The sequence below is a fragment of the Phytophthora infestans genome, genomic scaffold (assembly GCF_000142945.1).
Source record: "Phytophthora infestans T30-4 supercont1.39 genomic scaffold, whole genome shotgun sequence".
Classification (NCBI taxonomy): domain Eukaryota; phylum Oomycota; class Peronosporomycetes; order Peronosporales; family Peronosporaceae; genus Phytophthora; species Phytophthora infestans.
In genome coordinates, this window is record NW_003303720.1 from 189,517 (window position 1) to 261,605 (window position 72,089).

Sequence of the window (72,089 nt, forward strand, 5' to 3'; positions counted from 1 at the left end):
GTCTAATACATTTACGTCCCTTCTTACCGACCGCGCCTATCTTTCTGACTCGACCTAACTATGCAAAAATTACAAATATATCCAAAAGCGTCACACAATTAATTCGCGCGCGCATTGGTCAATATTTGCCGACCTGCGACACAGACTGGATCTGTCGCACGATCAGACCGTCCCTCGCCCTCGCGATTGGACGTAAGCTAACATTTCTGCCGAGAACGAAACGGACTGATTGGATGCAAACACCAAAGCGATGAGTGTTGACGATTAAATATTTACATTTAGGTACGCAAAACCTGTCGTATCTATTGCAAATCGGGCCCAGCAACCACTTTTTTTTCTAAGAGCTCTGCGATGTTATTTTCCACACACTTTATCAAAGTAGAGACGATTTTATTATCATTATTGTTATTTTCTAATTAAAGTAGGCTTCACGACATTTGCGTTTGGTGGTCTTTTTAGTCACTTTTGTTGCATTTAAGTATGCATTTGTTTGTAAATCTCAAAATAGTACTATTATAGAAATAGCAAAATACTAAATAATAAAGCAGTTTACTATTTTGTTTAATATTAGTACCAGCCTTATATAACCGTGCTATTGGCTAATATTTTGACGCACGTAATTGGTTAAACCAATATAATTTGCTAGCTTACTCACAGCTTACAGGCCCACGTGCAAGGCCAATATTGACCTGCTTCTGCTGAGTCGACAGCGTCTCCGAACGTCCCAAAAGCGGTTCAGTCCTGGGAGGACGAGCCCCCCCCCACCTGATTCGACCGAAGTGTGCCGCCAGGAAAGCCTGGCGACCGTCAAGAAGGCGATGGGTCCTGACTGGTACCCCAAGAAGAAAAAGAGGCGCAGCCGCCCTCGCAAGCTGACCGCCCGAAACGCCAAGTACATCGAGCAAAAGAAGCAGCAGAAGAGCAAGTAATTGGTAAATATACTCTATTAGGCCCCCTTTTTCCTACCTGTCTTGGTATTTAGTACACTGGACTACAGTGCGAGGTTTGGAGCCACACATACGGTAATCTGCCTATGGCGCAGTCAGTTGTGTTGACACACCTAAATAGCGTAGCGCGTTTCAAATAATATTTAGCACATGGTATCTAATGTGGACAGCCGCAAGCTGACCGTCCCTATCTACATACGCGTCACACGTACACTCGCTCACTTGGACAAAGGCAAGACCACGCTATCGGTATTGTCAAGGCTCACAGCGCTTATTCCACTAATGCGCGCTCATAAATTGAAACTACAGTATTGAGTGAGCACTACACGCGACGAATACACTGCTGTCTACGTAGACACGAGCATGTGTGCGGCACGGCAGACCATACCGGTGGACATGGCAAGTTGATGTGGCTGTACGCAGAGCTGTATTTCAGTGCCCTGTGCAGAATGGCCGAGATAAGAGCTCGGTTGAGTCACGGATAGCTATAATGTGTACCCGCCGCGCGCGTATATATTGCTTTGAATACTGCTAACAGACGCCTGGTCAGCGTGCCTGTATCACCGCGGGTATGACCTGTGCTCAATTAGTGACGCGCTTGATCATATAGACGGATACATCATAAACGTAGGTACAGTAAGCTAGCACGACGATGTAATAGTACCGAGATCACAGCAGTGGCCCAATGCATGGGTGTTGGCTATCACGACCACACCCATTGGCGGCATGGCGGGATATGCGCGGACACAACAAATAGCACGCCGGGCAGTTAGGTAGGCAGCGAAAGTACTTCATCTAATGGACATGAGCTACATTTCGATTCAAGCATAAGATATCTACGATCTGATAATTTGCCTACAGTCATGTGGCTTCGCATGTTCGTCGTACTAATCGGAAACGGTAAATGCCACTTGGAAACGATCTATACAACTCTGTCAGTCAGTGCCTATGCAAATAAGTCAGTAAGTACGTCGGCTTTGCAAGTCAGATAAATACATGCGGAAAATAGTGGAAAGACCCTTCAGTAATATCATAAACAGCTCAGCGGAACAATTGCAAGGCATCGTATTGGTGTTTGTGGCGATCATTGGCAAATAGTACCTGTCCTAAAAAATACTTCGCGCGAGGAGCTGATCCAACCTTGCTCCAATAGACCGTCGCAATCAAAGATATGGGGTCGACTGCCTCACGGCGATGACGTGCAGATGGTAATATGTTTGAGTAGGCGTATTTACTCCAGTTACACTGAGATTCCTCACCTATCTATGCCAATTTGGGATCATCATTAGTACTGACCCGTCTTCTGCACAGCATATATTACATTTGCTACCACGCGCACCTCTTCGTGTCGTTTTAGGAGCTATACGCTCAAATGGGATTATAGCCCAAACCTTCCCGGGTAAGATGGTGCTCATCTTGCAGATCACGTTAAACCCGGGTCACGTCTCCCACAACATGTGAACACTAAGGATAGTATGTGCAGTGTGGTTTTGGAACGTAGCATAAGAAGATCATAGTATACATATATTATGTGAAGCTTCGCTCTCAGTAGAAACTATAAGGTCACCGCAGCGCAGCGGAGGTGATCGGCCCTCTCTACACCAGCCAACCATGCCCTAGCGTCCGCGGAGCGGGCGCCCAGAGCGCTAGTCTCTCCGCTTCTAACCTTGTAGCGTGTCCGTCCGTCTGTCAATAAGTCCGTCCGTTTCCTTTCTTGCTGCTTTTTTCCTGCCTTTTCGCATGGCTACACTTGGCCTGTCTAATACATTTACGTCCCTTCTTACCGACCGCGCCTATCTTTCTGACTCGACCTAACTATGCAAAAATTACAAATATATCCAAAAGCGTCACACAATTAATTCGCGCGCGCATTGGTCAATATTTGCCGACCTGCGACACAGACTGGATCTGTCGCACGATCAGACCGTCCCTCGCCCGCGCGATTGGACGTAAGCTAAACATTTCTGCCGAGAACGAAACGGACTGATTGGATGCAAACACCAAAGCGATGAGTGTTGACGATTAAATATTTACATTTAGGTACGCAAAACCTGTCGTATCTATTGCAAATCGGGCACAGCAACCACTTTTTTTTCTAAGAGCTCTGCGATGTTATTTTCCACACACTTTATCAAAGTAGAGACGATTTTATTATCATTATTGTTATTTTCTAATTAAAGTAGGCTTCACGACATTTGCGTTAGGTGGTCTTTTTAGTCACTTTTGTTGCATTTAAGTATGCATTTGTTTGTAAATCTCAAAATAGTACTATTATAGAAATAGCAAAATACTAAATAATAAAGCAGTTTACTATTTTGTTTTATATTAGTACCAGCCTTATATAACCGTGCTATTGGCTAATATTTTGACGCACGTAATTGGTTAAACCAATATAATTTGCTAGCTTACTCACAGCTTACAGGCCCACGTGCAAGGCCAATATTGACCTGCTTCTGCTGAGTCGACAGCGTCTCCGAACGTCCCAAAAGCGGTTCAGTCCTGGGAGGACGAGCCCCCCCCCACCTGATTCGACCGAAGTGTGCCGCCAGGAAAGCCTGGCGACCGTCAAGAAGGCGATGGGTCCTGACTGGTACCCCAAGAAGAAAAAGAGGCGCAGTCGCCCTCACAAGCTGACCACCCGAAACGCCAATTACATCGAGCAAAAGAAGTAGCAGAAGAGCAAGTAATTTGGATAATATATCCTTATAGTTACCCCGCTTATCTTTGTATTTTGTATACTGGCGGGCAGCGCGAGGCTTAGGGCCGCACATATGGTAAACTAACTATGGTACTGCCAATTGTGTTGACGCACCTACATAGAGTAGCGCGTTTCATATAATAATTAGTGCATGGTATCTACTGTGTACTCTTGCAAGCTGGCCGTCCCTATCTGCATACGCGTTACCGTAGATGGAAAGTACACTCGCTCACTTGGCACACGCAAACCCATGCTATCTGTACCGTCAACGCTCACAGCGTATATTTCACTAATGTGCGCTCACGAATATAAACTACAGTATTAATTGAGCACTATGCGCGACGAGTAAGTTGCTGTCTACATCGACAAAGCACGTCTGCAGTAGTGATGACCATACAGGTGGGTGTCGCAAGTCGATGAGGCTGTACGCAGTACTGTACTTTAGTGCCCTGCCCATAAGTCGGGATGAAAGCTCGGTTGAGTCGCGGATGACTATAAGGTGTACCCGCCGCGCGCGTATATATCGGGCTGACTACAGCTAACATACGCGCAGTTAACTTGCCTGTATCGCTGCGGTATGACCTGTGCCCAGTTAGTGACACGACTGACACAGAAGATGCGTAAGCACAGTAAGCTAGCACGACGATGCAAAAGTACCGAGAAAGCAACAGTGACCCCATGAATATGTTTTGGTTATCACGAGCACGTGGCATATACACTCATTGGCCACCTTGCGAGATATGAACGGACACATCAAGAAGCACGCCGAGTGGATAAGTAGGCAGCGAAAGTACTTTATTTAATGTACATGAGCTATTATTCGATTCAAGTCTAAGATATATACGATCAAATAATTAGCCTAAGTCATGTGGCTTCGCATGTTCGTCATACATATCGGAACCAGTAAATGTCACTCGAAAGGATCTACGCCACTCTGTCAGTCAGTAACTATGCAAATAAGTCAGGAAATGCGTCAACTATGCGAGTAAGATCAATGCATGCGGAAGATAGTGGAAATCCCTTCAGTAATATCATAAACAGCCCAGCGAAACAATTTCAAGGCATACTATTGGTGTTTGGGGCGGCCATCGGCAAAAACTACCTGTCCTAAAGATACTTCGCGCGAGGAGCTGACCAAATCTTGCTCTAATAGACCGTCACAATCGATGATATGGTGTCGGCTGTCTCACGGCGATGACGTGACAGATGGTAACATGTTTGAGTAGGCGTATTTACTCCAGCTACACTGGGATTCCTCACCGATCTATGCCAATTTGGGATCGTCATTGATAGTAACTCGTCTTCGAAACAGTGTATATTACATTCGCAGCCACGCGCGCCTCCGATTCGTGACATTTTGGGAGCTATGCGCTAACATGAGATTATAGACAAAACCTTCCCGGGTAAGATGGTGCTCTTCTTGCAGATCACGCTAAACCCTGGTCATGTCTGCCATAACATGTGAGAACTAAGGATACTGTGTAGGTGTTGTTTTGGAACGTAATATACGTAGATCACTGTATACATGTACTATATGTGGCTTCACTTTGAGTAGAAATTCTAAGCCCACCGCAGCGCAGCGGAGGTGGTCGGCCTTCTCTACACCAACCAACCATGCCCTAGCGTCCGCGGAGCGGGCGCTCAGAGCGCTAGTCTTACCCCCCTAGTGGAGTCTGGTGTCCGTCTGTCCGTCCGAGGGTAGGGTTGATAAAACTTACGCTAATTCGCGCGTTCTACTGACTGCCGAGCGCAGCGAAGGCGGTCCCTATTGGTTAAAATAGACATTGTGTTCTGTACACACTATATGTGGACTACACCTCGTACTTAACAGCACCGATTAAATTTCGTTTTGCCTCCATTTTCAGCTGCGGTTCGCCACCTCACACGAAGGGCGCGGCCTGTGTGCACGTTAGTTAGCATTAGCACAAGGCGCCGATGAGCACACACGTACTATATCGTCATAGGTGCTGTTGAATTTTTTTGTAGGCTTTGGTGACTCATAGTTCGGCTTCAATCGAAGCGTTAGTACTATTGATTATAGAATGATGTTTTAGGCTTCGTAGTACTTTTATAAAAATTAAACTTACAATACTGTTTTGGGTAGTACTATTATCAGTACATTTCATACTTTCCCTGCAGCTATTTGTAGTGTAGTACACATAATTATTACATTAGCGCTAAATAATAACTCACAATTTTACAACTACTATTAATAATGTGAAAACTTTAAAATATGACTATTATGACTTCCCACCCACACACCCCAGCACCCCACACTGCCTCCGGGGGAAAGTATCACCTTCCTTTGTATTTACGCGCGTAGTGTGCGACCTTAAGAGATTGTGTGAGCTTTCCAACAATATATGTTGCGTACATCAAACAAAATGGGAACAGCGTTTGTGATTAAGTTAGCGCGGTGGCACGTGACTAAGCAAGAACACGAAATACGAAGGAACACCGACCCACACTATGTAGACGCTGGGATAGAAGAGCAACAAAGCACGGAAGGCCATGGACGATGCTAGAGGACTTAGCCGATGCAATCCACGAATTTTATGCGTAGCGTGAAAGACGGAGAAGCACGCAGCCATGAAAAGGACAGAAGGACAAGAGTATAAAGGGGGCGTACGGGCCACGGAAGGGAACTAAATATACAGACACCCCAGCATGCTAAAAAGCGCGGCTACGGAAGAGTACGCACCTACGAAGCCACGGTAGAGCACGCAGCGGTTAGGGTGCGCGGACAGTAACTTTCCCATAGCACCACGGTAGAACACGAATCACGGTCGACGGTCCAAACACGAAGCCACGGGAGAGCATAAGCGAAAAATCACTGAACAGTGGAGAAGAATACCAGGGTAGAGCCGGAGCTCACCGAGACACGGCGCACGATACTACGGTAGGTCATGATAACACGGACGACCAACCAACCTCAACACCATGCCATAACACGACAGCATGGACGGTGGATCAACCACTAAACCTTGGATGACCACGCAGCCACGCGAAATGACCGAGTCGCGGATAATGATACCAGTGTAGAACCCGAGCTTACCGATCCACGGAGGACAGTAGTACATTAGAACTCGATTGCACGGACGGCGGACCAGCCACGAAATTCATGAGGGGATGCTTGGGTGACCACGATTGCACACAGTGGACACGATACCATTGTAGAACACAAACACACGCAACGCAGATGTACTACGCGGGCACAATACCTTAAACAGCATTACCACACTGTGATTGCACAATAGTGTGATAATGCGTTCGTTGGAACCCCACCAGGAGAGCACGATACATGGTCGACGGAACAAAATGACTACAGGGACGCAGCAAACCACGAAGTAGCGTCCTTCGGCTAGGGTACCGGCGATGGGAGGCCAATGGCCACGAAAGACTATGTACCACAAAACCGGTGCAACACACGTAAACGTTTGAGAACAGGGAATAGTTATCATCCAGGAAATATGCCGCGCTAGAGAGAATGAGCCCAAACGAGAGAGCGCTTAACCACTAAGCAGCGTGTGCCACGGGTGAGCAGGGAACCACAAAGCGCGAAAGAGCACGGGCCATTGAAGGACACAACATCCAACCTGTAGTACGGGGTAACGGAAACGTTCCAAACCACTATATTGTACCAGTCCACATTAGACCACGGAAAGGTAAATAGCTGACTACACGAAGCCACGACGTACTGGGGTGAACGACGCTGACGAAGCACGGGACACCAAGAAGCACTTAAATCTGCGGCCACCTCATCTCCAACAAACCATGCCACTCCGTCGCGTAGCGACGGCGGCCGGCTAGTCTACCCCCCTAGTGGAGTGTGGTCCTTCCGTGGTAGGCTTAATCAAACTCACGCTAATGCGGGCGCTCTACTGGCTGCCGAGCGCAGCAAAGGCAGCCTCGATTCGCCTCAGGTTGATTAATGGGGTTGACACAATGTATGTGGTCTACACATCGTACATAAATGCACCGTTCAAATTTCGTTTTGCCCCCATTTTCAAAACGGAAGCCGCGGAGCGACACGTTACTTCAGGTACGCTGTGTGTATGCATGTTAGTTTACAAAGTAGCTAGCAAGACACACATACACAGATAGTCCGAGGTTCCTGGGGTTGCTTAGGGGGTAGCTTATAACTTGCGGGACTTTATCCTGCAAGTAGGTAGCCGTGCTATGGGGATTTAGTTCCAGAGCCCTCTGGGTCCTTGGGGCTTTATCCCACCGCCCACTCTGCGCGGAAGCACATTTGGCACCTGGTCCATTGACCGCAAACCCGACAGCGAACCAGTTGAGCCGGTCGTTAATGGTTATTGATGGGCACGCACATTGCGTGCGTGCAGTTGGTCAGGAGGGGTACCGTAACTGGCCTCTTTTAACCGACAGATGGGATGGGGGCTGTAATAGCCTATCAATAACCAGCCTTTGCAATTAACGGCCGCCTTTTTGGCAAAAGGATATCGCACCTCAAGCTACAGTACTATCCGGGGGCCCAACCCTGGAGATTCGACTGCACAGTTTGCAAACTAAAACCGCTCCGGGCCTCACGGCCCGTGACTGTGGGATAAGTGATCGGAGAAAACTTTGATGGGGGCAAGCAATCCCGGGTAGTACGCGTATTCCAACACACTACTCTATGAAAACCTACTGCTACGTGCGGTGTACTTAGACACTGTCTAACGCGTCACGTTTTCGTGTTCGCAGAACTATGGCTCGGAGTAAGCGAAAGAGGACGCGCGAGGAGATCGAGGAGGCCCTGCACGAGAACGAACGCATTAACGCGACACCCATGCGAGAGAAAAAGGATGCACGAAAACGACGTCAGACCAAGCGCAGGAAGAAACGATACGACTTGAACAAAGAGCTGAAGGCCCTCAGTGTGCATCAAGAAGCTACGGCGGTTACGGAATTTACGGAAGGTCAAACCAACGGTATTGAAGAGCGGGAGGAAAAGACAGAAGAGTCCGATCCTGTGGTACTTCAGCGCCGGTTTGCGGCTGAAATGGAGGCGGCTTATCGAGCTGGAACCGAGGATGTGGCCCCATTTACGGCGCAAGTCGTATCTGAATCAACGGTTCCAGAAGCGACCCCCGTCTCGGCTGCACATCGGGCTCGGCAGAAAAGAGCTAACAGGACGTTGTCTCAGGCAGATCGTGAGCGTACACGCGATGCCCAGAGAGCTCGCACAAGACGAGCTAATAGGTCATTCTCTCAGCGTGACCGTGCGAGGAAAAAAGACGCCGCGCGCAAGCGCGCCCAAAGAGCTCGATTACATGGAGAAAAGCTTCACGAACAACGAGAGCATAATCGGCAGCAGCAAACAGCACACAGGGCGGAGCTAAATGAACAGCAGCGACAATACGAACGCGACCTAACCCACCAACAGCATGCAAATCGCAAAGCAGAGCTAGAAGAAGAAGAACGAGACGCTATACGTGAGATAAACCGGCAACGGCAAGCTTTTCACCGAGCGGATCAACCAGAAGAAGACCTGGAAGCTGTACGTGAGCTAAACCGCCAGCACCATGCCGATCGACGGGCCGAGCGGTCGGGACAAGAACGAGATGTTGAATGTGAGCCACCAGAAAGGTTATAGACGAGCTCGGTTAGCGGATGAGGAGCGTCCGCAAGAGCTAGAACGGGTGCGCACTTGACACCATTGCGTTCGCTATGGACACGCTCTTATATCCCTTGAAGACTTCGACGCGTCCATGATATCGGGTAATGACGTGGTGAACGGTCGGCACAAGCTCCCGGCTACAACCGTTTGTCCGATCTGCAATGCTTGAAAGTGGCTTGGCGAGTCTACGATATCATGCTGTCTGGCAGGCAGGGTAAAGCTGCTTCCACTGCACCCCGCGCCACCAAAACTGCTTCAGCTGTATGGAGATCCCGAACTCCGCCGTCAGATTCATGCCTACAGCCAAGCCTTTGCGCTTACGTCGATTGGTGCTTCGTGCTCAAACCGATCGTTTCAAAACGTACGTAAAGCCGAGAGTGCTGCCGGTACACACGGTGTACACATATCGCATTCAAGGGGCTATGGGGCACTACCTAGATTCTCTCCTCCCCCCATAGACCGTTAGACAGCGCGCCGGTGGCACTTAAGTTTGCGCAGATCTACATTGTGGATCCAGACATGCAACGCCGCGCGGAACGACGTCTTGGTATATGCGCGGATTTGGATCGTGTTGCACTACTGGACATCGAGAAAATGATGGCAGAGCACAACCCATTAGCGCAACGGTTCCTCCACTTTGGGCAGCAAGTGCGTCACCACAACACGGAGGCTCCAGTAGACTTAATGCTCCGTCTGCATGACAACGCCTCGCGATCGAGGACGCATAGTCGCCCCACTGTGTCTAAAGTGGCTGCGACCCTCATCGAGGATGGCAACCTGGCTCAGCATCGAGATCTACTACTCTTTACACGCGATCAAAGGCTGCTACGTTTGTACGAGACTCACGCCGATTACGATCCACTCCAATACCCGGTTCTCCTTCCATATGGAGAGAAGGGCTGGACCTACACAGACGAGTTCGCGAATGGTGCTGAGTATCGAAACAAGAAGGCGATGTCGCTTCGTGAGCACGTCGCGTTACGCCTTCACCAGAAAGTGGATGATTAGTCCGCTCTCCACCAAGACGGGCGTCTATTTCAACAGTGGTGTGTAGATCAGCGTGCAAAATGTGAGCAAGAACAGCTTCGCTGGGTGGCCGACAATCCGAACACACTTCGCGCCGATCAATACAGGGGTGTGCAAGACGCTTTGCCCAACGAAGATGCTTTGCCTCTGCCGGAAGGAGAAGTGCTCCTGTCGGAATATGACGGGGCCCAGAGCAGATTGGTGCACCCGGACCGGGATGGAGGCAGCAGAGGACGAGCTACCCACTTTCTTAATCAGGTTGGCAAGCGTATCATACTACCGGCTTCGCACCTGGGTAGCCCGCGGTCCATGTACAAGTCGTATCAAGATTTAATGGCAATTGTTCGGGAGTATGGACGGCCCGACGTCTTCCTGACTGAAACGTGCAACCCCAAGTGGGACGGGATTCTTGAAGCGATACCTTCCAATATCCAGACAGCTCAAGATCGACAAGATATCGTGGCTCGCGTGTGGCAGCAGAAACTGCAACGCTTGACGATTTAAACCAAGGCGTCCTGGGGAGAGTGTGTGCGCAAATTTACGTTGTCGAGTTTCAAAAACGAGGGCTATTCCACGCTCATGTATTGATTATTTTGGCTGACGAAGACAAACCACGAACGCGCGAGATCGTAGACAAGATGATATGCGCTTAGATCCCAGGCAAGGATAAAAACCTCAGCTGTATGAAACAGTCTTGTCATGTATGGTCCATGGTCCATGCGGGCCTGCAAACCCTTCATGCGCGTGTATGACGGACGGCAAGGGCTCCAAAGGGTTTCCCAAGCCATTAACAGAAGTTACACAAGCCAATGCCAATGGATATCCAGTGTACAGACGACGTCGGCGGCAAGAAGGTGTTCTAAAGTTCAAAGGCAGAGAATACGACAGTGCTACGATCAACCAGTGGGTTTTACCGTACAACCCGTACTTATCCCAGAAGTACAGCTGCCACATCAATGTGGATGTGTGCACGGATATAACTGCGGTTCAATACCTGCACAAGTGTAGAAAGGACTCGACGTGGCTATACTCACTGTATAAAAAGCTCGATGAGAGCAGGGGATGCGCATCGAGGTCCAAACGAGATTCTACGTTTCTTGAGCGCCCGTTACATTTCTCCGGTGGAGGCTTGCATGCGCCTGCTCGAATTCACGATTCAGAAAAAAAACCATGCGGTGACACAGCTAACAGTTCATCTCGAGTCATAGCAGACGGTTTGCTTCCGCCAAACGGAAAACCCGGAGGCGGTTTTGGAATGTGGTAGTCACACGATGCCGACCAGATTCTTTGAGTTGTGTGCGAGTGAAGAGCCTTAGAATCATATTGCCAGGACGATGTTGTATCAGGATATCCCCAAAGAGTTCTGCTGGAAAGCGCCGGAGAAAGGGCAACCGAAAAGGTGGGCTCGCCGGAAACAGTATCAAGCTGCCGTTGGTCGCATGATTCACGTGTCTCCTCGAGATATGGAGCGGTTCTACCTTCGGCTACTGCTCTGTCAGCGTAGAGGTCCGACGTCGTTTGAAGACTTGAGAACGGCTAACGGGATTGTCTGCCCAACATTCCAAATTGCGGCGCGCGAGGCTGGCTACTTAGAGAATGACAACGAGTGGATTTCGTGTTTGACAGAAGCGGCTGAGTTCCAAATTGCGTATCGGCTACGCCAGCTCTTCGTCACCATTCTGGTGTATTAAGCTCCAGCAAATGTTGGTTTTTCGCTGATCTTTCCCGAGCCTTCACACGCAACCATCACGCTTTGATGGGCCCCTTCAAGTCGGCGTTGGTCGAATTTGAAACGCTGATGAGGATTCAAGAACTACTTGAAGCGAACGGGTATGCGGTAGGAGACTTCGACGAGCTTCCACAGTTGGGGTCGTTCCCAACATTGATTCGTGAAGCCCTTCGCCAAAACAGATTACTACGACGTGAGCTCACTGGATACGATGCGTCAGCTTTGGAGGTGATTGTAAACACGGAAGATCAGCTGAACGAAGGTCAGCGGGTGATTTACGACCAGGTTATTGAAGTGGTTGAATGCCCGGAGGAAGGCAAGAAGCTATTTTTTGTCGATGGCCCCGGTGGTACTGGAAAATCTACACTGCTTCGAAACATACTGGCCAGAGTCAGACTCTCGGGGAAAATCGCCATCGCTGTGGCGTCTAGCGGTATTGCCTCGCTCTTGCTCATGGGTGGTAGGACAGTTCATTCTACATTCAAGATCCCTTTGAAATTGAACGAGAGCTCGACTTGCGTTATTAGGAAGAGCTCCCGTATTCCGGAGTTGATCAAGCATGCAAGTTTGATTATTTAGGACGAAGCACCAATGGCTCATCGCCACGCGTTCGAGGCAGTAGACCGAACACTGGGACATACTTGACAGCGATACCGAGCCTTTTGGCGGGAAAGTGTTTGTACTTTCGAAAAATTTCCGCCAAATTCTCCCGGTCGTGAAGAATGGAGCACCCGTCGAGACAATTGACGCTTGCCTCAAGTCGTCTAGGTTGTGGCCCCAATTTCAGACGTTCCGTCTTACGGAAAACATGCGAGTGCGCAAAGCTGATACTGCAGACACTGCTGAGGAAATGGCTGCGTTCTCTGAGTTTCTGCTGCAAGTCGGGGAGGGAAGGCATGATGTAAACCCTTCCCTAGGAAAAGGTTACATGAAGATCCCGCGCGATATGCTGATTGAGAATCCACCTGTGCCTGAATGTGAGGACCAGGAAATTCGTCCTGGAGTTATTCCAAGAATCATGGATCGGATCATCGACGAGATGTATGGCGAGATTAACAACCCCGAGGTTGCTACCAATGAATATTTCGCTAACCGTACGATCCTCACGACCACGAACGCAATCGTGCACCGCATCAATGAAGCGGTGACCGATCGATTAACTGGACAGGCGCGGGAATACATGTCTTCCGACTCTGTACAAGACGACGGTGACGGAAATTTCTTCGAGCAGGAGATACTCCACTCGATGAATATCAGTGGAATGCCTCCCCCCAAATTGACCCTCAAGGTAGGAATGCCTATCGTGATGATTCGGAACCTGAATCCAGATCTAGGGCTGTGCAACGGAACACGGCTTCGAATTGTGGCCCTCAAGCCACATGTCATCCACGCCACAATCATGACCGGTGAGCGACAAGGGCAACATGTGTTGATTCCCCGCATTGTTTTCATCAGTGACGGAGACATTCGGAGCTTTCCGTTTCATTTGAGACGCAAGCAGTTTCCTGTCCAACCGGCCTTTGCGATGACCATTAACAAGGCACAAGGACAAACGGTGCAGTACTTGGGGCTGTATCTAGCTACGCCTTGCTTCTCCCACGGACAGCTGTACGTTGCGATGTCGCTAGTGACTTCAAGATCAAGATTCAAGGTGCTGGTCGAGTACCCAAAGCTAGAGGAGGAGAATGGGGTCTACACCCAGAACATTGTCTACAAGCAGATCTTTGGTTCGGAGTAGAAATGTTCAATTTCATATGCATTTAATACATCACGTTTACATAAATCATGTTCACGCCGGAGCGCAGCTGTAACGGGGTACAATCCAGTGTGCCCCATGTTACATAAAGAGTGACCTGTCACTCTTGTGGACACCTAGTACACAGTACCAGTGCTCTCGGAGCCAATCTGGGCATGACTACTTAGCTCCACTATAGGTAACCTCTAGTTTGTAAGGAACCCAAGCTAACCTTCCTTATAAATACATCAGTCTTACATCTACTCCTCTAAGTAGCAAACCGTTCCCTTTGAGGCCAGGAACACGTGGACTAATGTTCACCCGGGTAGTTAATAACCTTAAGCACTTCCTGCAAGGTGCTGAGTGACCCCGTCCCACTTGGTAGAACTTGTTGGTCAATCCAACACCATCGCGGGTAGATTGAGCTACCTGAATCCTCTGTGCGCTCAGCGTTTGAGCCACGATGGACCGAAGCGAGTTGCCTCGCTTAAACGACTCACAGTACGAGTCTGTTTGGAAGATGGGAGACATCTTTGGACAAGATGTATTTCGCAGCTTGGCGGCGGCGACGTCTGCCGAGCAGTGACCGCGTTTGAGACCTACGAGCGTGGTCTCATCGCTCACGTCCGCGGGGGCTTGGAGGCCTCGATGGCCGCTCCCCAGGCAATCAGGCCTAAGCTGGTATGGCTGAAGGTCCCCGCGTTTGAGGGGAAGGAAGGAGAGAACGTTCACTTCGGGGTCCGTGAGGTGGAGATCGCCATGAAGGCGGGTCTCATCTCGGACGAGTCGATTCAGGTGGCGTTTTCCCTGTCCAACCTTGGTGGCCGTGCCAAGCCACGGGGATACACCAGGGAGACGACATCTCCTGGATGCTTTGCATCCTGGGCTCAGCTGTGTGAGCAGCTTCGACCGCGTTCATACCGGCGAATAACGGGTTCCGCCAGCGCTCACGCTTTCTTGCGTGTAATCAAGGTAAGCATGAGCTGCAGGAGTACGTGCAAGAGATGCGCACGTTGGTGGCATCTCTGGTAGGGAATCCTCTGCCTGAAGCCGTCAAGACAACAGTCTTCATGGACGGCCTGAAGGTCGGTCCTGCTCGAACCCAGCTATTCAGGGTGCAAGCGACAACTATTGAGGAGGCGATTCCCGCCCTCCAAGAAGAGTACAGCCACAAGCAGGCTGGTACTCCTCCGAAAGAGGAACATCGCCATGATGAGGATGGCGTCCCTCGGAAGGCGGAGCATCGCAGCAATGACGCTGCTGCTCCTGCTGTCACGCAACCCGCTGGTACCGTACAGCGAGCCCGAACCCATGGACTTAAGCTCAGCCGAGAGCTTGGTCCGATGCTATGAATGCGGCGGCCAAGGACACTACCCGCGTGTGTGGCCCTCGCTAGTTCTCGGGAAGAGGACTGCCCGTGGACCCCAGGTCCGGTGGCGCAGGCCACGGCCAGATGAACTAAGACTCCCCAGCCGCCAGTAGAGGCGGTATGCCCATCTGAAGAGCGCTAAGACTTCGTGATGGGTGTGCAGGTTGTGCGCACAACGGGACTTAGGCCAGAGAGACGTGGTTATTCCAAACCGGCGAAGGGCAGTGATGGACTGCTGGTAGTATACTCGGTGTATGGGGGTACAGTACCCCTTGAACGTTTGATAAGTTATGGGGCGTTAATACGTCGCTTGGCATAGCGACACCCGACTGCACTCTATGTCGGAGTGGCGGTCGTGGGCTGGTCCTTGGTGAACTAGCCGTTGGTACGGTGAAGGAAGTACCAATGGTTCTCAGCGGACCTGAGCGGTTGATCTCGATGAGCTTGCGCACCGCGGTGTCGCTCGCGGTTTTCACCATGGACAACATGGCTGTGCCGAACATAAGGCACAGCCCGGGCTTTGGTGTGGAAAGGCTGGGAAGGGCCTACCAGTCCAGGTCTATGGCGGAGCATTGGTGAATCATGTTCCCACCTCCGTCATGACTTAAGCGTCTGATACAGACCGCCAGGACGCAGAAGCATCACGGAGCTGTCAACGCGGCGACAGCTCTGCGTACAGCAGGACCATACTCCGCTGCGGCAATGCCACGGGCATGGGTCTTTTGCCCGGCGTATGGACCTGCTACACCAGCAGCGCTCAACGCCGAATGTCGTCGCGCCGTACGGGCTTCGACAGTGATTATGCCTATTAGCGCTACCAGGCGGGTAGCGTAGGACCACACGCAGCCGCCCAGACTGTAACTGAAGAGGAAAAAATTGATCACGATTTCTGTGTGGGTAGCACAGTACCACACGCAGTCGCCTAGACTATAACTGAAGCGGAAGGCATTGATCATGCTTCCTGTGTGGGTAGCACAGTGCCGCACGAGGTCTTAAGTGCCTCTGATATCTTCAACGAGATATCACGACGTGGGTAACGAAGTACCACGCCACGTTAGCCGTCGCAAGTCGGGTCTGAACCTTGTTCAGGCCGACGTCGCTTCAAGCGACTCGGAAGCCAGGGCCCGGACCCCTCTGACTCGGTCGGAGGACACCAACTCTGTCCGGTATGTGTGCGGGTCTGCCACACCAGCTGATCCCAACACCGAAGGTCGTCGCACCGTATGCGCTTCGACAGTGGTGGTGCCGAAGGAAATTCACCAGGTGGGTAATATAGGTCCACATTGCGGGTAACAAGTTCCGCAAGCAGCGAAGCTGCTTAAGGAGACCGACATTCGGTGCTCCGAGCGTGGGTAACAGAATTCCACGCAAGGTCACTCAGACCATAACTGATAAGGAAGTCGCTGTATGCGCTTCCGGTGTGGGTAACAGAGTTCCACACAACCAAGGTGGGTAACACAGTTCCGCACACAAAGCCATTGGCTTGATGCGCGAGGCTGTCTTGGCATCGCCAGACGTGAGCAACTCGCTCGATGTCAAGTCGCGCAGACTCAAACCGCTGACGCGAAGGCTGGATGCCTTCGGTCGGCACGGCCGACGCAGTCGTCCATACCGACGAAGTGCACGGAGCGGAGAGCCGTCGTGTCTGCCAGTGGCTATCAGAAGCCACGACAGACTCAGTGGTCTGGAGGTTAAGTGGAGGGGAGGCATCGGAAATACCTTTTCTCCCTGACTTTCCACGAGGCTGGTAGCCGTCGTGCTGCCAGTGGCTATTACAAGCCACGAGAGACTCAATAGTCTCAAATGTAAGTGGGAGAGAGGCTCGGAAATACCTTTCCTCCCTGGTCTTGAGGTAAGACCAAGTTCCTTACGGAACCAGGCGTCGATGTACATCGATCGCAGGCTGGAGGCGAACAGCCGGGCTAGAGCTGCGGCAGCCCCAGCCAAACAAGACAGAGTGGCGACGGAAGCCACTGACTCTAGGTGCCTCGGAATCGCTGAGTGAATCAGCAGTGTTGTGGTATATGCAACCACACACTAGGCGAAGCGCGGACCTAGTGTAATCACTGCACAGGTCCCTTGGTCATGAACGACCTGTCGAGTAGGGTGAACGGAACGTCTCACCCACCGACAAAGCGGTTGCGCTACGTGATGTACGCAACGTCGTGGGGCCATAACCCAAGTGTGGTGCACAAGTGCAAACACAACTGACCAGGTGGTGGTCGAGGCAACGCACGCAGTCGTAACTGGTGCCGCGCCGAGAATGACACCGTGGTGATGGCTGCTTGCCTCACCATGGATTGGTACCCGTGAGTACTCGGTGTCAATGCCAGACACCAACGCCGCAGTGGCATGGTGGTGCGATATGCCCCACCACGGTCGAGTACCATCAAGGTACATGGTATCTGTGACAAACACTGGTATGGGTGCAAATGATATGCACCATATCACGACCCGATGCGCTCCGGGCGTTTACGCTGTGAGTCAACGCACGTACCGTGCATCGGCACTGGCCGCTGTCGAGCGGCCTGCCGGGAGTTCCACGTAATGAGCTTGTCGTGCATGCCACACATGAAGTGCACGGAGCACTTATGATAGCTGTGGTACATGTCGTACACTGCGTACCTCGTGTAAGGGCCCATGGACCTGTACACTGTGCTTGCACATGCGTCGTGCATGATGTGAGCACTGGTCATGAATGTATTCAGGCGACAGCATAGCAGATGCTGTTGCCCGAACCTTGTGGTGGGCATATCGCGCCAAAGGTTAGTACCGGACGGTACATGGTGTCGATGGGAGACATCTGCACCACAGTTGTGTATTGTCACGGTACACGGTGTCGATGAAGGACACCTACGCGCCGTTGGTATGACGACCAAGACGCAAAAAGAGCGTGGCAGAAGCTCTGCCCGCAAGGATGGATCCTTGCTGGAACCAAAGGCATGACCCGAAGTGAGCTGAGAGCTTCCTCTAATGTTGGGGCAGGTGTTGCCCTTCTCGGTGTCGTCCCTCGCGGGAGCCACAATGCCCCGGACGCGTTCGCGAGGACTGTCGTGTCCTCTGGTGCGAAGAGCTGGCGAATGCCACACGTTCGGATGGTATTGCACTCTGTGTTAAAGCACTGTACGCGCGCTAGCGCAGGGGCTAAGGCAGCTCGGAGTGTAGGCTCTGCGGCCTACACAGTTGTGAGCATAGGGATGCAAATCCCAGTGAGCTTTAAGAGCGCCAGTCTCGTGCCTGCTCAGAGTGAGAATTCACCTTTGGGAATTTTAATTCTCTTACTTCTGATTGGAGAATCAGGTAATTCTCATTTAAGTGGGGGAGGATGTAACGGGATACAATCCAGTGTGCCCCATGTTACATAAAGAGTGACCTGTCGCTCTTGTGGACACCTGGTACACAGTACCAGGTGCTCTCGGAGCCAATCAGGGCATGACTACTTAGCTCCACTATAGGTAACCTCTAGTTTGTATGGAATCCAAGCTAACCCTCCTTATAAATACATCAGTCTTACATCTACTCCTCTAAGTAGCAAACCGTTCCCTCTGAGGCCGGGAACACGTGGACTAACGTTCACTCGGGTAGTTAATACCCTTAAGCACTTTCTCTGTGCAAGGTGCTGAGTGACCACGTCACAGCAGCGAAGGCGGGAGCCCATTTCCCCTGGGACAAACACCTGCCACCTCCGCCGCGTAGTGGCGGCGGCCGACTATCTTACCTCTCTAGTGGAGTGTGTTGTCCGTCCGTCTGTCAGTCCGTCCGAGGGTAGGGTTCTAAAATGTAACGCTAATACGCGCGTTCTACTGGCTGCCGAGCGCAGCGAAGGTGGCGTCAATTCGTTAAAATTGCATTATGTGGTGTACACACTGTATGTGGTCTACACATCGTACTTAAATGCACCGTTCAAATTTCATTTTGCCCCCATTTTCAAAACGGAAGCCGTGGAACGCCACGTTACTCAAGGTACGCTGCGTGTATGCATGTTAGTTTGCATTAGTAGCTAGCAAGACACACATACACAGATAGTCCGAGGTTCCTGGGGCTGCTTTGGGGGTAGCTTATAACTTGCGGGACTTTATCCTGCAAGTAGGTAGCCGTGCTATGGGGATTGATTTCCATAGCCCTCTGGGTTCTTGGGGCTTTATCCCACCGCCCACTCTGCGCGGAAGCACATTTGGCACCTGGTCCATTGACCGCAAACCCGACAGCGAACCAGTTGAGCCGGTCGTTAATGGTTATTGATGGGCACGCACATTGCGTGCGTGCAGTTGGTCAGGAGGGGTACCGTAACTGGCCTCTTTTAACCGACAGATGGGATGGGGGCTGTAATAGCCTATCAATAACCAGCCTTTGCAATTAACGGCCGCCTTTTTGGCAAAAGGATATCGCACCTCAAGCTACAGTACTATCCGGGGGCCCAACCCTGGAGATTCGACTGCACAGTTTGCAAACTAAAACCGCTCCGGGCCTCACGGCCCGTGACTGTGGGATAAGTGATCGGAGATAACCTTGATGGGGGCAAGCAATCCCGGGTAGTACGCGTATTCCAACACACTACTCTATGAAAACCTACTGCTACGTGCGGTGTACTTAGACACTGTCTAACGCGTCACGTTTTCGTGTTCGCAGAACTATGGCTCGGAGTAAGCGAAAGAGGACGCGCGAGGAGATCGAGGAGGCCCTGCACGAGAACGAACGCATTAACGCGACACCCATGCGAGAGAAAAAGGATGCACGAAAACGACGTCAGACCAAGCGCAGGAAGAAACGATACGACTTGAACAAAGAGCTGAAGGCCCTCAGTGTGCATCAAGAAGCTACGGCGGTTACGGAATTTACGGAAGGTCAAACCAACGGTATTGAAGAGCGGGAGGAAAAGACAGAAGAGTCCGATCCTGTGGTACTTCAGCGCCGGTTTGCGGCTGAAATGGAGGCGGCGTACCAAGCTGAAACTGAGGATACGGCTTCATTTACAGTACCTGTCGTATCTGGATCAGCGGATCGAGAAGATGTCCCGGTCTCGGCTGCGCAGCGAGCTCGCGACAAAAGAGCTAGTAGGACACTGTCTCAGGCAGATCGCGAACGCACACGCGGCGCACAGCGAGCTCGAACCAGGCGCATTAATATGACACTATCTCAGCGTGATCGTGCGAGGAAGAAAGACGCTGAGCGCAAACGTGCCCGAAGAGCTCAGTTACGCGGAGAAGATCTTCACGAGCAGCGGGAGCAGAATCGACAGCAGCAAACAGCACACGGAGCCGAGCTAAGGGGCCAGACCGGGAAGCCGTACGCGGTCGAGACCGCCTGCAACATGCGAGTCGACGGGCACAGATGTCGGAGCAGCAACAGGAACATGCACGCGAGCTTAACCGTCAACAACATGCGCATTGGCGAGCAAACCTGTCGGACCAGAGCATGGTGGCTGAACGCGAGCTAAATCGACAGCGGCATGCTGATCGACGCGCTGAGCAGACACAAGACGAGCGTCAGTACGAGCTCGAGCGGGTGCGCACTAGACGACAATGTGCCCGTCATGGACATGCTCTTATTTCCCTCGAAGACTTCGACGCATCAAAGATTACGGGCTACGACGTCGTCACTGGTCGACACAAGCTCCCGGCTACAACGATTTGTCCGATCTACAATGCTTGGAAGTGGCCTGGGAAGTCTGCGATATCATGCTGTCTCGCAGGCAGGGTAAATCTACCTCCACTGCATCCCGCGCCACGGAAGTTGCTTCAGCTGTACGGAGATCCCGAGTTCCGCCGTCAAATTCGTGCTTACAGCCAAGCCTTCGCGTTTACATCGATTGGTGCTTCGTGCTCAAACCGATCGTTTCAAAACGTACGTCAAGACGAGAGCGTTGCGGGTACACACGGGGTGTACACATATCGCATTCAAGGGGCTATGGGGCACTACCTAGATTCTCTCCTCCCCCACATAGACCGTCGGACAGGCGCGCGGGGAGCACCCAACTTTGCGCAGATCTACATTGTGGATCCAGACATGCAACACCGCACGGAGCGACGTCTTGGTATATTCGCGGATTTGGATCGTGTTGCACTACTAGACATCGAGAAAATGATGGCAGAGCACAACCCATTAGCGCAACGGTTCCTCCACTTGGGCAGCAAGTGCGTCAACACAACACGGAGGCTCCAGTAGACTTGGTCTTCCGTCTGCATGATAACTCCTCGCGACCAAGGACGCATAACCGCCCCACTGTGTCTGAAGTGGCTGCGACTCTAATTGAGGATGGCAACCTGGCTCAGCATCGAGATCTACTACTCTTTACACGCGATCAAAGGCTGCTACGTTTGTACGAGACTCACGCCGATTACGATCCACTCCAATACCCGCTTCTCCTTCCATATGGAGAGAAGGGCTGGACCTACACAGACGAGTTCGCGAATGGTGCTGAGTATCGAAACAAGAAGGCGATGTCGCTTCGTGAACACGTCGCGTTACGCCTTCACCAGAAAGTGGATGATCAGTCCGCTCTCCACCAAGACGGGCGTCTATTTCAACAGTGGTGTGTAGATCAGCGTGCAAAATGTGAGCAAGAACAGCTTCGCTGGGTGGCCGACAATCCGAACACACTTCGCGCCGATCAATACAGGGGTGTGCAAGACGCTTTGTCCAACGAAGATGCTTTGCCTCTGCCGGAAGGAGAAGTGCTCCTGTCGGAATATGACGGGGCCCAGAACAGATTGATGCACCCGGACCGGGATGGAGGCAGGAGAGGGCGAGCTACCCACTTTCTTAATCAGGTTGGCAAGCGTATCATACTACCGGCTTCGCACCTGGGTAGCCCGCGGTCCATGTACAAGTCGTATCAAGATTTAATGGCAATTGTTCGGGAGTATGGACGGCTCGACGTCTTCCTGACTGAAACGTGCAACCCCAAGTGGGACGGGATTCTTGAAGCGATACCTTCCAATATCCAGACAGCTCAAGATCGACAAGATATCGTGGCTCGCGTGTGGCAGCAGAAACTGCAACGCTTGACGATTTAAACCAAGGCGTCCTGGGGAGAGTGCGCGCGCAAATTTACGTTGTCGAGTTTCAAAAACTAGGGCTATTCCACGCTCATGTATTGATTATTTTGGCTGACGAAGACAAACCACGAACGCGCGAGATCGTAGACAAGATGATATGCGCTTAGATCCCAGGCAAGGATAAAAACCTCAGCTGTATAAAACAGTCTTGTCATGTATGGTCCATGGTCCATGCGGGCCTGCAAACCCTTCCTGCGCGTGTATGAAGGACGGCAAGTGCACCAAAGGATATCCGAAGCCCTTAGCAGAAGTTACACAAGCCAATGCTAATGGATATCCAGTCTACAGACGACGTCGACGGCAACAAGGTGTTCTAAAGTTTAAAGACAGAGAATACGACAATGCTACGATCAACCAGTGGGTTGTACCGTACAACCCGTACTTATCCCAGAAGTACAGCTGCCACATCAATGTCGAAGTGTGCACGGATATTACTGCTGTCAATTACCTGTACAAGTATGTGTACAAAGGACCCGACATGGCTATACTCACTGTGGAAGAAGTCCGAGGAGGGCAGCAGAGTGCGCGTCGAGAGCCAAATAAGATTTTACCTTTCCTGAGCGCCCGGTACATTTCTCCGGTGGAAGTGCATGCGCCTGCTCGATTTCACAATTCAGGGGATAACCCATGCGGTGACACAGCTAACGGTTCATCTCGAGTCAGGCCAGACAATTTGCTTTCGCGAGACGGAAAACCCGGAGGCGGTTTTGGAACGTGGTAGTCACACGATGCCGACCAGATTCTTTGAGTTGTGTGCGAGTGAAGAGCCTTAGAATCATATTGCCAGGACGATGTTGTATCAGGATATCCCCAAAGAGTTCTGCTGGAAAGCGCCGGAGAAAGGGCAACCGAAAAGGTGGGCTCGCCGGAAACAGTATCAAGCTGCCGTTGGTCGCATGATTCACGTGTCTCCTCGAGATATGGAGCGGTTCTACCTTCGGCTACTGCTCTGTCAGCGTAGAGGTCCGACGTCGTTTGAAGACTTGAGAACGGCCAACGGGATTGTCTGCCCAACATTCCAAATTGCGGCGCGCGAGGCTGGCTACTTAGAGAATGACAACGAGTGGGTTTCGTGTTTGAGAGAAGCAGCTGAGTTCCAAATGCCGTATCAACTACGCCAGCTCTTCGTCACCATTCTGGTGTATTCAGCTCCAGCAAATGTTGGTATTCTATGGGATCGGTTTTTCGCGGATCTTTCCCAAGACTTCGCACGCAAACATCAGGCTTTGATGGACCCCTTCAAGTCGGCGTTGGTCGAATTTGAAACGCTGATGAGCATTCAAGAATTACTTCAAGCGAGTGGGTATGCGGTAGCTGACTTCGACGAGCTTCCTCAGTTGGGGTCGTTCCCAACATTGATTCGTGAAGCGCTTCGCCAAAACGGATTACTTCGACGTGAGCTCACTGGATACGATGCGTCAGCTTTGGAGGCGATTGTAAACACAGAAGATCAGCTAAACGAAAGTCAGCGGGTGGTTTACGACCAGGTTATTGAAGTGGTTGAATGCCCGGAGAAAGGCAAGAAGCTATTTTTTGTCGATGGCCCCGGTGGTACTGGAAAATCTACACTGCTTCGAAACATACTGGTCAAAGTCAGACTCTCGGGGAAAATCGCCATCGCTGTGGCGTCAAGCGGTATTGCCTCGCTCTTGCTCATGGCTGGTAGGACAGTTCATTCTACATTCAAGATCCCTTTGAAATTGAACGAGAGCTCGGCGTGCGGTATCAGGAAGAACTCCCATATTCAGGAGTTGATCAAGCATGCAAGTTTAATTATTTGGGACGAAGCACCAATGGCTCATCGCCACGCATTTGAGGCAGTAGACAGAACACTGCGGGGCATACTTGACAACGATACCGAGCCTTTTGGGGGGAAAGTGTTTGTACTTTCGAAAAATTTCCGCCAAATTCTCCCGGTCGTTAAGAATGGAGCACCCGTCGAGACAATTGACGCTTGCCTCAAGTCGTCTAGGCTGTGGCCCCAATTCCAGACGTTCCGTCTTACGGAAAACATGCGAGTGCGCACAGCTGATACTGCAGACACTGCTGAGGAAATAGCTGCGCTCTCCGAGTTCCTGCTGCAAGTTGGGGAGGGAAGGCATGATGTAAACCCTTCCCTAGGAAACGATTACATGAAGATCCCGCGCGATATGCTGATTGAGAATCCACCTGTGCCTGAGGATGAGGACCAGGAAATTCGTCCTGGCGTTATTCCAAGAGGCATGGATCGGATCATCGACGAGATGTATGGCGAGATTAACAACCCCGAGGTTGCTACCAATGAATATTTCGCTAACCATACGATCCTCACGACCACGAACGCAATCGTGCACCGCATCAATGAAGCGGTGACCGATCGATTAACTGGACAGGCGCGGGAATACATGTCTTCCGACTCTGTACAAGACGACGGTGACGGCAATTTCTTCGAGCAGGAGGTACTCCACTCGATCAATATCAGTGGAATGCCTCCCCCCAAATTGACCCTCAAGGTAGGAATGCCTATCGTGATGATTCGGAACCTGAATCCAGATCTAGGGCTGTGCAACGGAACACGGCTTCGAATTGTGGCCCTTAAGCCACATGTCATCCACGCCACAATCATGACCGGTGAGCGACAAGGGCAACATGTGTTGATTCCCCGCATTGTTTTCATCAGTGACGGAGACATTCGGAGCTTTCCGTTTCATTTGAGACGCAAGCAGTTTCCTGTCCAACCGGCCTTTGCGATGACGATTAACAAGGCGCAAGGACAAACGGTGCAGTACTTGGGGCTGTATCTTGCTACGCCTTGCTTCTCCCACGGGCAGCTGTACGTTGCGATGTCGCGAGTTACTTCAAGATCAAGATTCAAGGCGCTGGTCGAGTACCCAAAGCTGGAGGAGGAGGATGGGGCCTACGCCCAGAACATTGTCTACAGGCAGATCTTTGGTTCGGAGTAGGAATGTTCAATTTTATATGCATTTAATACATCACGTTTACATAAAACATGTTTACGCCGGAGCGCAGCGAAGGCGTGAGCCCAATTCCCCTGGGACTACAGCCTGCCACCTCCGCCGCGTAGCGGCGGCGAACGGCTAGTCCCTAAACTATCAATGCTAGCACGATGTCTGTCCGTCCGTCACACGAAAAACTCAGGTTTTTGAGCTTTATCATTGGCTATCGAGCGGGGCGAAGGCGGCTCCAATCGGTTAAAACGGAATTATGTAGCTTACATCAGTAAATTCATGTGGTTCACAGAGCACATATGGAGATTTGCACCAGGCTATCCATTATGCGATGGCGGCATCGCTTAAATACTACGCAGTTTTATTGTGAAAACTGAGCACTATGTCCATTCCAAATCCCAAGTAAAACCGAATTTAAGTGCTTAGGGCAATATATTAAAAGGAGCCATACATTTACTTGGCGTGTATATCGGTATAGAGAGCTATTAATCGTAGTTAATGCCAAGAGGCCAGAGGAGCCAATAGTTTTAAACGGTCGAGCTATAGCCATGTACTCAGCAGACTTTCGATGGAGGGCCATCACGCTACACTATACGTACAGTGCTCCGTGCGAGCAAGTGAATCGCATCTTTGGGGTGTCAGGCCGCACAGTACGTCGCTGGCACAAAGGGTTCAAGTCAAGTGGCCACGTATTGCCAGACAGTCGAGACTCCAGCAATGTCCGTGATTCTGACGTATACGCGTTTGTAAGTAAGTACGCTAAGATGCACCCATGCTTTTACGTAGAAGAACTCCAAGCGGCACTACGCATCAAATTCGGCGCAGCCAAGACAGGTCTATCAGCGCCAATCCTACGGCTTCTAAAGTTTGAGCTGGGGCTGAGCAGAAAGGTGCTAGAGCGCAGAGCCCGCGAGGTAGTGCCTGATGAGATTGAAGCATTCATGTGGAAGATTCGATGCTGGTACAGATTTCCCGAGCAGCCTTTTTTCGTGGACGAAACGTCTAAGAACGGGCTTAACAGCGCACGGCGGTACTCGTGGGCGAAGCGTGGAGAGCGAGCGATCGTTCGGGTGCTTTCGCACGTGGAGAGCGAGTCTCCATTCTGGCAGTCTGTGATGTGAGCGGATTTGTGGGGTGGCGCACAATACGAGGGACGTTTGATCGGCTTGGTTTCCACCGTGCATTTGTTGAGTGTGTGCTCCCTCGTCTGAACCCCTGGCCCCTGCCCAGATCCGTCGTTATAATGGATAACGCGTGCATTCATATGTACCCGGAGCTAGAGGAAGCCATACATTCTGTGGGAGCCCTGCTGCTGTTTCGGGGGGGGGCATACTATTAATATACGTAAAACGACGCTCTTAATAGTTTCTGTAGGCTACAATGACTAAAATAATAACTACAACTGTTTTGTTGTAGAAATATTATTTATTATTTGGGTGTGAGGTAACTGACTGAGCTGCCAAATCATTGAACAAGAAGCTGGCCGTAAGAACTGCCTGAAAGAACAACGCTGTGCCAATAAACGTTGTTACTTGACCCATAAAGATAGATAGTGCCAATAAACGTTGTCACTTGATCCTTAAAGATAGATTGTTGAAAAAGAAGAACTCATATGTGTTACTGCTTTAAACCATTTTTTCTAAGAGTTGTTTAGACAGCAAAATCCGATACTACTTAACTGGCGGACGTGTCGCCGACAGGGGCGTCGGATACGATTTATAATGGAGCGGCAAGACAACAACAGAACACGAGAGGTGTTATTAATAATTTAGCTGGCTAAGTAGACCAATAAAGAAACGTTAATAAACTTGGAGCCTAAATGACGTTTTACCATCCTAGAATCATCGATAAACTATTAAATAGAAAACACTTCCATCAACAACAACAGCAAGGCGTCTTGCAACACATTATCCAAATGCTTTAATCATAACTGACAGAGGATCGAGTGTCAAATGCCTAATTCTGAATCAGCACAAAATGACCGCTGCATGCAAAAACAATATTTCAACTCGAATATGTTCTTGATTTCATTGAGTTTTTTGTGAGAAGTGATCGATCTTTAGTTTCTTAGAGGCTCAAATAGGCATTACAAGCGGGTAAGTAGTGCAAGCTGGGCAGGCCAGTACTATATTTTGCGTTGATGTAAGCTAAGCTTCATAGCGGCTCAGAACTGGCCCGTTGTTGTGAATCGCACTCACTCCAAGACCACACGCTCTCAGCAAACAACAAAGAAAAAGATTGATTGATTTTCACCTTGGTGGTTTCTCGCCCTGTCCTTCTGATTCTCGCTGCCTTGTATGCAACGTTCTGATACCTACTCCATTTTGCAGCTACAAGAGCCGCAGACTTACACTTCAACATGCCTCCTCGAAGCATGGCTTTGACAATGCTTCGCATCATCGACACCGGTTTGTGACACCTGTCAATCTCAGTAGGTGGTGGAGCCGAGTTTTGTCAAGCGGGTTGGTGAGCGTATCTGCTGGGTTGTCTGCCCCCTTCACTTTGTAAAACTTAACCGCTCCCTTGTCGATTTGTTCACGCACAAAGTGCCACCTCAGCTCAATATGTCTGGTACGACGACTGTAGCTGGGATTCACGGCCATGATCAGTGCAGCTTGGCTATCAACACTAATACGTAGTTCAATCACTTGTTTTGAAATGATCTCCGGCAGTATGTTGCTTTCAGCTACTGCTTCCATTGTGGCCTCACAAGAGGCAACATATTCAGCCTCAGCAGTAGAAAGAGCAACAATGCTCTGTCGTCTCGACATCCACGAAACCGCGCCTCCAGCTAGCGTAAAGATAAATCCAGTAGTACTCTTCCGGGTTTCAGGGTCGTTAGCCCCGTCACTATCACAGAAGCCTTCGAGCACAACAGAATTGCTTTCATCGCTCTGTCGATTGTACGTGATTCCGTAGTTTGTAGTGCCAACCAAGTAGCGTAGAACGCCCTTCAAAGCACCCACGTGTTTGCTAGATGGATTGGATACGAACCGACTTAGCTGTCCCAATGCATACGCCAGGTCCGGTCGAGGGCTGGTAGCCAAATACATGAGCATCCGAACTGCCTTACGATATAGAAAACTTGTATCACTATCTTGATTTTCAGCCAGGGGGGGGGGCAATCTAGCATTTACTCCATCGGATTTCCCACCGCGTGAGCTCCACCATACCCAACCTCAGCCAAAATCTCATTAGCATGCTTGTTTTGACAAATAGTGATATGTTCCGAAGTTTGCACTACTTCAACGCCCAAGTATTGGGTCAGTAAGCCTTGGTCTTTAATCCCGTACGCATCATCCAGCCCTTTGAACAGTGAACCTTTGCTTGCTTCATCATTCGTGGCAACGAGGATATCATCCACATAGATGAGTAGTAGTATGACAGTCCCTCCTTTAAACCGATAGTACAGGCATGGTTCTGTCATCGAGCGCTGGTACGCATGGTTCAATAGCCACGTGTTCAACTCCGAATTTCACTCTCGACCAGACTGTCTTAACCCGTACAGAGCCTTCACAGCGGTGTACATAGGTCCACTTATCTGGCATGGGTAGCCATCAATAGACTTCAAGTACTGCCGAAGACTAAGTGTCGCGTTTAGATATGCTGTGTTGATATCACCCCATAGACCTGAAGTTCAGCACTGCAGCCAAGGCTAGCAGCAGTCGAAACGATGACATCCGAGCCACGGGCGCAAAGGTCTCACGAAAATCGATCCCAGGTCTCTGATAGTTTCCGAGCGCTACGATCCGAGCCTTAAAACGAATCACGTTGCCCTGATGATCAGATTTCAAAGCATACACCCACTGCGTGCTAATTGGCTTAGCATCTTCCGGGACTGTCTCTTCAGGAATCTCCACAATAACGCCTTTGGCTCTGAGTGCAACCATTTCTTCCATTTCAGACAATAACCAGAAATCTGCATACTTCAATCGTCTGGCCTCATGCCGGCTCCTAGGTATTTTCACGTCACTTGCCCTAATAGGTTTTCCGCTCTTGTATAGTACTCGCGAGGTTTTCTGGGTCATGTGCACCACATAATCGTCCAGATCCCGTGGACGACGACGCTCACGAAACTCACGAATTCTAGTACGTGTACGCTTAGGTCCAGCCTTTTCGGCACCGCGTTCGACCCTCAGCTTCTCCGAAGACGTCTCATCGCGTTGTGCTCGCTTTCTGTCCCGCATTCGATTGATCAAGCCACTGACGTCCACCGTTTCTGGCATCATCTCCACATTTTCGTTTTGCTCACCAGCACTGCTTGTAGTGAAGACACTTGCTATTGTTCCTTTATCTTTTTCATCCATCGCATCCAGCACTACCTTGCTATCGATCTCTGAGTTCATCTCTTCCGCACTAGCTTCCGATTCGCACAGTACAGTGGTAGATTCATTTCCATCACAAACACCAGTATCCTGTGTATCACATGCTCCAGTCCGACTTGGGTTTTGCTCAACAAGTCCACTTTTTTCCTTGGTGCAACATTGCTCACAAGTCTCGGACTGTCCGACCGCAGCTGTCTTACCTGTCTTACTTGTCTTTGTAGCTGTCTTACTTGTCATCGCATCGCTAATAGTTGCTCCAGCTTCAGTACCGTCTACTTCAGCAGTGAGTGTTTGCTTACTGCGCTCACGCTCACAAACATCATGATCAACTGTGGTGCTTTCACCCTGAGCTTCACTTGCATATCGAGCAGATAGACTAGTAGCACCAACACTATCAGCCTTGAGGCCATCGTCTGCAACGTAATTGCCTCCCTCGAGATCCAATGTGTCCAACATCACAGTCTCGTCATCTCTCAACTCACTCGCAGAATGTGTATCAGCATCTAGAATCATTGTAGTCATTTCTTCATCCCTACTATCCACTTTGCTGGTCTCATCAGCTTGCGCGAGATGTAGAGACTCCAAATCTGCATCTTCAAGATCGAGCTTGTGGCGATCACGATACAGTACATCTTCAGCCACTCGCAAGTCCGGAACAAACTTGGCTGTCATATTTTCCGGAAAGAATACTTTGCATCAGACCACATCCTCTGTGTAGCCTAGAACGAATCCTATTCTTGCGTTGTCGTGATGCTTACGTCGCCCAGGTGTCACTGGCACGTGGACATACGCCAACGATCCAAATGTGCAAGTGTGGTGTAGATCAGGTTTGAGGCCAAACATCTTCTCATAAAGAATTGCCTGCATACCCATGTCGTACACTCGATTATTGATGTATATTGCATTGCGCATAGCCTCAGGCCACAGATTGCGTGGAAATCCAGCGTGGGTCATTATAGACTTAGTCATTCCGACCAAAGACTGATGGGTTCTCTCGCAAAGATTCAAATGGGAGCATCGTGGACCAACCTTGATATGTTCAATACCATACGCTTTGTACCAGTTCTGGATCTCACCATTTACAAACCCCCTGCCCTTATCTGTCAGTACTTGCTGGACTCTGCATACGCACTGTCCTTTGCCACTAATTTCTCGACCCGCTCGGCGCTCTACCCACCGAATATACTCTTTAATGTGCTTGTTCACAACTTGACTCGACTTGTCTGTCAGTATGTGAGCGGTCACAAAGCGAAAGTATCCATCCATGAGAATTAGGGCTGCTTCGTAGTTAGTACCATTTCCCTTGTTTGGGATTCGCAAGTCAGCGTAGACAATTTGATTTGGCTTCTTAAGCCCACGATCAATCTTCTTGCGATGCGCTTTCTGCTTTTGCTTACCAATATGACAGGCGTCACAAGTGTCTTGCTGGCGCTGAGTCAGCATCATGCCACGCACGAGACCTTTATCTACCACCGTCTTCAAATACTTGGGGCACGTATGAGCAAGACGTTCATGCCAGAGTGTCAGCGATGCAACTCCCTCAGCTATCGTGAAATTGCAAGACGGTCGATCTTGTGGTACAACAACTCCACCGTCAGTTGGGTGAGTCACGTGGAGTCCCCACGTCGCTTCAAATGGAATGGCTACCGCAACAGTCTGACCCTAATCTTGGATCATGAAACTTCGAGTCTCACGATCATAGTCAAATTCTAATCCCTGTTCGGCTGCCAAACCGGGCAAGAGCAATCCATGCTCCGCTCCAGGTAGGTAGAAAACATCATTCAGGAACAACACTCTTTGTACCCCGTTCACTATTGCTAGAAACTGAGCTGTGCCCACCCCAGCAAGTCGAGACACAATCTTCGACGATACTCCATGCACACTCTGGGTCTGAGATGCATCTTCAGTGAAAGAGATGTAGAAGGATGGATTCCCGGTGATATGTGTGTTTGTGGCGGTATCGAAATACCACCACGCACCACCAGTATCCGTCTCCCCATCTTCCTTATCTTCTTTCTGAACTTCGTCATCTTTATGATTATTAGAGGTATCTTCCGCTTCAAAATTATCATGATGTCCCAGTGTTCGGGGTGCCGCAGTGACCATACTGATCTCTTCACTATCGATATAACCATCATGCGATCGTGTGGTAGTCCTATGTATCGTCATATTTGTTCGCGTTTTCCTCTTTTGTTCAGCTTCTCCAGGATTTGTACCCCTTTATTTCTTTCCTCGCTGCGGACAATCCACCTTGAGATGCTCAGTACTATCACAAATAAAGCATCTTGGGATACTTACTACTGTGCTTATATTGCTGCTGCTGATTATCCGTCTTACCCTTCTCTTCTGTTTTGTTTGCTATGCCTTTATGTCCTCCGCGCTTTCCTCCACCGTTCTTACCATTGAATTTAACCTGTCTCGCCGAGGCTGCTCGAATCATCTCACGGAGTTTCGTAGGCGTGAATGCATCTGGATCTGCACTGTAGCGAACTGCCGACTTCAAACTATCGAACTCTGCTTGAGAAGAAAGGCTTTTCAGCATAATCTCAACCATATCGATATCACCAACCTCGTACTGTATTGTTTCCAGCTCAGTTCGAGTATTGAACATCTAACACAAATGGAGATTGGCATCACCGCCAGGTGCCAGTTTTGCGTTCCACGTATCATTCACCAGCCGGCGAATTCTGTGCACTTTGACTGTCTTATTTGTTTTGTGCTCAAACAAATCCACCAAGGCCAGCCAAATCTCCGTTCCTGACTTCTTGTCCCGTATTTGTTGTAGGATGTCGGATGGAACCGATGTACCTACCATGCGCTTAATCTGGGGCTGTTTCCGGTCAAACTCAGCTTCACCTTCGGCCGTGGTGAGTGCTAAGCGCTCCAAACTACCGTCTGCAATGTTGATCATTTCCTACTCACAGAATACTGCTTCCATTGCCCACTTGTAGGCTCTCCAATCCTTCCCGTCTCAGTTCTTGGGCACACCATCATTGTTGTCCCTGAGAGGCTTCGACATCTTGTTTTCCGAGCGAGCGAGGAAGTCAATTGCTTTGGGCTCAGAACCCTGTTGTGAATCGCACTCACTCCAAGACCACACGCGCTCAGCATTCAACAAAGAAAAAGATTGATTGATTTTCACCTTGGCGGTTTCTCGCCCTGTCCTTCTGATTCTCGCCGCCTCGCATACAACGGTCTGATACCTGCTTCATTGTTCAACTACAAGAGCCGTAGACTTACACTTCAACCGTGCAAGCTGGGCAGGCCATTACTATCTTTTCCGTTGATGTGAGCTGTGACGGCGTCACACAGCACCTTGCGCTAGAGGAAGTTATCTTCCGAGAGTGTACAAACGCTCAGTGAACGGCAGTTCACAGGTCCCCTCTTTATTCAAAAGAGAGCGAAGTGACCTAATTAAGGTAGAATGTAAACTGAGTATATTTATAGGGAGATAAAGCTTGGGTTTAATACAAACTATAAGTCACCTATAGAAATGCAATGTCATCAACCAATGGTTGGCTTTGGACGACCTTGGTACTTTGTACCAAATATCCCGAAGTATGACGTGTCACACTTCATGTAACCAGGGTACACTTAGGGCTACGTACCCCGTTACATGAGCTAAGCCTCAGAAATGGCCCGTGATATCGAGCACGACGCTAAACTAAATATATTGTGTGCGTTTGTATTAATGTACAATTTTAAGTGCAGGTGGGGTTGGGTGCTACAGTGATGGCCAACAATAATAAAGAGATTGTATCAAGAATCTTGATTCAAGATCATTAGAATATTATTTTTTTTAATCAGGTACAGTACTGTAACACGATGGCCGACTAAAGAATAAAAAAATACTTTAACCCTTTTACAGCGCTATTCTGTATTCTACAGAATAAGAATTATGACAGGACATAATTTCCAGCAAGCTTGTAATCGTCGCAATTCCTCGCATGCTTGTGTTTGTAAAGGGTAGAGATGGGTGGTTCGATCTTGAAGGATCTACGAAGGGAAGATAGCCGGGGATAATTCGAATTGAATAGAAAAGACAGTATAAGATGACTGGAGGTTTTGAAAATTCAGTTTCTTGCTATTTTCGGCAGTTGTTGGTGACCACAGATTTCAGATTTATTCGAGAATGAACGCTCCCAACGAGAAACCGCTCAAGCAGTTATGGCGCGAGCTATCCAAGGCAGGATGGAAAGCGAGGAAGCCTAAAGGACTGAGTGCGGACTTCACGTACGTGATGCCCAGTGTGACTGGCCGCTTGGATGCAGAGAAGCGCGGAGTTAAATACTTCGTTGGTACGTTCTGCAGACAGCTCGGTATATATACTCACAGTACTGACAGATATGTGCAGGCGAACAAGAACTCATGACATTTGGACGTCGTCAGGGGTTGCTGGAGCTCTCACCTTTGCCATCACTCCCAGCAAGGATCCCCATGGGAAAGAATGCGGCGTATGAGTTGGCCCGCCGTCGTGCGCCGGTTGAAGAAGTGCTGCCAGCGGAAGAACAAGCGGCACCAACTTTGGAGGTGACGCCTACTCCTCCAACTCCTCCTTCGAGTTTCCCTCCGCGTACTTCAGCTTCTACACCGTCGACTTAAGCAGGTCAAGCAATTCAGCCAGATACAGAGCAAGAAGGTGGGAGCACCACTACTAGTATGGAGGATCCGGAATACGATGTACGCTCGGGTCATGAACGTGCCGACGAGTCGAAGAGTGAAAGAGACGATTTCAACGGGATTGATGAGTTTGATGGAGAGAACTTCATGGATGCGCTACGTGGGGAGAAGCTGTTCGGGTCAGTTGCTGTAGATGATGTGAATCTGTGCGATGAAGCCGAAGATGACAACGACAGTATTGGTTGTGACTTCGATGATGAGCTGGATGTGCCTGTGTCGCCACGAGAGGACTACGAAAGCGAAGTAGAGTCTGACAGCGACTGTGAGGAGGACAGTGAGCTATTTGTGCAAGCCGACGAAGACATGCGGCGCTTGGGAGCTTCTGGGTGGAACATTTATGACGAGCAAAATTCTGGTAAGTCGGTCGTCTACAGAATAACTCTTTTGATTCTTTTTTAACTCTGTATTATATTGAAAAAAGGTGATTTGACTCTTGAAGCCGCGCAGTTGTACGACGGAAACTGGGGGCCAACTAGATCTGCAGCAGCATTTGCAGAGTCCTCATTAGGAATGTTTTTCTACTTTCTTCCCAAGAAGCTCTGGTTTGTGATTCAGAAGGAGACATATTTGTATCGCGAGGCTTGCATCCCGCTTGTCGCACGTCAGCAACGAGAGAAGCAGCTTCAAGCACAAGCAAAGGATCCCCAAAAGAAGGTCGACTCTGTCCAAGAGATTGAAGAGAAGCTACAGCGAGTAAAACCTATCCAGGCTCACGAAATTATCCACGTGATTGGTCTCCTCGTTGCTCGAACCCTTTGTTCTCATACGGATGGCCTGGAAAAACACTGGTCTACTCGAGAAGATGGCGCAGTCTCTCGTGGAACGTTCTCCAGGTTTATGAAGAGAGACAGATTCAAGATGATCACTCGTTACCTGCATTTTGCTAGTAACAACGCTGCAGATGCGTCTAAGGACAAGGCATGGAAAGTCAGACCGGTACTGCAGGTACTCGAGAAAACATTTCGGCGTGGCTACCGGTTGGGGCCGCGAATCAGTTTTGACGAAGGCACCATTCCAAACAGGAGCAAGTTCAATCCGGTGCGCGTCTACAACAAGGACAAACCGCACAAGTACGGGACTAAGGTTTACATGACGTGTTGCGCGGAGACTGGCTACTGTTCTCGGTACGTTGATACAGAATTGCTAGTAGTATCAGTAGTATCGGGGTGTTTCTCAGTATCATACAGATTGCCAATTCCTCTTTTCACAGAATACGAGTGAAGTCACTTACAATATGCTGTATCTTCTTCTGTATGCTACAGAATTGAAGTTTATCTCGGCGCGGCTAACAATCCAGCGGCAGCAAAGGGAACGGCACAGAAGGCAGTTATACGAAACGTGAACAAAGCCCTCGAAGGACAACCCGCAAAGCGACTTGTTGTCGCTGACAACTTCTACAGCTCGTGTGCACTGGTACTGGATTTACCTCGGAGGGGTTACTACTACGTGGGAACGCACCGCAACGACAGATTGGGATGGCCAGTCAACTTTGCGTTCACACAGAAAACGCGGCCCAAGCGTATGCCCCGAGGGACGTATCGCGTCGCTCAAGCCAAAGACATCCCTGAGCTCATTGCTGTGTCCTGGAAGGACTCGAAACCTGTGTCTATGATTGCGACTGGATGTGCAACGACGATGACTAGTGTGAGACGCCGAGTGAAGGGTGAGAGTGTTCGTGCAGACGTACCATGTCCCCAGCTGGTTGCCGATTATCATGCTGGTATGGGGGGTGTCGACCAGCACGACCAGCTGCGACTGCAGCGATATTCGATACAGCGATGTGTGGCTTTCAAAAATATTACCGCCAGTTATTCTTGGGGTTTGTTGACATGGCGATTGTCAATGGGTTCATCCTGCACAAACTCATCTTGAAGACAAAGGGAGAACGCATACCGACGCACGCAAAGTACATGCGAAGACTGCAAACGGAGCTTTTAGCAACAACAGAAGCCACATTGCGTGCAAACACCAACGCAGAGGATTTGATTACGGAGCCAATTCGAACGCAGCCACACGCCCTGCAGAATACGAACGACATGTATGATGGAAATGGGAAGAACAAACGTCGTCAGCACCTTTGCAAGGTATACTCGGCAATGGCGACGCCCCAAATGAAAAGCTTTGAAAGCAGCTACTTCTGCCCCCAGTGCACTCAATCCCACGCCGGCTACGTACCTCTATGTAATCGCGTTCGGAGAGAGGATAGCGGCAACACGCTCACGTGCAGCCAGATTTGGCACCAGGTCTGGCGAAACGGAACTGCGATTCCAGCACACCTGAAGAAGCACATACGCTTTCGCAAGCGTAAGCGCGCTGACGAAGAGAAAGAAGACAGTAGTTAGCTAGTTAGTAGTCAAATCAATAGACTGTTCGCTCACCAAACTTTTCGGCCAGTTCAAGCCTAGTTCTTCTTCTACTCTTGCTAGTCTAGAACTGGCCGAAAATTTGGTGAGCGAACTTCTGCCGCGTAGCGATGAAGCTCCGGCGGCCATCCAAAATGGCGCGAAGCCGCCAATCTCACTTATCGTTTTGGAGAGGAAATACCTTACAGAAGACATTGCGATCTTTTTTTATTCTGCAGTAGCCAATCAAAACCCCAGATAATAGCGTATGGTGGATACATTGCGAAGTTTTTGTCCGTAGAAACGATGTCTTTGCACTTTTTCGCAGTGTCCACCTCACATGATTCGCGAGACAGCTACCATTAGATAAATTGTTGCATTCTTCTATCAATAGTTTAATCAAGATAAACCTTTATTCTGTATAATACAGAATAAAACCCCGCTTTAAAAGGGTTAAGGCTCATAGGGGCTCAGCGCTTTTTTTAATATTTATCCTGCCGAAGCGTAGCGGAGGCGGGAAGGTAAAACTAAACCTAAACTACCACCGCGTAGCGGCGGCACTCGGCTAGTAAATACCCGTTTTATCTGGCCACATTTTGATGACCGGAAGGTCGGACTCCGACCCGGAGCAATAAAAAGCAGTCTGTCCCAGGCTGGGGCCCAGCCGTATGGTGGCTCGAAAGGTGCCGCACTTAGTCGGCGTTGTTCTATCACCAATGGTGATAGAACAACTGGGCACTGGTTGCTTGCGCTGACCATAAGTGAACTTACCTCGAGATAAGCTATCAATCGGAAGAACAAGAAATCATGGGCAATAAGAGCAGTCGAGTGAGCCCTCCGCTGCATGCGACGCACGCCTCCTAAACCGATAACCCAAACTACGGTACGCTGTACTGTAAGACCAAACCCATCATTCCCCCCCCCGCACCCTCCACGCTGTACGGAAAGAAACCAAAACCAAGGCGCAGACAGCACCCACTCCAACGTCGCTGTACTCTAAGCCGTCAGCAGCCTCAAGGCCCGCACCGACACCGAGTTTGCTTTACTCGAAGAAGTCCAAGGTGTCGCTGAAGCGTGGCTCGCCACGACCGTCCATTTCGCGATGGTTTCATTATCTGGCGCATCGTTTGGACAGCCGTCACCTTTTGCAATGTCGGAGGCATCTGCCAGCTCCACGCATTCAAGGTCGACCGTGGTAGTTAAAGGCTCATTACAGACGCCTATGACTTCGTGTGGTAAGTGCCGGATGCCGTTTGGAAACTCGTCGGCCGCCTTCTGCCGGGATTGTGGCCACCAGCGACCATCGGGAAGTACCCCCGTCGCAACAGCACCGCTGGTGAGCGAGGGACTCAACTTGCTCGAAAAGCATGCCGTTGTCATCATCATTAAAGTGTTATTGAGTCAATACAAATAAAGATGCACATCGGAATAACGTTACAGTGGTAAAGTGGCCTAATTAGATGGAAATTCCATGCTGCATATGATTATCAAAAGGTCAATTCAAAACCCATTTAAAACGGTTTTACTGAATGTCAGGGCATTAATTTTTCTCAGGTATGAAGATGTGCTTCCTGCCGCCGACACTGAGTAAAGGATCTTACCGGTATACGTGCCCGTGTAGGCGAGAACACGTCAGCTGGCAGAAAGGTCGAGTAGTCTCACGTTTTCGATGAAGTTCCTAAATATCCCAAGCGGGATATGATCGTCAACCGTACTTCAGTACAACTTTAGGATCATTGCTGCTTTTCGGACAAACAAAATCCACCACGCAAGATGTAGTAAGTAACAAGTTACTGTGAATTTCGCACAAACTTGAATATTCTGAGCGGTAAAGCGGACCTTTCTCTAAGCCCCCAATTACAAAAAATCAAGCCACAAACCAATCGCACCTCTTGCTAAAACATCTACTGCTTGACATGTCGCTTAGCCAAAACCCGTACACTTAGAAAGGTTTCAAAGTCAAACAAGTGCCTGCGCATTTTTTGGTGGAGATTTGGCTTGAACCAACCACGCAATGCAATCTGGCACAATACGTATTCTGATGGCGAATGGCCTACTTAGCTTAGTAGAAAGCTAAATAGCACGTATGGGCACAAACTTTAGTCCCTGTCAGAATAATGGGCGCAAGTTGACGAAAAAATGATGATAAATTTCCGAGCTTATTCGGGCACAGCACGACTTTAAAAACGGTTGCTGGAATACGACATTTGGGCATACACGTTATTAAACTTACAGCTCACTAAAATTTGTTTTGGGTGCCTTCCAAATGGATCGGTGATCTATCTAGCGATTCCATACCCATTAGTGAGATAAAATCTATTATGTTGTGAAGCTCACTTTTTTTCCTGTAGTGAGGCATCTCCTTAACAGACGCAGCATCTGCCTTGCTGAATCAACCCTTCCGTTTACTACAGTAGAGAACTATAGTTTGAGAGAGAAGCTGGCCTTTATTTGATTTAATTTTTATTTTCTATATATAGAGAACTATGTATCGATTCTAGCGTTGGAAAAGGGAGTTTACAAACCAAAAATAGATCTCCGTGTAAATAATTTGAGATGCTTCAATACTTAACTCCAGTGGAGCTGGGTCCAAGGAGGAGCAATGCTTCGTAACCCTCGATTAGATAACCCTCGGATAGCTTCAGAAATTACAGCTCTCGAGTAACCGAATACAAGTTATAGTGCGCGCCGTAAATACATGTATGTGCGCACACCTAAATAGGCATTTTCAGCTCTGAACACCCACATAAAACGGTTTAATCAGTAATTTCAGTATTTTTTTACAATTCCATTAAATGCGCTGTTGCTGGAACGCGACTTTCGGGCATATTGTTGTGAAGTCCAGTCATGTGCTGCTACTTGAAAGTCGGATTAGACTTGTTTGATGGTACCAAAAAGTGGCATCACCAAACAATTCATCGTGATTAACCCTTCTAGCCCGGTATTCTGTATCCTACAGAATAAAAGATTTTGCAGGATTTAGTATCCAGCTAACTTGGCTGCAGACTATGAATTCGCATATGATGTTTTGAAAAGGGGGGTTGCACATCATTCCTATTGGATTGGCGAAGGGAAGATAGACAGGGATTGTTCTGCGTGAATAGAAAGATGAATATAAATTCAGTGGAGGTTTGAAAATTTGAGTGAAAGCCCAAAACGACCGCGTGTCAACCACTCCCTCATCGCCGCACATTGAAATCTTTCTTCGAACGATGAACACCCCCGGCGAGAAGACGTTCAAGCCGCTGTGGAGAGAATTATGCAAGGACAGGTGAAAGACTCACAAGCACACGCCCATGGCCAAGCATCACCGCTACGTAAGCCTGGAATCACGGGCCGGTTGGACGAGTCACGACGCAGCATCGACTTTTTAAGGGTGCGTAATTAGACCTTGATATATGGTGCTACGTACTAACAGGATACGTAATGTCTAGGTGAAGATGAACTCATGACATTTGGGCGTGCATCCAGCTGCCTCCAGCTTCCCCATTCAAGTGTGAGCATTGCATCTACACGCCGTCCGATCGGAAAGCAGGCTTCAAACGAAGCTATTGGTCGGCAGCTACCATACAGCGATTTACCAGAGGCTACGCAGCCCAAGCCACCTTCTGCGACACCTACGACTACCCACCCCCTGCAGCCTCTCCTGGATATGCGAGAGCTGATGGAGTTGAAGGCACACACGCTTCACGTGTATTCGCTCTCCCCCAACTGTTTCTTTATCACAGCTGGCTTCCAGACCAGAGGTACCGAAATCTTCGGTGGTTGGCGCTCAGAGCAAAATGGGGTGGAGAACGCTGCTGCTCCGGATGATACAGATTGGGATCCCCGAGAGAATACGACAGATGTTGAAGAAGCTAAGAGTGAGAGTGACGACCCTTCTGATTATCGAGTTGATTTTGAGGTGTTTGATAGCAACGACTTCATGGAGGGACTCCGGAGAGATCGGTTGTTTAAACAACCGATCCAGACGATGTGAGCGTGGTTGCTAGTGGGGGTGTTAGCGATGTGGACTCCGATGCGGATGATAAAGACGTAATTGAAGACATTACCGTGGTTTCTGGCGTAGAAGGTGTAGATGACGTTGAAGACATGCCATTGAATGATGACATTCCCGACGAGGGTCTTTTTGATCTGACAAGCGATGATCGGAGAATGGATGGGTTACGTATGATGAAGAGCATAGCGATAAGCCGTATATACAGAATTGTTTGTGTGTCAATCATACTTGTTTCGGAAGGTGGTTTGACGATGTATTTGTAGGAAACCTTAGCGTTGATGCCGCTACCGACTACTACAACGGGCCCTCTGACATTGAGCTGGATGGACTCAAAGCCGGTAATTATGCTCGCTTCAGGCTGCAGCATACATCCTGCCAGTATTTTGCGATTAGGAAAAGATGGCACACGAAGCACGGTGCCCTGCCCACAGCTGGTTGTGGACTACACCCGCGGCATGGGTGGTGTGGACGTCCACGACCAGCTGCGGCTCCAGCACAACAGTATTCAGAAGTGTGTTTTGCTCTGAAAATACAACAATCGGTTGTTCCTGTGCATTATCGACATGGCCGTGGTCCATGGATACATCATTCACTTTCTGACACCTAAGACAAAAGGAGAAAGAACACCTACCCATGCCGAGTACTTGCGCCGTTTACACACGCAGATTCTTGCACTGCAAACAATTAGTTTCGAGACTCATCCCAACGCTGAGGACCTGGTGTCCGTACCTATACAACGCCAGCAGCACACATTAGTGAATAACGACGTCTTCTACTCCTAGTAGCACAAACGCAGGCAGTGCCTTTGCAAAGTTTGCTCCGATTTTGCGAACTCAAACACCAAGTCATTCGAGACCAGCTTTTACTGCTCGCAGTTCAGCGAGGTGTTTGGAGGTCGAGTACCTCTATGCCTACACGTTCGACGCATCGACGGCGGAAACACGCTGATATGCTCGCAAATTTGGCATGACACGTGAAGCGAAGGAAAGAGCATTTCACCTAGCCTGAAGAAGAAGATACGATTTCGTAAGCGTAAGAGAGGGAGCGACGAGGAAGAAGAGTAAGCTTAGAAATGGGTAGTTGTAAAAGCAAGCAAATTTATCTGATCTTACGCGCAGAGAAGAGTTTGCCCTGTTCCTCCTCACTAATCCGTTAGTTAGGAACTGGGCAAATTCTTTCTCTGCGCGCACTTCGTATTCGGTTGGCGCCGAGAATGGATGACTGTTGACGGACTCTTGAGTGTGTCCAGGAGCAGTAACGAAAATGCCAGGTATTGATGGGACGCAGGTATTTGCCGTTCTTTGTACTGCTGTGAACCAATAGAAGCTCGCGATCCTCGCAGATGCTGGATACATTGTGGACATTATGTTCCGTGGCGGAATGTCTTTGTGCTAAATGTGTCCGGTTCTTGGTCAGTAGGAGCGAAGGGGGTTCCAGCAGGATAATTTTGGGAGGTTTCGACTGTATAATTAATTCAAGTATAAATCGTAGGATACAGAATAAAAGCTCGGGCTAGAAGGATTAAAGTCTTAAAGCTCGGAGGTTTTGGTAGACACCTACTGTACATACCTCCATTACTCTAATTAAAAGTTTCATAAAAAACGGCTTATCAGGGTAATCAGTTTAAGCGGAGTTTTTTCAGATTAAACACTTGACATAACTTCTCTAAAAAGCGCTTCTTTTTAAACTGATTTGTAATCTATTTTAAACTTCCTATTAGCTAATTAAATCGTAAATATGGGTTTTGAAAGGCACTTTGGAGGGCACCCATTATTGGGTGTTTTTCAAATCCACGCATCATAAAATTGCGATTTATTTTGCCTTTAAAAGCTACGAATCGTGGACCACGATGGAGGAGTTTCTAGCCGATCTACGGGAGCTTGACGAGACACAGGAGCGCGTTGAGGCTGTGAGCGGCGGTATGATGCGTGCACAGCGCTCAGGCCACATGGCGCAGGCGCGGGAGATGGTGGAGAGCTGGGTCCAGGCACTCCGGGCCAGTGATTTCCAGGCAGAGCGTGTGGCATTCCTATACGTGGCTAATCATGTGCTGCAGAAGACCTTGTTCGGCGAGTCCGAGGGCAACACGGCGCCACTTTTCGTGGAACTATTTAGTCAGCATCTGGAGGAAGCTGTGGCGCTCGTGTGCAACTCCCCTATGGACCGACAGAATGTCACGCGGCTGCTGGAATTGTGGTACGAAAAGAAGATTTTCTCGGACGCTCACGTGCTTAAGATGTGGCGCTGCACAGGTGAGGACATACCGGGATTTTTGGACGATGCAGCTGCTGCAGATGGTGAAGTAAACACCAAGCACAGTAGCATCTCGGGAAACGACGTGGACATGGAGGAGCTGCCGAACAACCATGGCGCAGCGGGTAAGCTTAGCCACGTGCTGCCGATGAAGCTCAACTCACACTCGGCCAACCCGGTGCTGGACGTGCTAAAAAAGATTGATCATCACAAAACGGCGGTGAAGTTCCTGGATCAACAAATCAAACAGAGACATCAATTCTTGCTCAAGAATACTGCAATGAGGTACCAAACGGCGGCAGATCTTGTCGCAGACAGAGGAACAGCGTCCGCTCAAATTAAACAAAGAGCGGAGGATTGCTTGAAACTAGTGAAAGTGCGCAACGTAAGTGGCGGAGGAATTGGGCAATTTGGGGTGTGATGATTAACTATCGGCTTTTTCTGATGTAGAAACTACTTCTTGAAGTGCGGAACTTAAAAACGCAATTATTGGAAGCGGTTGCTAAAATGATGGACTATGAGGTGGAAGATGAATACGTATCTTTTGCAACATGTTGAACTTACTCTCTTTTTGATAACTACAGGAACAGGCCGCGACCAAAATTGAGCAGAAACTGGAGGTATGACAGGGTATTATATTAGATGTGTTTTGTATTGATTTTGTTTGTTTGCAATAATTGTAGCAATGCGATGAGATTGATTTGGGGCTCATGGATGTGACTGATCACCAAAAGAAGTTCTCCGAAGAGGTAAGTACAATGTTGGTGACACGTAAGTGAAATCTGTGGAGCTAATTTGCTTACGCCTAGTGGTCGAGCGCTCGGTTCGCGAGTCGAGAGCGCCGAAAACAACGTGAGGAGATTCAACGCCTAAAGGATGAGGAGATTGCTCGCCTGCATCAGGAAGCGATTGCCGAGAGCGCAATGCACGCCATGAATCTGGAGGCTGACATAAATTCTAATTCGAAGTCAGAGCTGCAGTCTCTGTCCAAGGAGTTTAAGGACCGTCCACAGGAGAAAGATGCCAAGACAGACAACGAAAATGAGCTCGTGTGGAACCCGTACGTGCTTTTATTCTTCGAATGTAAAATGATAATGGAAATATAACAAATCGTTGTGTGCTGGACAGTATTCGGAAAGAGCTGGTACCACTGCGGAGTCTGAATGTGGACTGGGAAGATTGGCGAGATCATTAACAATGCTGTTCTAGGCTGCAGTTACAACTTGCAGCTTGAAATGAAGCAATTATAGCGGCAATTGATGACAAAATTATGCTAAACAAGCCGAGCGGAGCCCCGCAAGCGGGGCTTTTTGGTCTAGTTTAAGCCGAGCAGGAGTGTTCGCCTTTTGGTGGGCATGCTTTCGTTAACTTTTGAACATCCTGATTTGAAACACATAATCGAGATTTGATTTTTGAAATAATCGCACCGCAAAAATCCTACTTCGAAGTACATCACTACAGTCACACATCTCTTTGTAAGTGACCATTGCTCTTTATTTGACTACCACAGTCCCCAACCAAAATGATTGCTGTGTATGAGTTTCACTCTTTAACTGACCAAATCCCTCTCTTTAAATGATAGCTCTGGCTGTTCTATCAGTCATGTAGGTTTTATTTTAATAGGATTCCAAATGGATAGCTGTTCGAGAGCACTCGAGTGCTCACGTATTTTTCTCTTCAATGTGAAAGGGATACAGAGCATGAATAAGCAATGTTAAAGTCATTGACGACGTTTAGTGAGAACTCAGGTCATACAGGCGCAAACGTCGTTAGCCGAAAATTTGTGAAAAGTACCAAGCAAAAGCTTGGCGACGACTGAAAAATATCACAGCATCTAGCTAACGCCCTCGGCATTTATGCGGTCTGCTTGTCCCCATCTCTCTTATCCTTGTTGAGTTCCGCCAAACGAATTTGCTGGCTAACAGGTTTCGCTGGCTGGTTCAGTGGCTCAACGACGGGTTCTTCTTGCAAGTTGGTGGCATCAATAGCGGCACCGGCACCACTTTCCGGGTCACGGGCGAAAATCGAAGCCGCCTGGAACGCTTCGATCATGGCTGGTTGCTGGTAGACACCATCCAAGAAATCAAATGAGTCATCCTTACGCTCCTCGTCAACGTCACAGCACTGGTCTAGCGGTAGGTTCTCAGCAGCACGCTTGAGGTGGGATAGATCGACAGCATACCAGTGGAAGATAAGCGTGATGAAGGGTAGCAATCCCGTGAGCACGATTGGGCCGTATCCAGCCGACTTCAACGATAGCAATCCAATGAGCGTGCACTGGCCAATGATGAGTGCACCGATCACGAACGAATACAGCGGTGGCCAAAAGACCCCCATCGAGTTAGTCGTTGCCCAACGTGTGCTGTTGACAAAGAAGAAGCAACGCTTGTACGATTGCTCGGACACCACAAAGAACATCGCACCAAAGTACCCCACAAGTGGCGCAATGGGGGCAAACACCACAACGAACAAGAACACTAGATATTGCTGGGCCAAATTCATCGGGGTGTCAAGATCGGTCTGGTAGTTGACGGGGCATAACCCCATCCAGTCTCGAGGCTTCGGCAGTTTCGCATGCATTGGGGCCAAGAAATGATACGCAGTCGAAATGGCCACGGGCGATACACGCAGCAGGAATAGCGACATGTCGACACAGAACTGTGTGATGATGAAAGTGATGAACATCATGGACTGGTTTGCGATAGTGTTACCCAGAAAGAAGAAAAGCATGCGCGGCTGATCCAAGAAAAACATGAACTCTGTGATGATGGATCCCGCAAGTGCCGACACGAAGAACATCTGGAAGGCTTGGAAAAAGCACAATTTGGTGAAGCGACTGGCTTCAACCTCCGAGATGGACAAATGTCCCTCTAGGGTGGATAGAAGCTTAAAAATCACATTCGCTAGCCCATTCATTGCCGAATAGACCAGCGGTGCCGTCTGCTGGAGAGCAACTAATAGCCATGGATTTTTTTCGAGAAAGCCACCAAGCCACGGGAACATATGCTGGAGCTCGTCGACACTAGCCATTGAAGCGACAAAAGCCGTCGGCACAGTCCAGAAGCATCCAATCAATAGAGAAACACCCATAGAAATAAGTTTCCACTTTGCTTTGAGCTTGTGCGGCAGACCAAAGTTCTTCCATTGGACATCACGAATGTTAGGTGCAGGCAGGACAACCATACGGCGCGGGTTCTCAACCTGAAGCAGTTGCTGTGCTGCCTGCGCAGATCGAATACTGCGAAAGCTCACAAACGCGCAGCTACGCATGACATTGGGACGCTTCGGTACGGGCACGCTGACGTGAAGCAACGGCAGAGTCTCTTCACCCCATCTACTATCACCCATTAAAGTTTTCGTCCTCCGCAGCTTCTCGACCAGCTCACTCAGACCAGAAAGACCCCGCGGCGCAGCGATACTTGCCGATCCGTAGTCCTTATTACTGGTGACTTCCTTGGCCTTCTCTGCTGACTGGCGCTGCAGAATCTCGTCCCGAACGCGGGCGATCTCGGCTTCAAGCTTCTGCATCTCCTCGGTGTAGTGCTCAACAGCATCGACCTCCTTGCCACCACCACAGAGCCCGAAGAAACGAAGGCCAATCAACTCTTTCGGTCGCTTGATCAAATCATGGTCTCCGGCCTTGGTCTTTGCCTCATTTAGTTTGACACTCGCAGCATAAAGGTGGTACACGAGTTCCTGACGTTTGTCCAAAAGTTCTTCCAGCTCCGCACACTCTACGCCAATGTAGACCGAGTGCACTGAGTTGGGGAACAGGAAGTCCAGGTACGCCTGCAACGTCTGCGGTCGACGTTGTGACTGAGGGAGATCCGAGATGACAATGCTGTACTGCTGCGGGTGTTTGCGCATGAGGAACTCATGACGACGCTTGCGGTAGATCGTGTATTCATTCAGCAGCAATCGCATTACGTAAATGCTGATCATGTAGGAAACTAGCACCGTAAAGAAGAGTCTCCAGTCGTCTTTACCAACATTGGCAATAGTGAGTCTGTCCACAACGTCCAGCTTTACTTTGCCGTCCGAGGACAGGATGTTGGCTGTGCCATTTCCAGTTTCTATTTGCTCGTTTAGCATGATCATCATCATAGAAGTGATGGCAGCGACAGAATCATTAGTTTCCCTCCCTCGCGAAGGTAACAGGTCACTCAAATGGCGACGCTGCTTCTCCTGCTCCTTGAACACCGCCGACGTGAAGAAATACATGGGGAACAGAGCGAGCGAGCACATGACGCACAACAGCGCCACCTTGCGCCCCATCTTCATAAAGCGCAGAAGTACCCAGGCGTCCAGGCCGCATTTTTCAGCCACCTGGGCCTCGTCGATGCGCCACAGGAAGGGCACCCAGCCGAGGAACTTACGCTGCTTGGACTCGGGGAAGTCAGCGTGGTTTTCGGGCGAGTACACATGTGGCAAACGAGGGCGTAGTGTCTCGTACAGGAGAACTAGGACCAGAAAGAGCGGGAAATAGACGACCACGCTCGTTAGCAGCACGTTGGCAGCCGCCTGCGTTTTCACCTGCTCCGTGTTAATGTGCATGCCGCCTAAAGTGATTCCCAAACCTTGGAGTCTTAGCGAATGACAGATTAGTAAGCCCAACTTGTAAATCAGGCGGGATCATCATCGCAGCGTTTTGATTTAGTAAACATGATTTTTTTAAACTGACTTACAAATCAGTTATCCTGGGTGACGCCCTACCGGGAAGCTTGGGAGCATTGCTCGCTCAACGCTTTCGGCAGGCGCTTAACCGCGCCTGCCAGCATTTCATGGACCTCTCTCTATTTAAACTAACCCCCGACTTAACCGCGCCTGCCAGCATTTCATGGACCTCTCTCTATTTAAACTAACGCCCGACTTGTGTACGCGCCATCTCCACCGACACTTCCGCGCCCACGCAGCGCCATCTTCGGTTAGGTACGTTTAATGTTAACTCCACAGCGCATGTACCGGGGTACGCAGCCCTAAGTGTACCCCTAATTACATGAAGTGTGACACGTCACACTTCAGACGTATGATTCGGGATATTTGGTACAAGGTACCAAGGTCGTCCGAGGCCAGCCATTGGCTGATGACATCGCTTTTCTGTACAAGTAGGTGACTTTTAGTTTGTTTATCGCTCCGCTTCTAACCTTGTAGCGTGTCTGTCCGTCCGTCCGTCCGTCCGTCTGTCAATCAGTCCGTCCGGTTCCTTTCTTGCTGCTTTTTCCTGCCTTTTCGCATGGCTACACTTGGCCTGTCTAATACATTTACGTCCCTTCTTACCGACCGCGCCTACCTTTCTGACTCGACCTAACTATGCCAAAATTACAAATATATCCAAAAGCGTGACACAATTAACTCGCGCCCTGATTGGGCAATACCGACCGACCTGCGACACTGACTGGATCTGTCGCACGATCAGACCGTCTATCGCCCTCGCGATTGGACGTGATGTAAACATTTCTGCCGAGCACGAAACGCATCGATTGGTTGCAAACAGCCAGCAGATACTTGATTATTGCATTCAGCAGCGCAAAACCTGTCCTATGTATTGCAAATCGGGCACAGTAACCACTTTAATTTCTAAGAGCTCTACACACTTCTCAAATAGAGATATTTATCATTATTAATGTAGACTTCACAGACCAGTATTTTGTAAGAGCTCTGGGATGTTATTTTCCAAGCACTTTTTCAAAGTAAAGACGATATCAATAGTATTAATATTATTAATATAAGCTTCACAGGCCGCATTTATTTTCCACAGACTTTCTAAAGTAGAGACGATAGTATTTTTTAATATTAAAGTAGGCTTCACGACCAGCGCTTTGTGTAGGGACTTTGCGAATATATATCTTTTTAACTTCACCTGGCACTCACCACTGCCACCGTGCAAAGAAGGCGCGCGGCTGCACGGTCATTGCGCTATCTTCTCCCGCGCACCACACCCGATGAATGCATGCGCGCACGATACATAGTCTTTTAGTCACTTTTATTGCATGTAAAGTATGTATTTGTTTGTAAATCTGATAAAAATATATTAAAGATAAGCCAAATATTAATAATATAAAACATTTTACTATTTTGCTTAATAATAAATATCAGCCTTTTATTACCGTGCTATTGGCTAATATTTGGACGAAAGTAATTGGTTAAAACAATATATTTTGCTAACATACTCACAGTTTGCAAAATGGTGGGCCCTACGTGCAAGCAATGTGAGGCGAAGATTGACCCGCTTCTGCTGAACCCGCAGCGGTCTACGACGGATACCCGGGCGCGTTGCGTCAGTTGCGGGAAGCTACAGTATGGTTACGCGCTCCGTACAATCAGCGGGCGGGGCATCGTGCGGCGCTGTATTGCCTGCGAGAACGGCCCAAAAGCGGTTGAGCTCTGGGAGGAAAAGCCCCCACCACCTGAGTCGGCCGAAGTGCGCCGCCAGGAAAGCCTGGCGAGCGCTAAGAAGGCGATGGGTCCTGACAGGTACCCCAAGAAAAAAAAGAGGCGCAGCCGCCTTCGCAAGCTATCCGCCCGAAACGTCAAGTACATCGAGCAAAAGAAGCAGCAGAAGAGAAAGTAATTGGTAAATATACCCTTTTAGGCCCCCATTTTCTTACCTATTTGTGTATTTAGTATACCCGACTACAGTGCGAGGGTTGGAGCCGCACATACGGCAAGCTGCCTTTGGCACTGCCAAACGTTTTGACGCACCTACAGAGCGTAGCACGTTTCATTTAATAATTAACACGTGCTATCAACTGTGTACCGCTGCAAACTGACCGTCCCTATCCACATAGGCGCCACCGTAGATGAAAAGTACACTCGCTCACTTGGACACACGCAAATCCGTGCTACGTGTACCATCAACGCTTACGGTGTATATTCCAGTAATGTGCGCTCATAAATTAAACTACAGTATGGAGTGAGCTCTACGCGCGACGAATAATTTGCTGTCTACACAGACACGAGCATGTGTGCGGTAATGCAGATCATACAAGTGGATGTGGCAAGTTGATGTGTCTGTACGCAGTACCGTACTTTAGTGCCCTGCTCAAATTGGTCGGGATCAGAGCTGGGGATGGTTATACGTGTACCCGCCGCGCGGTCATCTATCATGTATCTCTGCGGTATGGCATGTGCCGAGTTAGTAACGCGCCTGGTCATATAGACTGGTACATCAGAAACGTAAGCACAGTAAGCCAGCACGACGACGCAAATGTACCAAGAGAGCGACAGTGACCCTATACATAGGTTTTGGCTCTCACGAGCGCGTGGTATACACACTCATTAGCGACCTTGCGATATATGCACGGACATATCAAATAGCACGCCGAGTTGATAAGTAGGCAGCAAATGTACTTCATAAAATGTACAGTACATGAGCTACATTTCAGATTAAGTCAAAACACCACTACAATTTGATACTCTGTCTACAGCCATGTGGCTTTGTGTGTTTGGCATACATTTAGGAACCAGTAAATGCCAGTCGGGAAGGACCTACGCCACTCTGTCGGCCCGTATTTATGTACATACGTCAGTAAGTGCGTCAGCTATGCAAGTATGATCAATGCATGCGAAAGATAGTGGAAAGGCCCTTCATTAAAATCATAAAGAGCTCAGCGGGACAATTTCAAGACATAATATTGATGTTTATGGCGACCATCAGCAAATACTACCTGTCCTAAAAGATACTTCGCGCGAGCAGATGACCAAATAGATCGTCGCAATCGATGATATGGTGTCGACTGCCTCACTGCGATGACGTGCAGATGGTAATATGTTTGAGTAGGCGTATTTACTCCAGCTAAACTGGGATTCCTCACCGGTCTATGCCAATGTGGATCATCACTGATACTGACATGTCTTCTGAACAGCATTTGTTAGCTTTGTAGCCACGAATGCCTCCGATTCGTGTCATTTTGGGAGCTATGCGCTCAAACGAGATTATAGACAAAACCTTCCCGGGTAAGATGGTGCTCTTCTTGCAGATCACGTTAAACCCTGGTCGTGTCTACCATAACATGTGAGCACTAAGGATACTGTGTGCGGTGTTGTTTTGGAACGTACAGTAATATACGTAGATCACAGTATACATGTACGATATGTTGCTTCGCTTTGAGTAGAAATTCTAAGCCCACCGCAGCGCAGCGGAGGTAGTCGGCCCTCTCTACACCAACCAACCATGCCCTAGCGTCCGCGGAGCGGACGCCCAGACCGCTAGTTTCCCGCCACCTAAACTTGCAGCCTGTCCGTCCGTCTGTCAATAAGTCCGTCCGGTTCCTTTCTTGCTGCTTTTTCCTGCCTTTTCGCATGGCTACACCCGGCCTGTCTAATATATTTTCGTCCCATCTTACCGACCGCGCCTACTTTTCTGACTCGACTTAACTATGCCAAAATTACAAATATATCCAAAAGCGTGACGCAATTAACTCGCGCCCTGATTGGGCAATATTTTTCGACTCACTTTTCATTCAAAACACAAAATTGGATTTTTGAGCGACGGCGCGGAGAGGACAAGGTGCGCTGGCTGTATAATAGCAGTAGGGTAGTTGTAGATGTATATGCATGTATGTACGGGCGTGGGGCTCCTTGCCCTACTATATATTCAAGAGAGACCTCTCAGGATACAGTCTGAGGCTTGCCCCGAGACTCCAAAGTGGTATGGCAGTTGGTAGCGATCGCAATCAGGTTGGGGTGGGTGTGACTGGGAGCGTCTACCACCATGCACGCGCCTAGGGGTCCTAGACCCACCGCGAGTGTCCACGCTCCAAAAGCGAGTGGCGCGTGCTGCCAATTGGCCAAACCGAAGTTGCAGCCACATGCGGAAGAGTCGTTACAGTTCCGCAATACAGAGGTGCTCTTAAAGTGTGAGCTCCCACATCAAAACACACTTTGCGAGAGCACTTCTGGCGGGACGGAAAGGAATGCAGCAGTCGGTCTCACAAGAGCAAGGAGCCCAAGACCAAGTGCAAGGACAGCTCAAGAACAAGAGATCAAGACAAAAAAACACTTTAAGAGCGTGGGTGAGCCCCGCGCCTGTACACTTAAATAGCATAACATCAGAATAGACAGTTGTAGAGCATTTTCGGAACTGTGGGGGCCTCGTGAGGGGCTGGGTCGTTCTCGGACACCCTGCGCATACTACTGACATGACCTGAAGGGCTGGACGGTATCGAACAGACCTGGGCAACCACTCAACAGGGATGAGGCAACAGCTTTGACGTACCCAAGAGGCAACAGCGCGATGCGGCGTCTGAATTACCATGTACAGCTGCTTGGTCCACAGCCGTGCAAGGTAATTTGGACCCGTCGGACCGTGAGCTGAGGGCTGTAACACGTCGGCCAAGGGGAGGGCCTAAGCAAAAGCTGACTGGACCAACAAGCCGCCTGGAGTGACGATACCCCTAAGTTGTTTGTAATCCGAGGAGCCGGGATGGAAATGACAGTGGTGTGCTATATTCACAGAGGGCTTCTGGATTAGTACTGGAAAGGAAAGTTCGGGGCTCTATTCGAATACCACGTTGCTTAAGCTATGGTGTCCATGCTCTGGTGCTTATATTCATGAAATAGCTGTAGAATAGCTCCCAGTGCACTTAGACTTTCGAGTCTAACAGTCAATGTGATTTTGTTCTATCTAAAGCAGGCGACAGTCCAGCTCAAGATACGAGGACATGGCAAGAGCCCCGAGGAAAAGGAAAAGGTTTCCCAACAACTGAGTAGCGGGCTTTGCTGTACAATTAACTCGACTAACTCTGTTCAATGATTAGAATTACCCGCGAGGAACTAGATGATCGCGTACAACGAGCCCGGCGTGAGAACGCATCCCAATCCCACGAAGAGTCGCGTAAGGAAAGACATCTCCGTAAACAGAGGCTTCGTAGCGCAGAGGCCCGCTACCGCAAGGCAATCCAAGAATTGGAGCAGCTCGAGTTAGCTGAAACCCCAGCACCAACTGAATCCGGACAGATGAGAGCTTCTGGTCCGGCGGTAGAGCGTGAGGAGAAAACGGAAGAAGACGATCCTGCGGAGTATCAACGACGATTCGAGGAGGAGACGCGTCGCGACAGGCAACACGATACCCACGACTTTCAGATTGGAATGTCAGGACCTAAGGTCGACGATAGCGCAGCAGCTACACGTGCGCGTGATGCAGAAAGAGCCCGCGTCAGGCGAGCTGCTATGACGAGTTCACAAAAACAACGGGCACGAGAGAAAGACGCGGAGAGAAAGCGCATACGCAGAGCTAACAGATCCGAATCCCAGGTTATTCGAGATCGGGACCGAAATGCCGAACAAGCGAGGGTCCGACGGGGTCGACTGGAGCCAGAAGGCCTCTCAGTTCATCGAGCATATAGCCGCGACGCGCAAGCCAACCACAGAGCCACAAGACCAGAGGAGGCCAGTCAAAAGGCAAGGTTTCGTGATGCAGTGGAACACGAAGTTCGTAGGGAAGGCATGTCAGATGAGCAGCGTCAATCCGAGCGCGATCAGAATACGGCTTCACGGAGAGACCACAGAGGGGACATGACGGATGATCAGCGTCAAGCAGAGCGTGAGTTGAACGCAGCCGCTCACAGAGCTGGCAGAGAAGCCATGACGGAAGAACAAAGGGAGCTGCGAAAAGAGAAAGAGCGGTTCCGCCGGCTGGCTCCGGCAGTATAAGAAGGGCCTCGCACACCACGAAAGTTTTGACCCTTCCAGAGTTTCCGGGGGCCGTCACTACTTCACGCGCTACACAGACGCCAATCGGGAGAGCGAGCGGGTTTGTCACTACTGCAACGCTTGGAAGTTTCCGCAAGAGACAGATGGATGCTGCTGTCGTAACGGACTGGTGCTCGTTTCATCTTCGCGAACAGCACCTGATGCGCTTCTGACACTTTTCGAAAACCCGACCTTCAAGCGGTCAATCCGGGCCTACAACAACGTATTCGCGTTTACGTCCATGGGAGCTTCGCGGTCTCGGCCTCTAAGCGTTGACGAAAGCGTGACACGGAATGGTGTCTACAACTTCCGTGTACAAGGGTCAGTGTGTCATCGCATGGGATCGTTACTACCTCCTACCTTCGGTCGCTCCATGTATGCCCAAGTTTACTTTAACGATCCAGATATGGATGCACGTGTGCGAAGCCGTATGAACATGACGCAAGGCCTCGATCGTGCCGTCATGGAAACAATTGACCAGATGATGGTGGCGCACAACCCGTATACACAAGAATTTATCAACGCGCGTAGATTTTTGATAGATCGTGGTTGGGATGCGTATGCAGCAGCCATCAGGGAGCACGAACGACGCCGAGCGGCAGGGGAAGACGTTGATGAGCATGATCCGTCATTAGCCTTCAGTAATTTTCTTCCAGAGGGGGATCACCTTAAGCTGCGTCTGCACGTCACACGGAATGCGAACCCGGGTACGCATAACACCCCAACGGCATCGGAGGTGGCAGCCGTTGTGATCGATACAAACGCGGCTGAACATCGGGATATAATCCTACACACGACAGGAGGAGGTTTCAAGCGCATATTTGAGACGAGCGTTACCTACGACCCGCTGCAGTACCCTCTACTCTTTCCGTACGGGGATAATGGCTGGACTTACGATATCCCGTACGTTGGTAATCCCGTCGATCGCCACGGTGACCCCTTAACCATGTCCGTTCGGGAATATGAGGCGTATCTGCTTTACGACCGGACGGTTAGTAATTCGCTTATCCTGCGCGGTGGGCGACTGACGCAGCAATACTGCGTTGACCAATGGGCCAAATGCGAACAAGAACGCCTGCGCTTCATCAAGAAGAACCAGCTCCAGTATCGATTGGAAACCCTCCAGGGACTCACGGACGCGTTGCGTGGCGAGTCTGTTGAAATCCACAGAATGGCAGCTGACGACGAGGCGGCCATACGTAGGACTCGGCGTGGGAATTATACGGAGCAGGAGTCGGCGGAGCCAGATGCGGGTGAGGTTGGACGCAAAATAATTATACCTCCGAAGTTTACAGGTGGTCCCCGCTACATGTACCAACGCTTCTTGGATGCCATGGCTATCGTCCGTGAAACAGGAGCCCCGAACCTGTTCATTACGATGACATGCAACCCGAACTGGCCTGAGATCAAGGAAAACTTACGCCGTGGGGAAAAGGCATCCGACCGACCGGACATCGTGGCCCGCGTGTTCATGGAGAAACTAAAAGCTCTTAACAAGGATCTCGATGAGGGTGTGCTGGGGATTCAAGCCGCTCGAGTCCATGTAGTGGAATATCAGAAGCGTGGTCTTCCCCACGCCCACATACTCCTTATCCTGCGTCCGGAGGACAAGCCCACTACCAAGGAAGACGTCGATAAGCTGGTGTCCTCGGAGCTCCCGGATAAAGAGAAGTACCCCGAGCTGTACGATACGGTGATTTCTAATATGCTGCATGGACCCTGTGGTCAACAGAACCCGAACTGCCCGTGTATGAAGAACGGAAGGTGTTCCAAGAAGTTTCCAAAGGCGCTCGCGGACGAAACGGTGATGACCCCCGACAAATACCCCACGTACAAGCGTGGTCGCCGTCCGGATGGAATTCTGTGCCATAAGGGGAAAGTATGGGACAACGCGACCATCAGTCAATGGGTGGTCCCCTACAATCCGTTCCTGTCGCAGAAATACAACTGCCACATTAACGTCGAGGTTTGTGCCACGAACAAGGCCATCAAGTACATCTACAAGTACGTCTACAAGGGCTCGGACATGACGACAATCACGATTGAAGGCGAAGAAATTCGGGCGAACGAAATTCTTCAGTATCTCCTTGGGAGGTATATTTCTCCGGTAGAAGCTTGCATGCGGCTATTCATGCATCCAACACAAGGATCAACACATTCTGTCGTGACGCTACCTATCCACTTGGAAAGAATGAGCATGGTTGCTTATCGCGACCAAGCGACGACCCCCCAGCTTCACAACTTGATTAACCGCGGGGACAGATCAATGCTGACGGAGTTTTTCAAGCTGTGCGCGCGTAACCCAGAAGCTACGGTCAATCTACTGTACAAGGATGTACCGCGGAAGTACAGGTGGACGGAACACAAGACGTGGGAACCGTACAAGAAGTACGTTGCTTCTCTGGGACGCTTGGTACACGTATCTCCGCAGGACCCGAAACGCTTCTACTTGCGACTTCTCCTGTGTAACCGACGCTCGCCTAAGTCCTTTGCGGATCTTCGAACGGTTGATGGTACGGAACATCCTACATATCAGCAAGCCGCTTTAGTGCTTGGGTATTTGGAAAATGACGACGAGTGGATACATTGCTTACGCGAAGCCGCCGAGGTCAAGATGCCGTACCAGCTACGCCAACTCTTCGGCCTCACTTTGGTTTACTCGATGCCTGGTAATGCCAAAGATCTATGGGATAGGTTCAAGAAGGATATGTCAGAGGATCATGCACGAATCATTGAGGAAAGAGACGCAGACCTGCATAATGTACGCGAAGAGGAGGTGCGTCTTCGAATGGCGGAGTACAAGGCGTTGAAGAATTTGGCTGATTACTTGGTTTCGAACCAAAAGTCCCTCAACATGTACGACCTTCCTCTGCTAGCCGATTACGACGATGTATCTGCTCAAGTAGACGACCCGGATTCAGCGTCTGTTGATGTTGTCCAGCAAGAGATTGACGCTTACCCCCTAAACGATCTGGAGCATGTTGCGGACCAGGCAGACCAATTGAACAGCAACCAGAGGGATATTTTTGACCAAGTTATTGCTGCTGTGAGCAGACCGGTTGGAGGGGAGAAGTTTTTCTTTTTGGATGGTCCGGGTGGAACAGGAAAATCGTTTCTACTCGAAAAAATACTCGCTCACGTTCGGATGCAACGTAAGGTTGCCATCGCGGTTGCATCGAGTGGGATTGCAGCCACTCTGTTAACTGGAGGTCATACCGCGCATTCAACGTTCCGGATTCCCCTCAAACTAACAGAGACGTCGACGTGCAGCCTTTCATGGCAGAGCCAAAAAGCCGAATTGATTCGTAGCGCGAGTTTGATCATTTGGGACGAAGCGCCGATGATGAACCGAGCTTGCTTTGAGGCTGTTGACAGGTCGCTTCGGGATATCATGAAGAACGAGCTGGAGCCGTTCGGTGGAAAGGTAATGGTGTTCAGCGGTGATCACCGCCAGATTCTACCTGTACTGAAGGATGCTACGCGTGCGGAGACGATTCAAGCTTGCTTCAAGTCTTCTCCCCTATGGGAGCATTTGCGTCAAGTGCGGCTGACCGAGAACATGCGTGTCCGCACCGCCCCAGACGCGGCCAGTGCGGCTGAGCTAGCAGAGTTCTCTGAATTTTTACTTCAAATCGGAGAAGGCCGTTATCCAGTCATCCATGAGATCGGTGATGGCGACATATGCCTTCCACGCGACATGTGTATCATCCCAGAACGACGGGTACAACAAATTACCTCTGATGAAGAAGACGCGGATATGGAGCCTCCCCCAAGTTTCAGGCTACTACCTCCGGCGGACGAGGAGCACGAGCGAGACTTGGACGAAGTTGAAGAAGACCGACGAGTCCGCAATGTCAACGCCTTGATAGATGCGGTGTACCCGGGCGTTGATACTGAGAATTTACCCGATGAATACTTCGTTGAGCGGGCCATACTAGCCCCCACAAATGCAAGTGTTCGGCGTATCAACGACATGGTTGCGGAACGGCTATCGGGTGAAACGAAGGAGTATCTCTCGGTGGACAGCCTCGAAGGGGTCGCGGACGCAAACATGTTTGAGCAGGAGTTCTTGAACTCTCTTAACTTCTCCGGTATCCCTCCGCACAGGATTGTTCTGAAGGTTGGAACACCTATCATCATGATTAGAAACCTGAATAGCGACGCAGGACTTTGCAATGGAACGCGGCTTCGGGTTGTGTCACTGCGCGAGAGAAGCATCGAGGCCAGCATTATGTCCGGGCCGTTCAAGGGTAAGAAGGTGTTCATTCCTCGGATCGTCTTTTATAGTGAGGACGATGACAAGGAGTTCCCGTTCAAACTCAAGCGTAAGCAGTTCCCCGTGGTTCCAGCGTTTGCCATGACTATCAACAAGGCCCAAGGACAATCGATCCACCACGTGGGTATCTACTTGGAATCACCGGTCTTCGCACATGGGCAGCTTTATGTGGCGTTGTCGAGAGTGACTTCAAGGAAGGCGATCAAGATTGCGGTGGATCCAGAGGCCATCGATGAGGACGGGAACGTACACACCAACAATATTGTGTACAGGGAGATCTTTGGGACGCGGACTTGGTAGGGCACGTAATACATATAATACATTTAGCTTTGATTTCAGAATGTTCTTTCATCCGCCGTAGCGCAGCGGAGGCGGACAGCCCACACTACACCAACCAACCATGCCCTAGCGTCCGCGGAGCGGGCGCCCAGAGCGCTAGTCTTAAACATCTACTGCAGCAACCTGTCTGTCCGTCACACTAAATTGTCGTGCCTGTCACGCTTTTCCGGACAAATCATTGGATAAAATAATTTAAATATTGCTACTGGCTGCCGAGCGCAGCGAAGGTGGCCTTAATTGGTTAAAACTAGAATGTGTAGTTGACATCAATAAATGCATGTGTTTCCCAGTTTACATATGGGGATTTGCACAAAGCTAATACATTATCCGAAGGCGGCATCGTTTTAATATTTTATACTTTTTCATAATGCATTGATATTTGAGTACTAAACGGAGGGCAGGGTGCTTAGCGTACACGTAAGCATGCGTGTTTCCGAGGACATGGTTTAAGTATACTAAATACTCTGTACTCAGTAGGATCTGCGAGTTACACTGACTAAAATGATAATTTCAATTTTTTTATTGTAAAGATATTAACATTATTAATAATAAGTTATCTGAGTGGGTTTCTGGTATTGCTAAATCGTACATGTTACATGTACAGCAGTAGCCGGTCGTGTGGGCTTGCCGTAAGAACAAAGCTGTGCTTATAAACGTTGTCACTAGATCCACAAAGATAGATAGTTTAAATTGACGTGGAAAAGAAGTAATATGTGCTGATGACAATTACTACTGTATTGTTTCCTAAGCGTTTATTTAGACAGCAAGATTCTGATACTTCTTAATAGGCAGACGCGTTGCCGACAAGGCGTAGAATAAGGTTTTACATGCAGCGGTAAGATAACAACACAACATGAGAGGTGTAAATTATGGTTATTATAAGTAGGCCCGTAAAGAAACGTTAATCAACTTAGAGCCTAATCTACGTTTAACCATCCTGGAATCATCGTTTAAGTATCAAATAAAAATACCGCCGTCAACAAAAGGCGTCGTGCGACGCATCGTTATATCCAAAGGCTACAGTATAACCATAACAGGAACAGATTCGAGTGTCTAATGACTGATTCTGAATCAGCACAAAATGAACACACTTCAATGCATAAGAAAATGCTACAGCCTGAATATTTTTATTAAATATTCAAACTGTTACCATTTAATTTTCTTTCAAAGTAGCGAGTTTGGTATGCGAAGTGGTTAATAGTCAGTTTATTACAAGCTTAACCAGGCAGTACAAGCGGGTATTTGATGCAAGCTGGACAGATATTCTTTGCATTGTTGCAATCTAGGTTTCAGAAACGGTCACGACGCTAAACTTTCGATAGTTATTTAACGTTTTTAGACTGAATTTCATGGTGCTCTCTGGGTTTAAGACTAAGCTACGACGTAACCGCGCCTGACAGCATTTCATGGACCTCTCTCAATTTACACTAACCGCGGAATTGTGTACGCGCCATCTCCACCGACACTTCCGCGCCCACGCAGCCTTTTCTACCGTTAGGAACGTTTACACGGTTTACTCCACTTTCAGCAGCGCATGTACCGGGGAACGCAGCCCTAAGTGTACCCCTAATTACATGAAGTGTGACACGTCACACTTCAGAGGTATGAGTCGGGATATTTGGCAAAAGCGAACCAAGGTCGTCCGAGGCCAGCCATTGGAGGAAGACATTGCTTTTCTGTCCGAGTAGGCGGCTTTCAGTTTGCTAATTTAGCTCAAGCTTAGCCTACTTAAATATACTCAGTTTACAACCTACCTTAAATAGGTCACATCGCTCCCTTTCCGTAAAAAGGGACCTGTGAGCAGGGGTTAATGGTAACTCCAAAATCGGTGAAGTTAATATTGAGAAAATATCACCTGTAGACCAGTTAATATATGAAATATCACCTAATATTTTCTTCTGAGACAATATGATATTATTAAATATCAACTTAATATTAGTTAATACGATATTATATTTTTCAATGATTGCGTAGTCGGGCTATATTAACCAATCATATGTCGTTAACGCTCGACTAGCTGAAATATTACTAATCAACCGTGAGGGAGGGACAATTGTGAGAGTGACGGCAAGGTTGTTGGCACTGCTGAGCGCATTAATCTAGCGCCACAGGCAGCAGGTTTATTAGACGCACGATGCGACGAGGAGAGAGGTAGAGAACAAGAATAAATGTCTTGATTTTGCTCTATTAACGTTAAACAGCTGCAAGCGTTTGCAGTTTTCCATCTCGATCGCCTTTGTCTGTGTCACAGTGAAATACTAGAGCAAATACTCGTCAGTCTTATCTCCTACTGCTTTTCTAGAACCTGATCGAAAAAGTTATTTGGCTCCGCTCGGCTAGAGGGTAAGCTGGCAAGAAACGTACTTAAGTGAGAAAATATCATAAAATATCATGTAGTATCTAGTATTTTTCAGTTCTCCGAGCTAATATAAAAATATTATATAACTTTTGCAAAAATGAGTTACTATTAATATTTAATATCGAAAATAGTACTATTACTATCAAAAATATCATATGATATTTGGTTACCATTAGCCCCTGCCTGTGAGCTGCCGTTCACTGATAGTTTGTATACTCTCGGAAGCCAACTTCCTCTAGCGCAAGGTGCTGTGTGACCCGTCACACTAGGTAGCACTTGTAGTCAATCGACGCCAACGCGGGTAGACTACCTAGACCTCTCTGAAGTTCGTTGCCATAGATAGGAACGACTTGTCCCATCTGAACGACTCACAGTTCGAGTCGGCTCGGAAGATGGCAGGCATCTTCAGGATGGAGGCCCTGCAGAGCCTGGTGGCGTCAACACCGGCCGAGCAGCTCGAGCGTGTCAATGCGTTTGACGCTTACGAGCAGGGGCTCATCGGGCATGTGTGGGAGAACCTGCAGGCCCCGGCGGCGGAAACAAATCCGCCACACCCGAAGCCAATACGGCTGAAGGTTAAGCCGTATGAAGGGAAGCAAGGTGAGAACCTTCGCTTCTGAGTTCGCGATGGACGCGGATCTGATCCACGACCGAGCAACTTCGTGTTGCTTTTGCACTCTCCAACCTTAGCGGTCGTGCTGAGAGTTGGGTGTACAGCAACATCCCCTGGATATTTCACATCCTTGGCTCAGCTGTGTGAACAGCTCCGCTCCTCCCGGCGAACCACGAGTACTGCCAGCGCTTGCGCTTCCTCTCATGCAAGCAAGGGAGGCGTCAGCTGCACGAGTACGTCCAATAGATACGGGAGCTCACGGCGTCCCTAGTGGGAAACTCACTTAACCCTTCCGTTACTAAGGCTTGATAAGGAAGCATGTGATTTTTTCCACATGCTTGATAATCAAGCATGTGGGGATCGTCATAGAATGGGCGTTTAGTCCGTTTAGTCCCCGGTGTACAGGGCTTGGGGCCCTAACTGTAAAGAGAAAGTTCCTTGGAGATACGCTGTCGTAAAGACGGTGCTTCAAACGAGAAGCCTCTGAGCCATCCATTCATTTTCCAAAACGAAACGCGGGACCAAGATGCCTCCCCGCCGCGTCACGCGCGCTGAAGCGGAGGCGTTCCTGCGTCGTCTCGACGGGAAGGAAGGCGCAGAACGCGCCCGGCTGCTTGAAGAGCACCGTGCGTATGTCGACGGTACGCGTGACCGCGATGCTGACTTTGGCGACGACGTTGCGGGTGAACCGCTTGTTTCAGCTCCTACGTCAGCAACGACAGGAAGGCGGCCTAGGATGACAGTGGCTTCACGCAAGCCTCCTGCTCCAGCTACGTACCAGAAGAAGGGCGCACTAGTGGGGTTTTACAATTTGCTGGCAAGAGCGCCGCGATTGAAAGGGAAGGCGCCTGTCGCAGCATTGTATGCAGAAGAGCTTGCTACCGATGCTGCTTCTGCTGATGAGGATGGGAGTGACAGCGGAGATGAAGATTACGTGGAAACGGGAAAAGACCAAGAAAATGACGACGCTGAGTTTGACATGGCGACAGCGGCCGAGATAACAACACCGAAGAAGGCGGCGAAGAAGAAAAGACCGGCCAAGGCGACTGGCACGACCAAAGCAAAAGGTAAGCGTAAGCGCGCAGCATCGAAGAGCTCAAGAGCTGACAAATCTGCGCGGACAACAAGTCCACACGTCGCTGCTGATGACGAAGCCGACAGGTGAGGAGATTATGCGTTTTTCGTACGATGTGTTTCTCGCACTTCATGCTCGTAATTGTTAGTAGCGATGCGTCTGTTGGTGACGATTTGGACTATGGTGACACGTCGCCATCTCCGCCATGTGCAACAAACACAACGCAGGCAAATCGTGGACCCACGTCGACATCGGAAGGTGCTTCCTCGGCGCAACAGACTTCACCGCTAACGCCACCTCGATCTTCGGCTGCCAGGTACGGTGTCACATGATGGATATCAAGCATGTGGGAGATTTATTTCTGACAGCATGCTGTATATTACTGTTGGTTCTGCAAGGTCACTGGATATGGCTACTGTTATTCACACAACTGCGGTTCCCACAACCCCGCCTCCTCTCTATTACCGTCAAGATTCCCGTTACGATGATGACATCTATGATGGTGGTGCATTGGATTCGGATTACGATGACTCAGACACTGGGTCAGCAGAATGGTACGAGGACATGGACAATCTTGGAGATGTTGTGGATGCTGAGATCCCAAGCGAGAGCGACACGGAGACGAGTGATGAACCGTCACTAGATGCATCTCCAACTGGCGATTCACCGAGCTCTACACCTGCAGTTGGCGCAGCTCTTACAACAAACCGTCGCGGAGGGCAGCGACCTCCACGAAGTAAGGAGGAGGCCGAACGCTGGAAGGACATCATGGACAATTGGCGCATCGTTGAAGGGTCTGATTTGTCTTATCTAATAGATACAAAGTTCGCTACAACTTCTTGAGAGTAACGTCGATTCTGTGGGGACCAGTCAAACTAACCGGTTTCATCGCTCAGTTGCAAACCCAGCTACCACAAGTAAGGTCAGCCGAATTTGCAAACACGGTAAGTAAGGTGCTCATTCTGCTTGTTGTTCTCATTGCTAACTAGTACTGTATGTGTCCAAAGATGTACTCACCTAGACCAGTTACACCACTGCATGGCGACGCTCCACCGTCCACCCACCAACTAAAGATGGACGACGAATGGGTGGAGGTGAATGGAATTCAAAAGCGACGTCAACGGCAGTGCAAGGTCTGTACTATACGGAAAACAAGCAGTACACAGCGGCAGGTGACGCGATTCTACTGTCCTGGCTGCAGTAAAGGCTCAAAACGGTACGTTGCTATGCTCTATGTTTCTTACTACTGCTATCTAGCACGTATAATGCGGTGTCTACTTGTGTGACAAGGTGCGCCAAGCACATCACCCCAATAACAACCAGACTTGCTTCTCCATTTGGCACCACTTTGGCGCAATGGAAGCGAGCGCCCACAGCCGCGCCACGGCCGCGGTATCCAGCTGAGGACCCCCCCCCCAAAAAAAAAAAGGCGGGCGGAAGGACAAGAGGGTCGTGAAGAGGAGGGGGGCAGTGGGGACGAGGAGGAGGCCGCAGGCCTCGGCAATGAGGGAAGTGATGGTGGTAAAAATTCTGATAGTGATCAGAACGAGACAACGGAAACTGGGGGTGACGACGCGGTAGAGAGAGAGCACCAAGAGTAGGAAACAGTGAAACTGCGTAGGTAATAGCCCAAATGACTTGCTTTTAGCAAACAGATGCAATACACAAATTTGCTTTCGTAGCCGTTCTGCACGTGACTCCGTCAAAAACGATTCATTCCCAATAAAAGAGCCATTTGCACATGCATGATGTCGCGTATGGGCTTTACGGAATTTACTCACCATGCTCGATATAAAGCATGTGAGTTCATAATACGTACGATTGCGGGATCTTGTACAAATATACAGACACCGATCTTTTTTTTCCTATACAAATTTTACGTTAAGACTTTTTTTAACATGCTTGATATCAAGCATGTGAAAAATAGTCTGTGCATTCAAGATTTGCTCTCGTAACGGAAGGGTTAACGAACACATCAATATGACTGTGTTCATGGACGACCTTCGAGTGGGCCCAGCGTGCACTCCGCTGTTCCGGGTGCAGTCAAGCACCCTTGAAGAGACGATTCAAGTGTAAGTCCCCGTGGTACGCGCCACCCGCGCACCCATCGCGAAGACTTAACCCATCTAAGACGACGCTTTAATCTGTATCATACAGAATAACAATACTACTGATTAACGTAAACCTCGACAGCTAAAACATTTTCTTCATACTAGCTCTTTCGCAGTTGGTGTGTAATAGACCCTGACAATTTGCACAAAAATACTACGAGGTTAGACAGAAACGTGTTGAATTTGAATTTGAAACGCAATTCTATTGGCTGAGAGATGGGTATAAAATTGATTCTACTGGTGAAGTTGATGTCCCGTTGAATCTGATTGGCACTAGCAAGTTTGCGCTCAAACTTCGAGCGCCAATTTGGATGGCTGCGCCACGTGCCGCACACTGCGCGACGCTCACCAAAGTTTCAGCCAGTTCCTAACTACAGAGACAAAGGTAGAGAGGAACTGGCTGAAAAGATTGGTGTGCTGTCAAACTGGTAAGTGGACCACGATGTATAGCTTTCGATTCCGTATGCTTATTACTCTACGTCGTCTTCATCACCAGAACCATCTGCACGTTTGCGCTTCCTGAAGCGTAGGCGCTTCTTTAGGTGGGGTGGAATGAGGGTGCCGTTATTCTACATCGTGTGCCAGATTTGGCTGCACGTGAGGTTGTTCCCGGTTTCTTCACGGCGGACACGAATGCAGAGCGGTACGTAACCGTCAAAGGCTTCACAGCAAGCCTTGCAGAAATAACACGTCTCCAGTCCTTTGGTTTTTAAAGGTGCCAGCACTGAACACACCATGCAGAGATGCCGACGCCGCTTGCCGTGGTAACGTTGCTCATCGTTTTCCAGCACGTGCTCGCGTGTAGGCATTAGGACGGTCGCTAAATCCTCGGCGTTCATGTTGGCTCGAAACGTGCTGCCGTGACTTCAAGCAGCTCCATCTGAAGCCGGCGCAAGTACTCAGCATGAGTGGGTACAGGTTTGTTTCTTTTTTCCATCACTAACTTGTGGATTATAAACCCATTGACTATCGCCATGGCCACGAAGGCAAAAAAGAGCTGCTTGTAGTATTTTCTGAAGACGACACACTGCTGAAGGGAGTAGCTCTGGAGACGTAGCTGGTCATGCCAGTCTACTCCGCCCATTCCCTAGTGGTAGTCGGCCACTAGCTGCGGACACGGTACTTGCGTCACCGCGCCTGTGCGCTTGTCCTTCCTCACTACGTTAGTCACGGTAGTAGCACACCCGGTGGCAATCATGTTTACTGGCTTGCTGCCCATCCAGGAAACGGCTAGTAGCTTCGGATGTATCGTCGAGTGAATAATTCGGTAAGCTTCGCGCGGAATCCAAGCTGGTCGTTTCTTTTGTTTAAAGCGGAGATTCTTGGGTGCTCTCAAACGGCCGCTGCGATGTGTCCCCACAAAGTAGTAGCCCTTGTCCAACAGGGTCAGTGCCAATGCACACGAACTGTAGAAGTTGTCAGTAACAATGAGTCGCTTGCCAGGCTGCCCGTCCAATGCCTTAGCGATGTTGCGAATGACAGCCTTTTGCGCCACTCCCTTTGCTTTCTTTCTGTCCGTCTCGGCCCCCAAGTACACTTCAACTTTGTAGCATACAGAATAACATACACAACCTCATTGTCAAGTGAGTTTCCTCTGTATAATACGACACACATCAGTTCTGATGAATACAGAGTAGCCGCGCTACCTTGAGTAATAGCCCGTTTCAGCGCAACACGTCATATAGCACTTCGTGCCATACTTATGCGGTTTATCCTTGTTGTAAACTCGGATAGGATTGAACTGACTTCTATTGGGGATCGTGCCTTCGTCGAAACTCACTTTAGCGCCCATCCGATATCCCCGGCGGAACGTCATCTCGATGGTTTGCAAGATCGACCGCACTTTCCTAGCCTTATCACCTGACGCTGGAAGTGTTGTACCGCTGGCAAAGTGAAGGAACCGGGTGATCATCTTGAAGCGGTCGCGTGTCATGTACCGCCCAAACGTCCCACGAGGCACCGCACCGTCGTCGCGTGTTGACCAGTGCTTGCTCAAACCATCGGTATGTCCACACAGTGACCTAGCCACGAGAAGACCAATGACATGAATTATTTCATGAACTTGCACGGGTTCCACTCTCTGCAGCTTTGCCTTGATCGCTTCTAGTGACTGCACTTGTTTTGCGGGTCTTTATCGTGAGCTGCAAGCTGACGAAGTCGAGGTTTTTCGGCGATACTAGGAATACAATGCAGGCGATACGCATTGGTTTCGTCGGTGATGCGCACCCACATAGCTTTCGGCAGGAAGTAGAAAAACATACCAAGAGGCGAGGCAGCAAAAGCAGCAGCTGACTTAGTAGGTCCAAACGTGCCATTGTAGAGACCGTCAGCGCTGTCCAGCTGTAGCTCACCTGTATTCAGTGCCATACAGAATAAGCTAGCTCAAATACAGCAATTCTGTAGCATACAGATTTAGAGCCGCTGTGGTTCTCATCATACAACTGCCAACCGGACAGTCCGAGCTGGCGCATGGCATCGTCATCTTGTCGAAATATCTCGCTCTCATCTTCGAATTCGGTGTCCGACTCGATTTCACTCTCGTACTCAACACAAGCTGCTGATGGTGGGGCAACTGCGTCATCTTCGTCGTCACTTTCTCCGTCGTCTGGAAATGGCTCCGAAGATACGTTGATATCGTCCGTCGCTAAGGGACCGAACAATACCTCCGTACGCATGGCGTCGATAAAACCTTCGGTGTCAAAGGCATCCACACCAGTGTGACGACCACTCGCACTTGAATTGACATTGGTGTCTAGCGCTGGATCCTCCGGAGTACACGCGTTGTCGCTACCTTGTTCTGTATACACCGGGTTAAATCCTTCGCCTGATGAATGGGTGGCTTCCTCATCAGACGAACGTGCCGCTGGACTTGAAACCGCTTCAGTAGTATCTGCAGCCGCCATCGTCAAAGGTGAGACTCGTTGGGTAGTGTCGGCTTGACTCGCCAGAGTTCCAACGGGGACTTCGCTTGCAGCAGCAGCTTGAGTCGTTGGGGTTTCAACGTGCACTCGAGCAAACGCAGCAGCAAGTTTTTGCGGTGGGGGAAACGGTAATTTCAGCTCAAGCATTCCCTCAGTCCGAGCAAACATCATGAGCTCGTTTTCTCCTACGCCAAATCAAGTTATTTAGTCAATGAAGATCTTTAGATAGCAATTGAGCGCTAACTTACCGACAAAGTGGTCAACGCGGCGCTGTGCTGCATCTAAGCTGCCAGCGACGCCAGGCTTTACATAGGTAAAGTCCACACTTAACCCCTTCGGTTCTCTCGCCTTCCCTCCCTGCTTGGAAAGCTCGCGCCAAAGCTGCTTGAATCTTTTTTCGTACGGGCCGTTCATTGTGGGGAGAGCGGATTGTGCAGGACGAGAGCAATGTGTGGTGGTCTGTGAATCAAAGCGGCTCATTACAGAATTTTTAAACCTCCATGAATTTTATATTGCCTTTTCTATGATGCCAGGGAAATCCCCGTCTATCTTCGCTGCGAAGATCTTCAATGATAAAGTCGCATACAAAATGAAAGTATGCGGTGGATTAGGCTGATGGTAAACTCGTTTGATATAATATCTTGTCCTATAGCTTATTCTGTATGATACAGAATATCGTCTTAGAAGTGTTAACTCTTCCCCAGTAGGGCGCCCCGCCCCTACTGGTTTCCGGCGTTCCCCTGCCTCCAGGATCCTGGCTTCTGCCAGCGACCCTTGAGGACAAACTTGGGAAAAGTCCGTCTGCGGAGTCTTTCCGCGAGGTAGTCGCGCTTGAAGTGGCCCATCTTCCCGCAGCCAAAGCGGCGAATGTCGTGCTGCTCGACGGACTCGGGTTCCATGGGAACTTGTCCGTTGGGGCTCGCTCGACCAGGATTCGACAAAGAACTCCCAGGCTCTGAGGCCGGCGTGCGCGCCTGGCGGTGACTGTATCCTTCCTGAAGAGCAGCCTCTGAGAGTCTTCGCACTCTCGAATCGGCCAAGAGCAGCGGCGGGTTGTTTGTAGTACACGGATGGGTACGGGGATACGATCATCCCTTAAGAAGCTTGATCAATTCTGGGGCGTCGAAGAATTTTGCACGCCGCCAGACGGTTGCTCGTAATAGCAATACGTGTCTAATGCTTTGAGAGAAAGCAAGGACAACGGGACGGTGTCTGTGCGACTAGCCGGCGGGAAGGTCGTCACTTGTTCCCAATGTCCAAGTGGATCTGGCCGTCAAGTTCGAAGACTTTGACAGCCTCGAACAGTTCACTGTGCTTGACATGGATCCCTACGATATGATCCTGGGCATGCCTGGCTTGAGGAGCACGAGCCCTGGATCGACTGGCGAGGCAAGGCAATCGGTGCCAGCCGCCCTGCGAAGTCCCGCAAGGGCTGCCAGGGTATCTAAGCATCCAGCGGCTGCTTGGGGGTCGTCGACGTGTATGACGACTCCGAGGACGCTTCGATGGTGGCGGCGCTAGGCGGCGCTGGCCAAGTAGGTAACTTAGGTACACAAGCGGGTAACAGAGTTCCGCAGACAGCCGCAGCTGTCACGAACGCTGGTAATAGCGTGTCCAAGGTGGGTAACAGAGTTCCACACACACACGGTCGCTCAGACCATAACTGAAGAGGAAGACGTCGGAAACGCTTCCTGTGTGGGTAACACAGTGCCACACGAGGTCGCCCAGACCATAACTGAAGAGGAAGATGCGGGATGCGCTTCCTGTGTGGGTAACATAGTACCACACGAGGCCTCGAGTACCTCGTGTGGCGGCACCACGACGCCGCCGCCGCCGAGAGTCGGATTTGAACCTCGTTCAAATCGACGTCGCTTCAAGCGACTCGGAGTCCAGGGGCCAGACTCGTCCGACACGGCCGGTGGAAGAGTGTTATCATATCTTCGATGGCGAGACTGGATTAAACGTCAAGGCATCTGGTGTCCACTCGGAGCTGTTGCCAGAGGTTGCAGAGATACCGAACCTCGAGGAAATGACGACCGAGTCTTTCCTGGCCAACCTCAAGGCTGGAAAGGTTGCTGTGATGGTGCTCGTAGGACCTAAGACCACTCAGGAGTAGCTGAACCCCTCCTATGTCTTGGACGAGAACGTCCTGGAAGACCTAAACAAGCAGCGTCAGACGCGCTTGGGTTCTGAGATCCTAAAGAACCCCAAGGATCCGGTGTATCCTTTGGTGACGGAGTATGCGGACGTGGTGAGCAAACACCCACCGACCCAACTCCCACCGGATCGAGATGTACGGCATGGGATTGATCTCGTGCCTGGCACCAAGTATTGTGTCACGAGGCAATGGCCTCTCCCGCGCGAACAGTGCGAGGTCATTGATGTCTTCTTTGCCGCGAAAGCAAAGGCAGGCATGGTGCGGACGTCGAAATCCCCGCACGCGACGCCAACTTTCTGCGCTCGGAAGCCGAACGAAAAGTGGCGTCTAGTCCATGCTTATAACAAGCTGAATAACGCGACGGTGCCGGCCCAAACACCAATCCCACGAAAGGATGTGTTGTTAAACAACATGGCCGGGAGCGTACTGCACAGTGCGCTGGATTTGGTAGACGGATACTACCAGACCCTGAAGCGAGAGAGCGACATCCCACTCACCGCGGTGAGCACTCCAAGCGGCATGCTTTGGAAGTGGATCGTCATGCTGCAGGGCTTGAATAACGCCACGGCGACATTCAACCGTCTGGTGACGCAATTGTTCAGGCCACTGCGCGCCTTCGCACAGACGTACTTCGACGACAACTTCGTCCATAGCCGTGCCGAGGGAGACAAGACGGCCATGGAGGTGCATCTGGGGCATTTCCGTCGAGTGTTGGACGTGATGCGAGTGAACAAGCTCTACGTCAACATCGACAAGTGCGTCTTCGCGTCACCAGAGATTAAGGTTCTCGGCTGGCTCGTAAGCAACGTGGGCGTTCGGGCTGACCCAGACAAGGTCAGGACCATAGCAGCATGATCAACGCCCCGATTCCAGAAGGATCTTCGAAAGTGGTTGGGTTCGACCAACTACCTTCACAAGTACAGCGCAGGGTACGCGGGCTTCGCTAAGCTCTTGTCGGGCGTCCTTCAGAAGGACGCCGACTGGAGCTGGGAGCAGGAGCACCAGGATGCCTTTGACAGCATCAAGGCCGGTCTCCAAGAGACCCATGTCCTGGCCCTGCCGGACGAGACGAAGCCGTTTAGCGTCGTCTGCGATGCCTGCGACTATGCCATCGATTGTGCACTGCTGCAGGCCGACACGGCTGAACATGAACGAGTCATCTCGTTCCAGTCCATGCAGCTCAAAGCCGCCGAGCGGAGCTACCCTGTCCACGACAAGGAGCTCCTGGCAATGAAGTATGCCCTTGTGAAGTTTCGGGTTCATCTTCTGGGCTCACGGCTCTTCGTGATCTACACAGACCACGCATCTTTGAGGACGGCGACAAGTTCATCTCACCTTTCCCAAAGGATAGCGAGGTGGCTGGCCTTCGAGTACAAGCTGGGCAAGCTTAACGTGCTTGCGGACGCCCTCTCTCGGCGTCCAGACTACGAGTTGGCCCACACCACACGGGTGACAACGGATCTATATGATCGGATACGCATAGCGTATCGGTACGATGAGGCTGTCGCACCGATCGTAAAGTTCCTCGCAGCAGGAACGAGCGCGAAGTCCGACTGGCTTTCGTAGCGACAGCGAACCGGTGTCACCGATATGAGTTGAAGGATGGCCTCCTCTATTTCCGGGTGAAGCTCAATGAACCTCCACGGGTGGTCGTACCCAGCGACGAGGATCTGAAGCTCGACATCCTCGCGGAGGCGCACGACGCGCCCTCCAGCGGCCACTTGGGTCGCGAGAAGACCTCCCCGTCGGTCTCTCAGGCCTTTTGGTAGACCCACACGTACAAGTGGGTCGCCCGATACGTGAAGACATGTGAAACATGTCAGCGGGTCAAATCCGCAGGACACTCTTCGGCTCCGCTACAGAGCTTGCCCGTACCGGCTGACTGTTGGAAGTCGATGAGTCTTGCCTTCATCGTTGGGCTTCCCGCCGACGGACACGGCAACACCGGAGTTTTGGTGTTCGTGTGTCGGCTGAGCAAGATGGTACATCTCGCAGTAGTGCCCGTTACCGTCACAGGCGAACAAACCGCGAGGTTGTTCGTCGATGGCGTGTTCCGCTATCACGGTCTCCCGGAGACGATTGGCTCGGACCGAGACCCGCGGTTCACGGCTTCGTTTTGGAAAACGCTGTTTCCTTTACTGGGAACTCGTCTGCAGATGCCCACTGCGGACCTTCCACAGACAGTCGGCCAGACAGAGCGCGTCAATCGAGTGCTCGAGGACACTCTGCGCAGTGTGGGCGCGGAAACCCCACGTATGTCGTCGACGCAGCTTCCAGTTGTTGCGTTTGCGCTCAACAACGCGGTGCACGCGCTCACGAGGCTCACGCCGTTCTACTTGAACGGCTTCCATCACCCCAGAGTGAATCTCACACTTCGAGGAGACACTGGCTCCTCTATTCTAAGTAAGGGAGAGGCTCGGAAAGCACTTTCCTCTGAGGTCTCAGATGTGAGACCAGTTTCGCTGCGGAAACAAGTGGAATCCTTTGTGGATACCAAGCTGAGCGTTATCAGCAGGGTCCGCGATGCCATGGCAGCGGCCCAGGACAGACAAAAGGAGTACACTGACAAACAAGGAAGAGAAAACTTAAGTGTATATAAGGTGAGGGACTTAGTGCTACTAGACACGAGGAGCCTACCGCTAGACACTGTCAGCTCTGTCGGCAGCAACAAGCTGAAGCACCGTGTCATTGCACTATTCGCAGTTCTGGCCAGGCATGGTGCGTCGTACACCATCGACCTGCCTGAGTCAATGACGACGCACCCGACGTTCTATGCTGAAGGTCTTAAGCGGTACCTTTATCCGCAAGGGGT

General features: G+C 49.9%; 3 protein-coding genes across 3 annotated transcripts; 2 read left to right on the forward strand and 1 right to left on the reverse strand.

The window, feature by feature from the left end:
- Positions 1–39,739: 39,739 nt before the first annotated feature.
- Positions 39,740–40,459, forward strand: PITG_15804 (uncharacterized protein; the record flags this gene model as incomplete). Its single annotated transcript, XM_002898007.1, has 2 exons — positions 39,740–39,860; positions 39,915–40,459. 2 exons carry the CDS (start codon positions 39,740–39,742, stop codon positions 40,457–40,459), a joined length of 666 nt encoding a protein of 221 aa, XP_002898053.1.
- Positions 40,460–42,329: 1,870 nt separating this feature from the next.
- PITG_15806 (uncharacterized protein) lies at positions 42,330–43,972 on the forward strand (the record flags this gene model as incomplete). The annotated part of the gene is made up of 5 exons (XM_002898008.1): positions 42,330–43,118; positions 43,318–43,353; positions 43,417–43,482; positions 43,543–43,793; positions 43,963–43,972. The coding sequence occupies 5 exons, from the start codon at positions 42,330–42,332 to the stop codon at positions 43,970–43,972; spliced, it is 1,152 nt and encodes a 383-aa protein (XP_002898054.1).
- Positions 43,973–44,587: 615 nt separating this feature from the next.
- On the reverse strand, positions 44,588–47,308 carry PITG_15807 (uncharacterized protein; the record flags this gene model as incomplete). The annotated part of the gene is made up of 1 exon (XM_002898009.1): positions 44,588–47,308. The coding sequence occupies one exon, from the start codon at positions 47,285–47,287 to the stop codon at positions 44,588–44,590; it is 2,700 nt and encodes an 899-aa protein (XP_002898055.1).
- Positions 47,309–72,089: the final 24,781 nt, after the last annotated feature.